The 72,089-nt window shown below is 42.9% G+C and overlaps 2 protein-coding genes across 3 annotated transcripts; both read right to left on the bottom strand.

Annotated features, from left to right (window-relative positions):
* Positions 1 to 2,995: 2,995 nt before the first annotated feature.
* Positions 2,996 to 34,603, bottom strand: fbxl8 (F-box and leucine-rich repeat protein 8). 2 transcript variants are annotated; one of them, XM_038982722.1, is made up of 6 exons: positions 34,067 to 34,603; positions 25,152 to 25,357; positions 15,321 to 15,585; positions 14,818 to 14,968; positions 3,250 to 3,596; positions 2,996 to 3,209 (listed from the first exon to the last, which is right to left on the bottom strand). In XM_038982722.1, exons 1-6 carry the CDS (start codon positions 34,201 to 34,203, stop codon positions 3,191 to 3,193), a joined length of 1,125 nt encoding a protein of 374 aa, XP_038838650.1. In that variant the 5' UTR covers positions 34,204 to 34,603; the 3' UTR covers positions 2,996 to 3,190. The 2 variants fall into 2 exon arrangements, with proteins under 2 accessions (XP_038838650.1, XP_038838649.1); XM_038982721.1 differs by having other exon boundaries at positions 2,996 to 3,596.
* Positions 34,604 to 43,580: 8,977 nt separating this feature from the next.
* Positions 43,581 to 68,646, bottom strand: mccc2 (methylcrotonoyl-CoA carboxylase 2 (beta); the record flags this gene model as incomplete). The annotated part of the gene is made up of 11 exons (XM_038982720.1): positions 43,581 to 44,705; positions 46,103 to 46,188; positions 48,931 to 49,045; positions 50,021 to 50,177; positions 50,925 to 50,991; positions 51,110 to 51,186; positions 59,451 to 59,523; positions 59,700 to 59,795; positions 63,825 to 63,924; positions 68,115 to 68,179; positions 68,533 to 68,646. Coding segments are annotated over 11 exons (1,068 nt in total), but the record flags the coding sequence as incomplete, so codon positions are not given.
* Positions 68,647 to 72,089: the final 3,443 nt, after the last annotated feature.

Genomic DNA, 72,089 nt, shown 5'->3' with positions numbered 1-72,089 from the left:
ATAACAGTCTGATTATAATAACAGTCTGGTGTAACATGTCTGATTATAATAACAGTCTGGTGTAACATGTCTGATTATAATAACAGTCTGGTGTAACATGTCTGATTATAATAACAGTCTGGTGTAACATGTCCTATTATAATAACAGTCTGGTGTAACATGTCTGATTATAATAACAGTCTGGTGTAACATGTCTGATTATAATAACAGTCTGGTGTAACATGTCTGATTATAATAACAGTCTGGTGTAACATGTCTGATTATAATAACAGTCTGGTGTAACATGTCTGATTATAATAACAGTCTGATTATAATAACAGTCTGGTGTAACATGTCTGATTATAATAAGTCTGGTGTAACATGTCTGATTATAATAACAGTCTGGTGTAACATGTCTGATTATAATAACAGTCTGGTGTAACATGTCTGATTATAATAACAGTCTGGTGTAACATGTCTGATTATAATAACAGTCTGATTATAATAACAGTCTGGTGTAACATGTCTGATTATAATAACAGTCTGGTGTAACATGTCTGATTATAATAACAGTCTGGTGTAACATGTCTGATTATAATAACAGTCTGGTGTAACATGTCTGATTATAATAACAGTCTGGTGTAACATGTCTGATTATAATTACAGTCTAGTGGTCTGATTATAATAACAGTCTGGTGTAACATGTCTGATTATAATAACAGTCTGGTGTAACATGTCTGATTATAATAACAGTCTGGTGGTCTGATTATAATAACAGTCTGGTGTAACATGTCTGATTATATAACAGTCTGGTGTAACATGTCTGATTATAATAACAGTCTGGTGTAACATGTCTGATTATAATAGCAGTCTGGTGTAACATGTCTGATTATAATAACAGTGGCTGGTGTAACGTGTCTGATTATAATAACAGTCTGGTGTAACATGTCTGATTATAATAACAGTCTGGTGTAACGTGTCTGATTATAATAACAGTCTGGTGTAACGTGTCTGATTATAATAACAGTCTGGTGTAACATGTCTGATTATAATAACAGTCTGGTGTAACATGTCTGATTATAATAACAGTCTGGTGTAACATGTCTGATTATAATAACAGTCTGGTGTAACGTGTCTGATTATAATAACAGTCTGGTGTAACGTGTCTGATTATAATAACAGTCTGGTGTAACATGTCTGATTATAATAACAGTGGCTGGTGTAACATGTCTGATTATAATAACAGTCTGGTGTAACATGTCTGATTATAATAACAGTCTGGTGTAACATGTCTGATTATAATAACAGTCTGGTGTAACATGTCTGATTATAATAACAGTCTGGTGTAACATGTCTGATTATAATAACAGTCTGGTGTAACGTGTCTGATTATAATAACAGTCTGGTGTAACGTGTCTGATTATAATAACAGTCTGGTGTAACATGTCTGATTATAATAACAGTCTGGTGTAACATGTCTGATTATAATAACAGTCTGGTGTAACATGTCTGATTATAATAACAGTCTGGTGTAACGTGTCTGATTATAATAACAGTGGCTGGTGTAACATGTCTGATTATAATAACAGTGGCTGGTGTAACATGTCTGATTATAATAACAGTCTGGTGTAACGTGTCTGATTATAATAACAGTCTGGTGTAACATGTCTGATTATAATAACAGTCTGGTGTAACATGTCTGATTATAATAACAGTCTGGTGTAACATGTCTGATTATAATAACAGTCTGGTGTAACATGTCTGATTATAATAACAGTGGCTGGTGTAACATGTCTGATTATAATAACAGTCTGGTGTAACATGTCTGATTATAATAACAGTCTGGTGTAACATGTCTGATTATAATAACAGTCTGGTGTAACATGTCTGATTATAATAACAGTCTGGTGTAACATGTCCTATTATAATAACAGTCTGGTGTAACATGTCTGATTATAATAACAGTCTGGTGTAACATGTCTGATTATAATAACAGTCTGGTGTAACATGTCTGATTATAATAACAGTCTGGTGTAACATGTCTGATTATAATAACAGTCTGGTGTAACATGTCTGATTATAATAACAGTCTGGTGTAACATGTCTGATTATAATAACAGTCTGGTGTAACATGTCTGATTATAATAACAGTCTGGTGTAACATGTCCTATTATAATAACAGTCTGGTGTAACATGTCTGATTATAATAACAGTCTGGTGTAACATGTCTGATTATAATAACAGTCTGGTGTAACGTGTCTGATTATAATAACAGTCTGGTGTAACATGTCTGATTATAATAACAGTCTGGTGTAACGTGTCTGATTATAATAACAGTCTGGTGTAACATGTCTGATTATAATAACAGTGGCTGGTGTAACATGTCTGATTATAATAACAGACTGGTGTAACATGTCTGATTATAATAACAGTCTGGTGTAACATGTCCTATTATAATAACAGTCTGGTGTAACATGTCCTATTATAATAACAGTCTGGTGTAACATGTCTGATTATAATAACAGTCTGGTGTAACATGTCTGATTATAATAACAGTCTGGTGTAACATGTCTGATTATAATAACAGTCTGGTGTAACATGTCTGATTATAATAACAGTCTGGTGTAACATGTCTGATTATAATAACAGTCTGGTGTAACATGTCTGATTATAATAACAGTCTGTTGTAACATGTCTGATTATAATAACAGTGGCTGGTGTAACATGTCTGATTATAATAACAGTGGCTGGTGTAACATGTCTGATTATAATAACAGACTGGTGTAACATGTCTGATTATAATAACAGTCTGGTGTAACATGTCTGATTATAATAACAGTCTGGTGTAACATGTCCTATTATAATAACAGTCTGGTGTAACATGTCCTATTATAATAACAGTCTGGTGTAACATGTCTGATTATAATAACAGTCTGGTGTAACATGTCTGATTATAATAACAGTCTGGTGTAACATGTCTGATTATAATAACAGTCTGGTGTAACATGTCTGATTATAATAACAGTGCATCTCCAGGGGTGTGATTGGTTGTTTTTTAATAACAGTGCATCTACAGGAATGTGATTGGTTGTTTTTTAATAACAGTGCATCTCCAGGAATGTGATTGGTTCTTTTTTAATAACAGTGAATCTCCAGGGGTGTGATTGGTTGTCATTTAATAACAGTGCATCTCCAGGGGTGTGATTGGTTGTCATTTAATAACAGTGCATCTCCAGGGGTGTGATTGGTTGTCATTTAATAACAGTGCATCTCCAGGGGTGTGGCTCTTTGCGTGTCTTCAGTGTGTATCTCCACAGCAGAGGGCAGCAGTCTTTAAAGGCCCTGATGACATCACACGACACCACACAGTAACAGTGGACCTCTCTGAGGAGGCTGCAGGCTGCGGCCAGGGAGTGCAGGGCGGAGTCCAGCTCTGGAGACGAGGTGGTCTGCAGTATGATTGTCTCCAGGGCGTGGCTGTAGCTCTGGGTGACCAGGTGTGTCTGCTGGACCAGGTCAGTAAATGTGAGGAGTTCCAGGTGCTGCAGAGGAACACTGGGCTGCAATACGGAGCTGAAATGATCCATGGGAAGTGTGTGGTCCAATATCAGGCTGACCTGGAATATAATACACACATTAATACAACATAATACTACAACATAATACACATTACTACAACAGATCCATGATCCATGGGAAGAGTGTGGTCCAATATCAGGCTGACCTGGAATATAATACACACATTAATACAACATAATACTACAACATAATACACATTACTACAACAGACATTACTACAACATATTACACATTAATACAACATATTACACATTACTACAACATAATACACATCAATACAACAGACATTACTACAACATATTACACATTAATACAACATATTACACATTACTACAACATAATACACATCAATACAACAGACATTACTACAACATATTACACATTAATACAACATATTACACATTACTACAACATATTACTACAACATATTACTACAACATATTACACATTAATACAACAGACATTAATACATCATAATACACAACATATTAATACATCATAATACACAACATATTAATACAACATATTACACATTAATACAACATATTACTACAACATATTACTACAACATATTACACATTAATACAACAGACATTAATACAACATATTACACAACATATTACTACAACATATTACACATTAATACAACAGACATTAATACAACATATTACACAACATATTACTACAACATATTACACATTAATACAACAGACATTAATACAACATATTACACAACATATTACTACAACATATTACACATTAATACAACAGACATTAATACATCATAATACACAACATATTAATACAACATAACACATATACAGTGCATTCAGAAAGTATTCAGACCCCTTGACTTTTTCCACTTTGTTACATTACAGCCTTATTCTAAATGATTCAATTGTTTTTTTCCTCATCAATCTACACACAATACCCCATAATGAGCAAGCAAAAACAGGTTTTTAGATATTTTTGCAAATGTAAAAAAAAAACAAAAAAAAACGAAATATCACATTTACATAAGTATTCAGACCCTTTACTCTGTACTTTGTTGAAGCACCTTTGGCAGCGAATACAGGCACACCTGTATTTGGGGAGTTTCTCCCATTCCTCTCTGCAGATCTTCTCAAGCTCTGTCAGGTTGGATGGGGAGCTATTTTCAGGTCTTTCCAGAGATGTTCGATCGGGTTCAAGTCCGGGCTCTGGCTGGGCCACTCAAGGACATTCATAGACTTGTCCCGAAGCCACTCCTGCGTTGTCTTGGCTGTGTGCTAAGGATCGTTGTCCTGTCAGAAGGTGAACCTTCACCCCAGTCTGAGGTCCTCAGCGCTCTGGAGCAGGTTTTCATCAAGGATCTCTCTGTACTTCTCTCCATTCATCTTTCCATCGATCCTGATTAGTCTCTCAGTCCCTGCTGCTGAAAAACATCCCCACAGCATGATGCTGCCACCACCATGCTTCACCGTAGGAATGGTTTCAGGTTTCCTCCAGACGTGATGCTTGGCATTCAGGCCAAAGATTACAATCTTGGTTTCATCAGACCAGAGAATCTTGTTTCTTATGGTCTGAGAGTCTTTAGGTGCCTTTTGGCACAAACTCCAAGCGGGCTGTCGTGTGCCTTTTACTGAGGAGTGGCTTCCGTCTGGCCATTCTACCATAAATACCTGGCTGGTGGAGTGCTGCAGAGATGGTTGTCCTTCTGGAAGGTTCTCCCATCCCCATAGGAGTGTCAGAGTGGTCACTCTGTCACTCTGTCTGTCTGATGGTCACTGTCAGAGTGACCATCAGGTTCTTGGTCACCTCCCTGACCAAGGCCCTTCTCCCCCGATTGCTCAGTTTGGCCAGACGGCCAGCTCTAGGAAGAGTCTTGGTGGTTCCAAACTTCTTCCATTTAAGAATGATGGAGGCCACTGTGTTCTTGGGGACCTTCAATGCTGCAGAAATGTTTTGCCTCGACACAATCCTGTCTTGGAGCTCTACAGACAATTCCCTCGACCTCATGGCCTTTGACCTCATGGCCTTTGACCTCATGGCTTGGTTTTTGCTCTGACATGCACTGTCAACTGTGTATTGGTATTTTATTAAGATCCCCATTAGCTGTTGCAAAAGCAGCAGCTACTCTTCCTGGGGTCCACACAAAACATGAAACACAATACAGAACATCAATAGACAAGAACAGCTCAAGGACAGAACTACATACATTTTTAAAAGGCACACGTAGCCTACATATCAATACATACACACAAACTATCTGGGTCAAATAGGGGAGAGGCGTTGTGCCGTGAGGTGTTGCTTTATCTGTTTTTTGAAACCAAGTTTGTTGGTTATTTGAGCAATATGAGATGGAAGGAAGTTCCATGCAATAAGGGCTCTATATAATACTGTACGCTTCAATTTGTTCTGGATTTGGGGACTGTGAAAAGACCCCTGGTGGCATGTCTGGTGGGGTAAGTGTGTGTGTCAGAGCTGTGTTGTAAGTTGACTATGCAAACAATTTGGGATTTTCAACACATTAATGTTTCTTATAAAAAGAAGAAGTGATGCAGTCAGTCTCTCCTCAACTCTTAGCCAAGAGAGACTGGCTGCATATTATTGATATCAGCCCTCTGATTACAATTAAGAGCAAAACGTGCCCCTCTGTTCTGGGCCAGCTGCTGCTTAACTAGGTCTTACCTTGCAGCACTGGACCACACGACTGGACAATAATCAAGATAAGACAAAACTAGAGTTAATTGGAGTGGGGTGTCAAAAAAGCAGAGCTTTATTACAGACAGACCTCTCCCCATCTTTACAACCATATAATCTTTATGTTTTGACCATGAGAGTTTACAATCTAAGGTAACACCAAGTAATTTAGTCTCCTCAACTTGTTCAACAGCCACACCATTTATTACCAGATTCAGCTGAGGTCTAGAACTTAAGGAATGATTTGTACCAAATACAATGCTCTTAGTTTTAGAGATGTTCAGGACCAGTTTATTACTGGCCATCCATTCCAAAACAGACTGCAACTCTTTGTTAAGGGTTTCAGTGACTTCATTAGCTGTGGTTGCTGATGCGTATATGGTTGAATCATCATCATACATGGACACACATGCTTTGTTTAATGCCAGTGGCAGGTCATTGGTAACAATAGAAAAGAGTAGAGGGCCAGAGAGCTGCCCTGTGGTACACCACACTTTACATGTTTGACATTAGAGAAACTTCCATTAAAGAAAACCCTTTGAGTTATATTAGATAGATAGCTCTGAATCCACGATATGGCAGAGGTTGAAAAGTCATAACACATGCGTTTTTTCAACAACAGGTTATACATTATAGAAAACCCTTTGATTACTTGCGGTACAAAAACTGTGGGACCTTATATAGACAGGTGTGTGCCTTTCCAAATCATGTCCAATCAATTGAATTTACCACAGGTTTTTTTTACCTTTATTTAACGAGGCAAGTCCGTTAGCGTCCCACATATCCTAGAGAAGTTAACGTCCCACTTGGCCAAAAGCCAGTAAAAATGCAGAGTGCCAAATTCAAATATATTACTATAAAAATCTAACTTTCATGAAATCACACATGAAAGACACCAAATTAAAGCTACACTTGTTAATCCAGCCAACATGTCTGATTTCAAAAAGGATTTACGGCGAAAGCACACCAAACGATTATGTTAGGTCAGTAGATAGCCACAGAAAAACACAGCCATTTTTCCAGCCAAAGAAAGGAGTAACAAAAAGCAGAAATAGAGATAAAATGAATCACTGACCTTTGATGATCTTCATCAGATGACACTCATAGGACTTCATGTTACACAATACATGTATGTTTTGTTCGGTAAAGTTCATATTTATATCCAAAAACCTGAGTTTAGGTGGGACGCTACTGTCTCACTTGGCAAAAAAGCCAGAGAAAATGCAGAGCGCCAAATTCAAATTAATTACTATGAAAATTACTATAAAAATCAAACTTTCATTAAATCACACATGAAAGATAACAAATTAAAGCTACACTGGTTGTGAATCCAGCTAACTTGTCAGAATTCAAATAGGCTTTTCGGCGAAAGCAAACAATGCTATTATCTGAGGATAGCACAATAGTAAACAAAGACAGAGAAGCATATTTCAACCCTGCAGGCGCGACACAAAACGCAGAAATAAAAAATATAATTCATGCCTTACCTTTGACGAGCTTCTGTTGTTGGCACTCCAATATATCCCATAAACATCACAAATGGTCCTTTTGTTCGATTAATTCCGTCGATATATATCCAAAATGTCCATTTATTTGGCGCGTTTGATCCAGAAAAACACCGCTTCCAAATTGCTCAAACGTGACTACAAAATATGTCAAACTACTTTTGTAATACAACTTTAGGTATTTTATAACGTTAATAATCTATAAAATTGAAGACGGGATGATCTGTGTTCAATACAGGATTAAAACCAACTATAGCCAGCATTCTGCTCACGCGCCTCTCAAAAACAGGACACTTAATGTGACTCTCGTTCAAGATGGCCGTACTTCTTCATTACACAAAGGAATAACCTCAACCAATTTCTCAAGACTGTTGACATCCTGGTTTCCCAATGAAAACTCATTGAAAAGAGAGTGACCTCAAAACAAAAATAATCTGAATGGTTTGTCCTCGGGGTTTCGCCTGCTAAATAAGTTCTGTTATACTCACAGACATGATTCAAACAGTTTTAGAAACGTCAGCGTGTTTTATATCCAAATCTACTAACAATATGCATATCTTATCTTCTGGGGATGAGTAGCTGGCAGTTGAATTTGGGTATGCTTTTCATACAAATGTGAAAATGCTGCCCCCTATCCTAGAGAAGTTAACCTCTCTAGGGGGTGTGGGACGCTACCGTCCCACCTGGCCAACATCCAGTGAAATTGCAGAGCACCAAATTCAAAAACAGAAATACTGTTTCAAACGGCATTCAATAGAAAACTACAAAAATAAATTCTATTTTTCTCAGGTTTTCACCTGCCATATCAGTTCTGTTATACTCACAGACATTATTTTAACAGTTTTGGAAACTTTAGAGTGTAGCAGGCAGTTTACTTTGTGCACGCTTTTCATCCGGTTAAGTTAAGAACAACTTCTTATTTACAATAACGGCCTACCCCAGCCAAACCCGGACAACGCTGGGCCAATTGGCCAATTATATATTACCCAGAAGAAAAATATAAAAACCTGTTTTCGCTTTGTTATTATGGGGTATTGTGTGTAGATTGATGAGTTTTTAAAAAACATTTCTACCCATTTTAAAATAAGGCTCTAATGTAACAAAATGTGGAAAAAGTCAAGGGGTCTGAATACTTTCCGCACTGTATATTAATACAACATAATACACATATTAATACAACAAATCAAATCAAATATTATTTGTCACATGCGCCGAATACAACAGGTATTACCTTACCGAGAAATGCTTACTGACAAGAAATGCAGTTAAGAAAATAATAGTTAAGAAAATATTTACTAAATAAACTAAAGTAAAAAAATATATATAAAAGAAAGTAACAATCAAATTACAATAAGGAGGCTATATACAGGGTGTACCGGTACCGAGTCAATTTGTGGAGGTAAAGGTTAGTCAAGGTCATATGTAGGTAAGGGGTAAAGTGACTATGCATAGATAATAAACAGCGAGTTGTAGACTTGGCACTCCAGTAACGCTTGCCGTGCGGTAGCAGAGAGAACAGTCTATGACTTGGGTGACTGGAGTCTCTTAACAATTTTTTGGGCCTTCCTCTGACACCGCCTGGTATAGAGGTCCTGGATGGCAGGAAGCTTGACCCCAGTGATGTACTGGGCTGTACGCACTACCCTCTGTAGTGCCTTACGGTCAGATGCCAAGCAGTTGCCATACCAGGCGGTGATGCAACCAGTCAGGATGCTCTCGATGGTGCAGCTGTAGAACTTTCCAGTCTCCTGAGGGGGAAAAGGTGTTGTCATGCCCTCTTCATAACTTTCTTGGTGTGTTTGGACCATGATAGTTTGTTGGTGATGTGGACACCAAGGAACTGTGAAGAGGCGACTCCGGGATGCTGGCCTTCTAGGCAGAGTTGCAAAGAAAAAGCCATAGCTCAGACTGGCCAATAAAAAGTAAAGATTAAGATGGGCAAAAGAACACAGACACTGGACAGAGCAACTCTGCCTAGAAGGCCAGCATCCCGGAGTCACCGCTTCACTGTTGATGTTTTGAGGGTACTATTTAATGAAGCTGCCAGTTGAGGACTTGAGGCGTCTGTTTCTCAAAGTAGACACTCTAATGTACTTGTCCTCTTGCTCAGTTGTGCACCGGGGCCTCCCACTCCTCTTTTTATTCTGGTTAGGGACAGGTTGCGCTGTTCTGTGAAGGGAGCAGTACACAGCGTTGTACGAGATCTTCAGTTTCTTGGCAATTTCTCGCATGGAATCGCCTTTCAGAAGAAAGTTCTTTGTTTCTGGCCATTTTGAGCCTGTAATCGACCTCCTTAATATTAGACATCGAGCAACAGCTGTTATTGACAAATAGACACACCCCCCCACCCCTCGTCTTACCAGACGTAGCTGTTCTGTTCTGCCGATGGAAAACCCAGCCAACTGTATATTATCCGTGTTGACGTTCAGCCACGACTTGGTGAAACATAAGATATTACAGTTTTATGTCCCGTTGGTAGGATAGACTCGAACGGAGCTGATCCAGTTTATTCTCCAGTGATTGCACATTAATTAATGTTAATATGTTAATAGAGCGGATGGTAGAGGAGGGTTACCCACTCGCTGACGAATTCTCACAAGCACCTTGATCTCCGCCCCCTGTATATCCTTATTTTCTTCATGTGAATGACGGGGATTTGGGCCTTGTCTGGGAGCAGCATTATATCCTTCCTGTCAGACTCATTAAAGAGAAAATCCTTGTCCAGTTTGTGGTGAGTAATCACTGTTCTGGTATCCAGAAGGTCTTTTCTGTCATAATAGACAGTAGCATCAACATTATGTACAAAATTAGTTACAAACAATGTGAAAAAACACAAAATAGCACGGTTGGTTAGGAGCCAGTAAAACGGCAGCCATCCCCTCCGGCGCCATTCATCTAATACTACATAATACACACATTAATACAACATAATACACACATTAATACAACATAATACACACATTAAAATGACACACATTAATACAACATAATACACACATTAATATTACACACATTAATACAACATAATACACACATTAATATTACACACATTAATACAACATAATACACACATTAATTCAACATAATACACACATTAATACAACATAATACACACATTAATACAACATAATACACACATTACTACAACATAATACACACATATTAATACAACATAATACACACATTAATACAACATAATACACACATTAATACAACATATTACACACATTAATACAACATAATACACATATTAATACAACATAATACACACATTAAAATGACACACATTAATACAACATAATACACACATAATACAACATAATACACACACATTAATACAACATAATACACACACATTAATACAACATAATACACACACATTACACAACATAATACACACACATTAATACAACATAATACACACACATTACACAACATAATACACACATTAATACAACATAATACACACATTAATACAACATAATACACACATGAATACAACATAATACACACATGAATACAACATAATACACACATGAATACAACATAATACACACATGAATACAACATAACACACACATTAATACAACATATTACACATATTAATACAACATAATACACACATTAATACAACATAATACACACATTAATACAACATAACACACACATTAATACAACATAACACACACATTAATACAACATAATACACACATTAATACAACATAATACACACATTAATACAACATAACACACACATTAATACTACATAATACACACATTAATACAACATAATACACACATTAAAATGACACACATTAATACAACATAACACACACATTAATACAACATAACACACACATTAATACTACATAATACACACATGAATACAACATAATACACACATGAATACAACATAACACACACATTAATACAACATAACACACACATTAATACAACATAATACACACATTAATACAACATATTACACACATTAATACAACATAATACACACATTAATACAATCTAATACACACATATTAATACAACATAATACACACATATTAATACAACATAATACACACATTAATACAACATAATACACACATTAATACAACATAATACACACATATTAACACAACATAATACACATATTAATACAACATAATACACACATATTAATACAACCTAATACACACATATTAATACAACCTAATACACACATTAATACAACCTAATACACACATATTAATACAACATAATACACACATTAATACAACATAATACACACATTAATACAACATAATACACACATTAATACAACATAATACACACATTAATACAACATAATACACACATTAATACAACATAATACACACATTAATACAACCTAATACACACATTAATACAACATAATACACACATTAATACAACATAATACACACACATTAATACAACATAATACACACATGAATACAACATAATACACACATGAATACAACATAATACACACATATTAATACAACATAATACACACATGAATACAACATAATACACACATATTAATACAACATAATACACACATTACTACAACATAATACACACATATTAATACAACATAATACACACATTAATACAACATAATACACACATTAATACAACCTAATACACACATTAATACAACATATTACACACATTAATACAACATAATACACATATTAATACAACATAATACACACATTAATACAACATAATACACACATTAATACAACCTAATACACACATTAATACAACCTAATACACACATATTAATACAACCTAATACACACATTAATACAACCTAATACACACATTAATACAACATAATACACATATTAATACAACATAATACACACATTAATACAACATAATACACACATTAATACAACATAATACACACATTAATACAACCTAATACACACATTAATACAACATAATACACACATTAATACAACATAATACACTCCTCTCTGTATGGATTTGGACAGTAAATGTTAAATGCGGCTCTATACTCCAGCATTTTAGATTTGAGAGCAAATGTTTTCATATGAGGCAACATCACAGAATGTCACCTTTTATTTGAGGGTATTTTCAAACATATGTTTTACTGTTTAGATACTAAAGCACTTTATGTATCTAGTCCCCCCATTTGAAGAAGTCATTAAGTATTTGGATAAAATTCCCGAAGAACCATTTAGGTTCTGGATAGCACGTTTTTATTCAAGAGTACATTATTCACCATTCACTTTCTATTGGAAATACAAGAGAAAAAAATAAAATAAAAATATGAAAAACTATTCTATCGGTATATAAAGTACTTTCATTTATAATTGTTAAAAAATACACGTATGAAAATACCCTCAAATCAAAAGGTGATATTCATATGAATGTCTCATACGAAATATTTGATCTCAAATCCAAAATGCAATTTTCAGCTTCACTGTCCAAATCCATACGGGGGGAGTCTACAAGAACCTCTCTGTGTGGTTTAGCACCAGACTCACCTGAAATATACTACACATTCTAATAGAATATACTACACATTCTAATAGAATATAAAACACATTCTAATAGAATATACTACACACTCTAATAGAATATACTACACATTCTAATAGAATATACTACACATTCTAATAGAATATACTACACATTCTAATAGAATATACTACACACTCTAATAGAATATAAAACACATTCTAATAGAATATACTACACACTCTAATAGAATATACTACACACTCTAATAGAATATACTACACACTCTAATAGAATATACTACACATTCTAATAGAATATACTACACATTCTAATAGAATATACTACACATTCTAATAGAATATACTACACACTCTAATAGAATATACTACACATTCTAATAGAATATACTACACACTCTAATAGAATATACTACACATTCTAATAGAATATACTACACATTCTAATAGAATATACTACACATTCTAATAGAATATACTACCCATTCTAATAGAATATAAAACACATTCTAATAGAATATACTACACATTCTAATAGAATATACTACACATTCTAATAGAATATAAAACACATTCTAATAGAATATACTACACATTCTAATAGAATATACTACACATTCTAATAGAATATACTACACACTCTAATAGAATATACTACACATTCTAATAGAATATACTACACATTCTAATAGAATATACTACCCATTCTAATAGAATATAAAACACATTCTAATAGAATATACTACACATTCTAATAGAATATAAAACACACTCTAATAGAATATACTACACACTCTAATAGAATATACTACACATTCTCATAGAATATACTACACACTCTAATAGAATATAAAACACATTCTAATAGAATATACTACACATTCTAATAGAATATACTACACATTCTAATAGAATATACTACACATTCTAATAGAATATACTACACATTCTAATAGAATATAAAACACATTCTAATAGAATATACTACACATTCTAATAGAATATAAAACACATTCTAATAGAATATACTACACATTCTAATAGAATATACTACACATTCTAATAGAATATACTACACATTCTAATAGAATATACTACACATTCTAATAGAATATACTACACACTCTAATAGAATATACTACACACTCTAATAGAATATACTACACATTCTAATAGAATATAAAACACATTCCAATAGAATATACTACACATTCTAATAGAATATACTACACATTCTAATATAATATAAAACAACATATCAGACATTAGTCTTCAAACATGGCTGGGTGCGGGGATCCTTGTTAGTAAAACCCATAGAAAATAAAAAACGGGCAGACAGCATTCCAAAGGACCATCTTCAATCACTCATGGTCCCAGATCTGTTTGTCACACCACAATAACCATAGGAGTTGACAAGCCAGCACCAACAGATGTGAGACCAGGCTACTATTGCCCTGCACGTTACATTTTAATTTCCCAATAAATTAATGATATAAATGATCGTTTGGAGTTTCCTCCTCAAGGCACCTTTAACTGACCTTTAACCCCGGGTGTCTGTGCTTCAGCCCAGCCCACACGCTGTCCTCCAGAGGGGGGATGTATTTGGCAAAGCGCTCGCAGTACAGCTCCATGGCCAGGAGGGGGCAGCGTTGAGGCAACAGCAGCTCATCCACCACCTTCTGGGACAGGCTGGAGAAGAAGAATGTAGCTGGTCTCTTTTTCATTTCTGATGGGATCAACTGTTGACTTCAAGCATCCTTCATTAATTTACACATGAGGATAAGGCTGCGTCCCAAATGACCAGAGCCATTGTCAAAAGTAATGCACTACGTAGGGAATAGAGCTATGGTCTAAAGTAGTGCACTACATAGGGAATAGGGCTCTGGTCTAAAGTAGTGCACTACATAGGGAATAGGGCTCTGGTCTATAGTAGTGCACCATATAGGGAATAGGGCTCTGGTCTAAGGTAGTGCACTACATAGGGAATAGGGAGCCATTTGGAACGCAGCCCAGGAGTTGAGCAACATGGTTCTCTCCATACCTGGTATAGAACAGCCCTAGTGTGTTGAGAAGTGGACACAGTCCCAGTACCTCCACCACAGCCTCTGGCTCCACCTTACACACCAGTGTCTGATTGTTGACCAATAGACTCCTCAGGTTGGGGCTCTGCCGGGCCAAGACCCTCACCAGGGATTGGCTGAGGGTGAAGGGCACGCCCCTCAGGTCCAAGTGGGAGAGGAAGGCTCCTCCCACGTGTTCCGGCGCTGCAGTAAGAGCAGCCTCCAGCCCTTCCTCCAGGTCGTGACCTATAGTCACATTAGTGTCATTTAGCATGGTGGTTCTAAACTCAAGTCCTCCCAACAGTACTCATTCTTGTTGTAGCCCCAGACTTACTGTAGCCGATTTGAAATGGCTAGCTAGTTAGCGGTGCGCTAGTAGCGTTCAATCAGTGACGTCATTCGCTCCGAGACCTCTTGAAGTAGTTGATTTTCGTCGAGCGGTCTAAACCACTGCCTTGCTGCAGCATGGCTTCCAATTCAGCATGGCTTCCAAAACAGCATGGCTTCCAATTCAGCATGGTTTCCAATTCAGCATGGCTTCCAATTCAGCATGGTTTCCAAAACAGCATGGCTTCCAATTCAGCATGGCTTCCAAAACAGTTATCTTATAAAATGTCTGTGTTCAGTTGCAGGTGGTTCTACAAACACCGGAGAAAACTCAGAAAGAAAATACATCCATGTTTTTGTATTATGTGAGATATGCCTCTTGCATGTGTGTAGACGTTGGTTTTGGTAGCACTGTGTGTGACGAGCTGTCATCTATTTCTGCATGTGTCCGCATCACATAGAAAACGACTAGTTCCTGCAAAGATGCTGGGAAATGCAAGATGTGCGACAGCTAAGATGGCGAGGAATGCAAGATGTGCGACAGCTAAGATGGCGAAAAACCTCCTTGGTGTGGTACACATTTTGTATTTACTTTCTTTCTGATTTCTCTGTTTGTAGAACCACCTGCAACTGAACATGGACATTTTATAAAGATAACTGTTTTATAAGATAACTATTTTATAAGATAACTGTTTTATAAGATAACTGTTTTATAAGATAACTGTTTTATAAGATAACTGTTTTATAAGATAACTATTTTATAAGATAACTATTTTCCAGAATCGAGAAGGAAGAGAGTACTGCCAATACCAGGTTAGTTGAAGAATCTATGACTGCATTTTGGCAAACCTGTAACGTCCAGTAATGTATACCTGACATCTTTGGTTATAACATATTATCTGGTGTACAAACTGTAGCTACCCTCATGAAGAACTACTACTACTGCTGAATTTGTGTAGAGACTTGTAGTGAATGTCTAGTTGATGCACTACTCAACTAGAGTGTTATAGTGTTCAGTAGGAAAACAGTAGTGTTTCTGTAGTAATCAGGTAGTTTTATAGTGTTTCTGTAGTAATCAGGTAGTTTTACAGTGTTTCTGTAGTAATCAGGTAGTTTTATAGTGTTTCTGTAGTAATCAGGTAGTTTTACAGTGTTTCTGTAGTAATCAGGTAGTTTTACAGTGTTTCTGTAGTAATCAGGTAGTTTTACAGTGTTTCTGTAGTAATCAGGTAGTTTTACAGTGTTTCTGTAGTAATCAGGTAGTTTTACAGTGTTTCTGTAGTAATCAGGTAGTTTTATAGTGTTCAGTAGGAAAACAGTAGTGTTTCTGTAGTAATCAGGTAGTTTTATAGTGTTTCTGTAGTAATCAGGTAGTTTTACAGTGTTTCTGTAGTAATCAGGTAGTTTTACAGTGTTTCTGTAGTAATCAGGTAGTTTTACAGTGTTTCTGTAGTAATCAGGTAGTTTTATAGTGTTTCTGTAGTAATCAGGTAGTTTTATAGTGTTCAGTAGGAAAACAGTAGTGTTTCTGTAGTAATCAGGTAGTTTTATAGTGTTTCTGTAGTAATCAGGTAGTTTTATAGTGTTTCTGTAGTAATCAGGTAGTTTTATAGTGTTTCTGTAGTAATCAGGTAGTTTTATAGTGTTTCTGTAGTAATCAGGTAGTTTTATAGTGTTTCTGTAGTAATCAGGTAGTTTTATAGTGTTTCTGTAGTAATCAGGTAGTTTTACAGTGTTCCTGTAGTAATCAGGTAGTTTTATAGTGTTTCTGTAGTAATCAGGTAGTTTTATAGTGTCCAGTAGGGAAACAGTAGTGTTTCTGTAGTAATCAGGTAGTTTTATAGTGTTTCTGTAGTAATCAGGTAGTTTTATAGTGTTTCTGTAGTAATCAGGTAGTTTTATAGTGTTTCTGTAGTAATCAGGTAGTTTTATAGTGTTCAGTAGGAAAACAGTAGTGTTTCTGTAGTAATCAGGTAGTTTTACAGTGTTTCTGTAGTAATCAGGTAGTTTTATAGTGTTCAGTAGGAAAACAGTAGTGTTTCTGTAGTAATCAGGTAGTTTTACAGTGTTTCTGTAGTAATCAGGTAGTTTTATAGTGTTTCTGTAGTAATCAGGTAGTTTTATAGTGTTCAGTAGGAAAACAGTAGTGTTTCTGTAGTAATCAGGTAGTTTTACAGTGTTTCTGTAGTAATCAGGTAGTTTTACAGTGTTCAGTAGGAAAACAGTAGTATTTCCTGTAGTAATCAGGTAGTTTTATAGTGTTTCTGTAGTAATCAGGTAGTTTTATAGTGTTTCTGTAGTAATCAGGTAGTTTTATAGTGTTTCTGTAGTAATCAGGTAGTTTTATAGTGTTTCTGTAGTAATCAGGTAGTTTTATAGTGTTCAGTAGGAAAACAGTAGTGTTTCTGTAGTAATCAGGTAGTTTTATAGTGTTTCTGTAGTAATCAGGTAGTTTTATAGTGTTTCTGTAGTAATCAGGTAGTTTTATAGTGTTCAGTAGGAAAACAGTAGTGTTTCCAGTAGAGAACAGGTAGAGTAAATAAGTAGTCACAACACTACAGACTACACCAACGTTTTGTGACCGCAGAAGACAAAACAGGAAGTAGCTGTTTGTTGTTAGCTAGCTAGTGTTTCTGACAATCCTCTGCCACTCTTCTTCATCCTGTCTTTTATAGCCCTTTATGCTGGAACCGTCTGGAAGTTTAACTTTCTTTTACGATTTATGAAAACTTTCATGTCGATGTTTAGCCGTTTATATAACTTGTTACCACATCGAAAAGATTGCTAGCCAAAACGCTCGTGTGTTTTGCCTAGATCTTTGCTATCCCCGTTGAAATGTAACTACGTCACCTCTGTTCTCATCATGCTGGCTAATAAGTATTCATGTTCGTATGCAAATATACAGTACGTTCACATTGGTATACCCACTCTAATTACCTCTTCTGACCCGTTGCCAAGGTGACATTGTAATTGACGAAATGCTCAAATTTATCAGTGTTTTAGAATGAGTTGCTTATTAGGCTATATGTATATATGTATATATATTATATATGTATATGTATATATGTATATATTATATATATATATATATCGATGTGTGACCGATGCCGAACCCTCATCTCTGATTCTTCCCTGGACACGCAATATCAAGTGCCACTATAGGCTATTTAGTGTGGTCTCAAACAAATGATCCAAAGCCTATAGGCTACGAAGTGCATGCTGGGAGAAGCACAGAGAAAAGTTATATTTTTAAGATAGCTGCCGGGATGGTGTTAATAAAACTAGGCTGCATTAATGAATATTCCAACCCTGAGCGCCGCCTGCTATGGTGTGCTGGGTAGGACTACGGTGGCCTATTTGTTCATATTTAAGAAATAAGAGGTGGGCCTACCTGTTTGACAGACTAAATTAGGCTATAGGATGCTATACGTAGATATGCCGGTCCATTCCTCCATCTACTCTTTAAATAGCCTACCTCCGTATCAATTAAGAGCTATACAGTTAAAACCAGGCTATAGGGCTACCTTTTATTAACGAAAAATGGCACATAGACCTAGATTGAAGAAAATAAAACCGTTCTGATTATATAAAGTGATCTATAACAGCGCTTTGGTCCGCGATGCTTTATGCTAGAAACAAGCTGTGAAATACCCGGGAAAGACGTGACTCCGATGCATTGTGGGAATATCTTTATTTAGTTTCTATGACATTCATTAACTGATCTACAGCCTTCTATAGCCGAAGAGACAACACATCGACTTTGGGAAGTCAGCTAATTCTGTCACTATTAATAAAGCTATTCACTTCCTGTATAATAGATGTTTAAATCCCAGGCAGCTTTTAGGGAAACACCTGTGAACTTCTCTCGTTGGGTTAAACCACAGAAGAAGAGTAGACAGCGGTTAAATCTGAAAATGTTCTGCGTCGGTAGACCCTACTCTGTCTGGGGTGGAAAGGTAGACCCTACTCTGTCTGGGGTGGAAAGGTAGGTCTACTCTGTCTAGGGTGGAAAGGTAGGTCTACTCTGTCTGGGGTGGAAAGGTAGACCCTACTCTGTCTGGGGTGGAAAGGTAGGTCTACTCCGTCTGGGGTGGAAAGGTAGGTCCTACTCTGTCTGGGGTGGAAAGGTAGGTCTACTCCGTCTAGGGTGGAAAGGTAGGACTACTCCGTCTGGGGTGGAAAGGTAGGTCCTACTCTGTCTGGGGTGGAAAGGTAGGTCTACTCTGTCTGGGGTGGAAAGGAAGGTCTACTCTGTCTGGGGTGGAAAGGTAGGTCCTACTCTGTCTGGGGTGGAAAGGTAGGTCTACTCTGTCTGGGGTGGAAAGGTAGGTCTACTCTGTCTGGGGTGGAAAGGTAGGTCCTACTCTGTCTGGGGTGGAAAGGTAGATCTACTCTGTCTGGGGTGGAAAGGTAGGTCTACTCTGTCTAGGGTGGAAAGGTAGGTCCTACTCTGTCTGGGGTGGAAAGGTAGGTTCTACTCTGTCTGGGGTGGAAAGGTAAGTCTACTCTGTCTGGGTTGGAAAGGTAGGTCCTACTCCGTCTGGGTTGGAAAGGTAGGTCCTACTCCGTCTGGGGTGGAAAGGAAGGTCTACTCTGTCTGGGGTGGAAAGGTAGGTCCTACTCTGTCTGGGGTGGAAAGGTAGGTCTACTCTGTCTGGGGTGGAAAGGTAGGTCTACTCTGTCTGGGGTGGAAAGGTAGGTCTACTCTGTCTGGGTTGGAAAGGTAGGTCTACTCTGTCTGGGGTGGAAAGGTAGGTCTACTCTGTCTGGGGTGGAAAGGTAGGACTACTCTGTCTGGGGTGGAAAGGTGGGTCTACTCTGTCTGGGGTGGAAAGGTAGGACTACTCTGTCTGGGGTGGAAAGGTAGGCCTACTCTGTCTGGGGTGGAAAGGTAGATCTACTCTGTCTGGGGTGGAAAGGTAGGAGTACTCTGTCTGGGGTGGAAAGGTAGGCCTACTCTGTCTGGGGTGGAAAGGTAGGTCTACTCTGTCTGGGGTGGAAAGGTAGGTCTACTCTGTCTGGGGTGGAAAGGTAGGTCTACTCTGTCTGGGGTGGAAAGGTAGGCCTACTCTGTCTGGGGTGGAAAGGTAGGCCTACTCTGTCTGGGGTGGAAAGGTAGGTCTACTCTGTCTGGGGTGGAAAGGTAGGTCTACTCTGACTGGGGTGGAAAGGTAGGTCTACTCTGTCTGGGGTGGAAAGGTAGGTCTACTCTGTCTGGGGTGGAAAGGTAGGTCTACTCTGACTGGGGTGGAAAGGTAGGCCTACTCTGTCTAGGGTGGAAAGGTAGGACTACTCTGTCTGGGGTGGAAAGGTAGGCCTACTCTGTCTGGGGTGGAAAGGTAGGTCCTACTCTGTCTGGGGTGGAAAGGTAGGTCTACTCTGTCTGGGGTGGAAAGGTAGGTCTACTCTGTCTGGGGTGGAAAGGTAGGTCCTACTCTGTCTGGGGTGGAAAGGTAGGCCTACACTGTCTGGGGTGGAAAGGTAGGCCTACTCTGTCTGGGGTGGAAAGGTAGGCCTACACTGTCTGGGGTGGAAAGGTAGGTATACTCTGTCTGGGGTGGAAAGGTAGGTTCTACTCTGTCTGGGGTGGAAAGGTAGGCCTACTCTGTCTGGGGTGGAAAGGTAGGTTCTACTCTGTCTGGGGTGGAAAGGTAGGTTCTACTCTGTCTGGGGTGGAAAGGTAGGCCTACTCTGACTGGGGTGGAAAGGTAGGCCTACTCTGACTGGGGTGGAAAGGTAGGTCTACTCTGACTGGGGTGGAAAGGTAGGTCTACTCTGACTGGGGTGGAAAGGTAGGCCTAACTTTGGAAAGTACCATGCTCATATTCCTAATGACGTCTCAGATGTAATTATTGGAAAACAAGACACTGATTTGGCATTGGATAACTATGATGAGAAATAGACCTCTCTGTCCATTCTTAGCCTGGAATTTTGGTAATTTGTTTTGTAATAAAAAAGATTCTGCTAATATGATCAATTCAAATGTAGAATTGCATGAAATGTTTATAAAAAGGCAACAAAAAAAAATATCATAGCTGCAAATAGATTCTATAAAGGAGATATTTCCACCCTAGTCTTCGGTGGTCAAAATTCCTACGTGTCACGTTCCTGACCTGTTTCCCCTTGTTTTTGTATGTGTTTAATATGGTCAGGGCGTGAGTTGGGGTGGGCATTCTATGTTGTGTGTCTAGTTTGTCTGTTTCTGTGTTCAGCCTAATATGGTTCTCAATCAGAGGCAGCTGTCAATCGTTGTCCCTGATTGAGAATCATATATAGGTGGCTTGTTTTGTGTTGGGGATTGTGGGTGGTTGTTTCCTGTCTCTGTGTTTGTGTTCTGCACCAGATAGGACTGTCTCGGTTTTCACGTTTGTTGTTTTGTATTGTTGTAAGTGTTCACAGTTCGTTAAATTAAACATGTTGAACACTAACTGCGCTGCATTTTGGTCCTCTCCTTCATCCCAGGAAGAAAGCCGTTACGCTACGTTGCCACGTAATGCTTACAGGACGAAGAACAGGCTGTTAACTACATATCTAAGACTCTGGTTTGTCCAGGAAGTGAGGGTTAAACGGTAGACATGTTCTCTCCTATCCACTTCCTGTTTTAATGATTATTTGGGGTATCGGGTTTAGCTTCAGGAAGGGTTTAGGTGAAATATATTCTGCTGAAGGCAGGGCCAATCTATTTCCATTTCAGAGAGGTCCGATTTTCTCCATGTAACCCTTATTCTAAATAACGTTCACTCGCTAACGGCTTCTAATTGGTTGTCTCTTGTGCTCGTCTTTATTGTCTAAAAGGTTACGTGACGGAGAAATGTGGCTACAACAACAACAAAACACAGAGAATCTGAAGATAGTTAAGTCAAAGCTGAATGAAGACAAGGCCTCAAAGGGATTAACAAAAAAAAATGTAATTAAGTTAATTTTTTAAAATGCAATTATGTCTGTATAAGCGTATTATTTCTTGTTTGATGCTATTAACTACAGTTAGAAACTAGAGGAAATAACACGTTCACTAGTCTAATAGGGACACATTATGTAGCCATTATGTAGGCATTATGTAGGTTTTTAGTAGTAGATACCCAAAAGCTCAGCGGTCTTAAGGGAGAATTATGTCGTGTTCACCAACAGTGACACATCTCAATGTATCTCTCATTACTACTGAAATCACAACTGGTTTATTACACATCTCAATGTATCTCCCATTACTACTGAAATCACAACTGGTTTATTAATTACACATCTCAATGTATCTCCCATTACTACTGAAATCACAACTGGTTTAATTACACATCTCAATGTATCTCTCATTACTACTGAAATCACAACTGGTTTATTAATTACACATCTCAATGTATCTCTCATTACTACTGAAATCACAACTGGTTTATTAATTACACATCTCAATGTATCTCCCATTACTACTGAAATCACAACTGGTTTATTAATTACACGTCTCAATGTATCTGTCATTACTACTGAAATCACAACTGGTTTAATTACACGTCTCAATGTATCTCCCATTACTACTGAAATCACAACTGGTTTATTAATTACACGTCTCAATGTATCTCTCATTACTACTGAAATCACAACTGGTTTATTAATTACACATCTCAATGTATCTCTCATTACTACTGAAATCACAACTGGTTTATTAATTACACATCTCAATGTATCTCCCATTACTACTGAAATCACAACTGGTTTATTAATTACACATCTCAATGTATCTCCCATTACTACTGAAATCACAACTGGTTTATTAATTACACATCTCAATGTATCTCCCATTACTACTGAAATCACAACTGGTTTATTAATTACACATCTCAATGTATCTCTCATTACTACTGAAATCACAACTGGTTTAATTACACATCTCAATGTATCTCTCATTACTACTGAAATCACAACTGGTTTAATTACACATCTCAATGTATCTCTCATTACTACTGAAATCACAACTGGTTTAATTACACATCTCAATGTATCTCTCATTACTACTGAAATCACAACTGGTTTAATTACACGTCTCAATGTATCTCTCATTACTACTGAAATCACAACTGGTTTAATTACACATCTCAATGTATCTCCCATTACTACTGAAATCACAACTGGTTTATTAATTACACATCTCAATGTATCTCTCATTACTACTGAAATCACAACTGGTTTATTAATTACACATCTCAATGTATCTCTCATTACTACTGAAATCACAACTGGTTTAATTACACATCTCAATGTATCTCTCATTACTACTGAAATCACAACTGGTTTATTAATTACACATCTCAATGTATCTCTCATTACTACTGAAATCACAACTGGTTTAATTACACATCTCAATGTATCTCTCATTACTACTGAAATCACAACTGGTTTAATTACACATCTCAATGTATCTCCCATTACTACTGAAATCACAACTGGTTTATTAATTACACATCTCAATGTATCTCTCATTACTACTGAAATCACAACTGGTTTATTAATTACACATCTCAATGTATCTCCCATTACTACTGAAATCACAACTGGTTAATTACACGTCTCAATGTATCTCCCATTACTACTGAAATCACAACTGGTTAATTACACATCTCAATGTATCTCCCATTACTACTGAAATCACAACTGGTTTATTAATTACACATCTCAATGTATCTCTCATTACTACTGAAATCACAACTGGTTTAATTACACATCTCAATGTATCTCCCATTACTACTGAAATCACAACTGGTTAATTACACATCTCAATGTATCTCCCATTACTACTGAAATCACAACTGGTTTAATTACACATCTCAATGTATCTCTCATTACTACTGAAATCACAACTGGTTTATTAATTACACATCTCAATGTATCTCCCATTACTACTGAAATCACAACTGGTTTAATTACACATCTCAATGTATCTCCCATTACTACTGAAATCACAACTGGTTTATTACACATCTCAATGTATCTCCCATTACTACTGAAATCACAACTGGTTTATTAATTACACATCTCAATGTATCTCTCATTACTACTGAAATCACAACTGGTTAATTACACATCTCAATGTATCTCCCATTACTACTGAAATCACAACTGGTTAATTACACGTCTCAATAGGAAACCATCAGTAAAAGCAGGAGGTTCTGTGTAGTAATGATGATTCGGTAGTGTTTTTACATGAGGGTGCAAGCCCAGGATGGGGCACGGATGGGGATGGAAGCAATACTCCTGATTCAACTAACTAATCATCAAGCCCTTTGATGAGTTGAACCAGGTGAGTTAGTTTGGGGCGACAACAACAAAGTGTGCTATCGGGAGAAACTTGAGGACCGGAGTTGAGAAACACTGATTTAGCAGACGCTCTTGTCTAGAGCGACTGAGGCTGCCCAGTTCTTTTGGTCTTTTGACCAATCACATCAGATTTATTTCTCATTAGATTTTGTTCAGAGCTGATCTGATTGGTTGTTGTTTACCTGAGTAGAAGAGAGGGACTCCTCCAGAGCAGGACAGGGTCAGGGTCCGCAGGGGACCGCTGGTGGCCAGGCGGAGGACGGACAGGGCAGCGCTGCGATTGGCTGGATCGCTCAGCGAACTGACGGTGATCTTCAGGTGACGGACCAATGGCAGGAGAGAGGAGAAATGCTGCAGAGCAGGGTCCTCCTGTTCCCCGGTCTCACACCTGCAGACGGAGAGAGAACAGGTTACTATCAGACTCACCCTTGTAGAGAGAGAGAGAACAGGTTACTATCAGACTCACCCCTGTAGAGAGAGAGAACAGGTTACTATCAGACTCACCCCTGTAGAGAGAGAGAACAGGTTACTATCAGACTCACACCTGTAGAGAGAGAGAACAGGTTACTATCAGACTCACCCCTGTAGAGAGAGAGAACAGGTTACTATCAGACTCACCCCTGTAGAGAGAGAGAACAGGTTACTATCAGACTCACCCCTGTAGAGAGAGAGAACAGGTTACTATCAGACTCACCCCTGTAGAGAGAGAGAACAGGTTACTATCAGACTCACACCTGTAGAGAGAGAGAACAGGTTACTATCAGACTCACACCTGTAGAGAGAGAGAGAGAACAGGTTACTATCAGACTCACACCTGTAGAGAGAGAGAGAACAGGTTACTATCAGACTCACACCTGTAGAGAGAGAGAACAGGTTACTATCAGACTCACACCTGTAGAGAGAGAGAACAGGTTACTATCAGACTCACACCTGTAGAGAGAGAGAACAGGTTACTATCAGACTCACACCTGTAGAGAGAGAGAACAGGTTACTATCAGACTCACCCCTGTAGAGAGAGAGAACAGGTTACTATCAGACTCACCCCTGTAGAGAGAGAGAACAGGTTACTATCAGACTCACCCCTGTAGAGAGAGAGAACAGGGTATCAGGATCTATTTCAGCACGATATCCGATTCCGACTGCAGAGAGCAGAGGGCAGCCTGATCTATTAGCTGGTTTAATACATCAGTATTAGTGGGATTAATGAAGCAACGTGGTCTTTTAGTCCAGGTGCCTTTTTCAAGTTTCTATTTTATTCATCTGGAATATTTAGAGTTATTATGGAATGATAAATTATAGCGATTGATCCATTCCCAATCGACATGACAGAAATCTCGTGTGTGTCAAAATAACTAACTCTAAAATAATACTAATAATAAATAATCAGATGTTGTCAAACTCCAGACAGCTTCTGTCGTCCCCGGAAGAGCGGTCACAAGGTTCCTCGGCCCAGACGTTGCTGACATCATGGAACACAACGCCTGGACATCAGCTGACCACATCACGTAGCAATCAGCCAATAGATGAAAAGTGGTTGATGCATGCTAGTGATGCGTGGGTCAGCTGTTTGTTCACCCGCCCACAACTGCTAATAACCCGTCCGCAACCGCCCGACTAGATGGAATAGAGTGGAAATCTGAGGCCCGACCCAGACCCAAAGAACATGTTCTGTACAGCCAGGGATGTTTTTAGACAGGCCTTTTTTAGACAGGCCTTTTTTAGACAGGCCTTTTTTAGACAGGCCTTTTTTAGACAGGCCTTTTTAGACAGGCCTTTTTTAGACAGTTCTTTTTAGACAGGCCTTTTTTAGACAGGCCTTTTTTAGACAGGCCTTTTTTAGACAGGCCTTTTTAGACAGTTCTTTTTAGACAGGCCTTTTTAGACAGTTCTTTTTAGACAGGCCTTTTTTAGACAGTTCTTTTTAGACAGGCCTTTTTTAGACAGTTCTTTTTTAGACAGGCCTTTTTTAGACAGGCCTTTTTTAGACAGGCCTTTTTAGACAGGCCTTTTTTAGACAGTTCTTTTTAGACAGGCCTTTTTTAGACAGTTCTTTTTAGACAGTTCTTTTTAGACAGGCCTTTTTTAGACAGTTCTTTTTTAGACAGTTCTTTTTAGACAGGCCTTTTTTAGACAGGCCTTTTTTAGACAGTTCTTTTTAGACAGTTCTTTTTTAGACAGTTCTTTTTAGACAGGCCTTTTTTAGACAGTTCTATTTAGACAGTTCTATTTAGACAGTTCTTTTTAGACAGGCCTTTTTTAGACAGGCCTTTTTAGACAGGCCTTTTTTAGACAGTTCTTTTTAGACAGGCCTTTTTTAGACAGTTCTTTTTAGACAGGCCTTTTTTAGACAGGCCTTTTTAGACAGGCCTTTTTTAGACAGTTCTTTTTAGACAGGCCTTTTTTAGACAGTTCTTTTTAGACAGGCCTTTTTTAGACAGTTCTTTTTAGACAGGCCTTTTTTAGACAGGCCTTTTTTAGACAGGCCTTTTTAGACAGGCCTTTTTTAGACAGGCCTTTTTTAGACAGGCCTTTTTTAGACAGGCCTTTTTTAGACAGTTCTTTTTAGACAGGCCTTTTTTAGACAGGCCTTTTTAGACAGGCCTTTTTAGACAGGCCTTTTTTAGACAGTTCTTTTTAGACAGTTCTTTTTAGACAGGCCTTTTTTAGACAGTTCTTTTTAGACAGTTCTTTTTAGACAGTTCTTTTTAGACAGTTCTTTTTAGACAGGCCTTTTTTAGACAGGCCTTTTTTAGACAGTTCTTTTTAGACAGGCCTTTTTTAGACAGTTCTTTTTAGACAGTTCTTTTTAGACAGTTCTTTTTAGACAGGCCTTTTTTAGACAGGCCTTTTTTAGACAGGCCTTTTTAGACAGGCCTTTTTAGACAGGCCTTTTTTAGACAGGCCTTTTTTTTACAGTTCTTTGTTTCTGCTTAAAATGTCCCACCAGGCTACTTGTTATTCAACTTGTCTATAATTAGATACTGGTCCTCTCTTCTATAACAGACTACTGTTCTGGTCCTCTCTTCTATAACAGACTACTGTTCTGGTCCTCTCTTCTATAACATCAGACTACTGTTCTGGTCCTCTCTTCTATAACATCAGACTACTGTTCTGGTCCTCTCTTCTATAACGTTAGACTACTGTTCTGGTCCTCTCTTCTATAACATCAGACTACTGTTCTGGTCCTCTCTTCTATAACAGACTACTGTTCTGGTCGTCTCTTCTATAACATTAGACTACTGTTCTGGTCCTCTCTTCTATAACATTAGACTACTGTTCTGGTCCTCTCTTCTATACCATTAGACTACTGTTCTGGTCCTCTCTTCTATACCATTAGACTACTGTTCTGGTCCTCTCTTCTATAACATTAGACTACTGTTCTGGTCCTCTCTTCTATAACAGACTACTGTTCTGGTCCTCTCTACTATAACAGACTACTGTTCTGGTCCTCTCTTCTATAACATTAGACTACTGTGCTGGTCCTCTCTTCTATAACATTAGACTACTGTTCTGGTCCTCTCTTCTATAACATTAGACTACTGTTCTGGTCCTCTCTTCTATAACAGACTACTGTTCTGGTCCTCTCTTCTATAACAGACTACTGTTCTGGTCCTCTCTTCTATAACAGACTACTGTTCTGGTCCTCTCTTCTATAACAGACTACTGTTCTGGTCCTCTCTTCTATAACATTAGACTACTGTTCTGGTCCTCTCTTCTATAACATTAGACTACTGTTCTGGTCCTCTCTACTATAACAGACTACTGTTCTGGTCCTCTCTTCTATAACATCAGACTACTGTTCTGGTCCTCTCTTCTATAACAGAATACTGTTCTGGTCCTCTCTTCTATAACATTGGACTACTGTTCTGGTCCTCTCTTCTATAACAGACTACTGTTCTGGTCCTCTCTTCTATAACAGACTACTGTTCTGGTCCTCTCTTCTATAACAGACTACTGTTCTGGTCCTCTCTTCTATAACAGACTACTGTTCTGGTCCTCTCTTCTATAACAGACTACTGTTCTGGTCCTCTCTTCTATAACAGACTACTGTTCTGGTCCTCTCTACTATAACAGACTACTGTTCTGGTCCTCTCTTCTATAACATTAGACTACTGTTCTGGTCCTCTCTTCTATAACATTAGACTACTGTTCTGGTCCTCTCTTCTATAACATCAGACTACTGTTCTGGTCCTCTCTTCTATAACAGACTACTGTTCTGGTCCTCTCTTCTATAACAGACTACTGTTCTGGTCCTCTCTTCTATAACAGACTACTGTTCTGGTCCTCTCTTCTATAACAGACTACTGTTCTGGTCCTCTCTTCTATAACAGACTACTGTTCTGGTCCTCTCTTCTATAACAGACTACTGTTCTGGTCCTCTCTTCTATAACATCAGACTACTGTTCTGGTCCTCTCTTCTATAACATTAGACTACTGTTCTGGTCCTCTCTTCTATAACATTAGACTACTGTGCTGGTCCTCTCTTCTATAACATCAGACTACTGTTCTGGTCCTCTCTTCTATAACAGACTACTGTTCTGGTCCTCTCTTCTATAACATTAGACTACTGTTCTGGTCCTCTCTTCTATAACATTAGACTACTGTTCTGGTCCTCTCTTCTATAACATTAGACTACTGTTCTGGTCCTCTCTTCTATAACATTAGACTACTGTTCTGGTCCTCTCTTCTATAACATTAGACTACTGTTCTGGTCCTCTCTTCTATAACATTAGACTACTGTTCTGGTCCTCTCTACTATAACAGACTACTGTTCTGGTCCTCTCTTCTATAACATTAGACTACTGTTCTGGTCCTCTCTTCTATAATAGTAGACTACTGTTCTGGTCCTCTCTTCTATAACATTAGACTACTGTTCTGGTCCTCTCTTCTATAACAGACTACTGTTCTGGTCCTCTCTTCTATAACAGACTACTGTTCTGGTCCTCTCTTCTATAACAGACTACTGTTCTGGTCCTCTCTTCTATAACAGACTACTGTTCTGGTCCTCTCTACTATAACAGACTACTGTTCTGGTCCTCTCTTCTATAACATCAGACTACTGTTCTGGTCCTCTCTTCTATAACGTTAGACTACTGTTCTGGTCCTCTCTTCTATAACAGACTACTGTTCTGGTCCTCTCTTCTATAACATTAGACTACTGTTCTGGTCCTCTCTTCTATAACATTAGACTACTGGTCTGGTCCTCTCTTCTATAACAGACTACTGTTCTGGTCCTCTCTTCTATAACATTAGACTACTGGTCTGGTCCTCTCTTCTATAACAGACTACTGTTCTGGTCCTCTCTTCTATAACAGACTACTGTTCTGGTCCTCTCTTCTATAACAAACTACTGTTCTGGTCCTCTCTTCTATAACATTAGACTACTGTTCTGGTCCTCTCTTCTATAACATTAGACTACTGTTCTGGTCCTCTCTTCTATAACAGACTACTGTTCTGGTCCTCTCTTCTATAACAGACTACTGTTCTGGTCCTCTCTTCTATAACAGACTACTGTTCTGGTCCTCTCTTCTATAACAGACTACTGTTCTGGTCCTCTCTTCTATAACAGACTGCTGTTCTGGTCCTCTCTTCTATAACATCAGACTACTGTTCTGGTCCTCTCTTCTATAACATTAGACTACTGTTCTGGTCCTCTCTTCTATAACATTAGACTACTGTTCTGGTCCTCTCTTCTATAACAGACTACTGTTCTGGTCCTCTCTTCTATAACGTTAGACTACTGTTCTGGTCCTCTCTTCTATAACAGACTACTGTTCTGGTCCTCTCTTCTATAACATTAGACTACTGTTCTGGTCCTCTCTTCTATAACAGACTACTGTTCTGGTCCTCTCTTCTATAACAGACTACTGTTCTGGTCCTCTCTTCTATAACAGACTACTGTTCTGGTCCTCTCTTCTATAACAGACTACTGTTCTGGTCCTCTCTTCTATAACAGACTACTGTTCTGGTCCTCTCTTCTATAACATTAGACTACTGTTCTGGTCCTCTCTTCTATAACATTAGACTACTGTTCTGGTCCTCTCTTCTATAACAGACTACTGTTCTGGTCCTCTCTTCTATAACAGACTACTGTTCTGGTCCTCTCTTCTATAACAGACTACTGTTCTGGTCCTCTCTTCTATAACATCAGACTACTGTTCTGGTCCTCTCTTCTATAACAGACTACTGTTCTGGTCCTCTCTTCTATAACATTAGACTACTGTTCTGGTCCTCTCTTCTATAACAGACTACTGTTCTGGTCCTCTCTTCTATAACATTAGACTGCTGTTCTGGTCCTCTCTTCTATAACAGACTACTGTTCTGGTCCTCTCTTCTATAACAGACTACTGTTCTGGTCCTCTCTTCTATAACATCAGACTACTGTTCTGGTCCTCTCTTCTATAACATTAGACTACTGTTCTGGTCCTCTCTTCTATAACAGACTACTGTTCTGGTCCTCTCTTCTATAACAGACTACTGTTCTGGTCCTCTCTTCTATAACAGACTACTGTTCTGGTCCTCTCTTCTAGAACATTAGACTACTGTTCTGGTCCTCTCTTCTATAACAAACTACTGTTCTGGTCCTCTCTTCTATAACAGACTACTGTTCTGGTCCTCTCTTCTATAACATTAGACTACTGTTCTGGTCCTCTCTACTATAACATTAGACTACTGTTCTGGTCCTCTCTTCTATAACAGACTACTGTTCTGGTCCTCTCTTCTAGAACATTAGACTACTGTTCTGGTCCTCTCTTCTATAACAGACTACTGTTCTGGTCCTCTCTTCTATAACATTAGACTACTGTTCTGGTCCTCTCTTCTATAACAGACTACTGTTCTGGTCCTCTCTACTATAACATTAGACTACTGTTCTGGTCCTCTCTACTATAACATTAGACTACTGTTCTGGTCCTCTCTTCTATAACAGACTACTGTTCTGGTCCTCTCTTCTATAACAGACTACTGTTCTGGTCCTCTCTTCTATAACAGACTACTGTTCTGGTCCTCTCTACTATAACATTAGACTACTGTTCTGGTCCTCTCTACTATAACATTAGACTACTGTTCTGGTCCTCTCTTCTATAACAGACTACTGTTCTGGTCCTCTCTTCTATAACAGACTACTGTTCTGGTCCTCTCTTCTATAACAGACTACTGTTCTGGTCCTCTCTACTATAACATTAGACTACTGTTCTGGTCCTCTCTTCTATAACATTAGACTACTGTTCTGGTCCTCTCTTCTATAACAGACTACTGTTCTGGTCCTCTCTTCTATAACATTAGACTACTGTTCTGGTCCTCTCTTCTATAACAGACTACTGTTCTGGTCCTCTCTTCTATAACAGACTACTGTTCTGGTCCTCTCTTCTATAACAGACTACTGTTCTGGTCCTCTATAACATCTGACTACTGTTCTGGTCCTCTACAACATCTGACTACTGTTCTGGTCCTCTCTTCTATAACAGACTACTGTTCTGGTCCTCTCTTCTATAACAGACTACTGTTCTGGTCCTCTCTTCTATAACAGACTACTGTTCTGGTCCTCTATAACATCTGACTACTGTTCTGGTCCTCTATAACATTAGACTACTGTTCTGGTCCTCTCTACTATAACATTAGACTACTGTTCTGGTCCTCTCTTCTATACCAGACTACTGTTCTGGTCCTCTCTTCTATAACATCAGACTACTGTTCTGGTCCTCTCTTCTATACCAGACTACTGTTCTGGTCCTCTCTTCTATACCAGACTACTGTTCTGGTCCTCTCTTCTATAACAGACTACTGTTCTGGTCCTCTCTTCTATAACAGACTACTGTTCTGGTCCTCTCTACTATACCATTAGACTACTGTTCTGGTCCTCTCTACTATAACATTAGACTACTGTTCTGGTCCTCTCTTCTATAACAGACTACTGTTCTGGTCCTCTCTACTATAACATTAGACTACTGTTCTGGTCCTCTCTTCTATAACATTAGACTGCTGTTCTGGTCCTCTCTTCTATAACATTAGACTACTGTTCTGGTCCTCTCTTCTATAACGTTAGACTACTGTTCTGGTCCTCTCTTCTATAACAGACTACTGTTCTGGTCCTCTCTTCTATAACATTAGACTACTGTTCTGGTCCTCTCTTCTATAACATTAGACTACTGTTCTGGTCCTCTCTTCTATAACATTAGACTACTGTTCTGGTCCTCTCTTCTATACCAGACTACTGTTCTGGTCCTCTCTTCTATAACATCAGACTACTGTTCTGGTCCTCTCTTCTATAACAGACTACTGTTCTGGTCCTCTCTTCTATACCAGACTACTGTTCTGGTCCTCTCTTCTATAACATCAGACTACTGTTCTGGTCCTCTCCTCTATAACATCAGACTACTGTTCTGGTCCTCTCTTCTATAACAGACTACTGTTCTGGTCCTCTCTTCTATAACATCAGACTACTGTTCTGGTCCTCTCTTCTATAACAGACTACTGTTCTGGTCCTCTCTTCTATAACATTAGACTACTGTTCTGGTCCTCTCTTCTATAACATCAGACTACTGTTCTGGTCCTCTCTTCTATAACAGACTACTGTTCTGGTCCTCTCTTCTAGAACATTAGACTACTGTTCTGGTCCTCTCTTCTATAACATTAGACTACTGTTCTGGTCCTCTCTTCTATAACATTAGACTACTGTTCTGGTCCTCTCTTCTATAACATTAGACTACTGTTATGGTCCTCTCTTCTATAACATTAGACTACTGTCCTGGTCCTCTCTACTATAACAGACTACTGTTCTGGTCCTCTCTTCTATAACATTAGACTACTGTTCTGGTCCTCTCTTCTATAACATTAGACTACTGTTCTGGTCCTCTCTTCTAGAACATTAGACTGCTGTTCTGGTCCTCTCTTCATTAATTTTCAACTCTCCATTTCGCAGCTTTTCTCTTATTGAATTAAACTGCCCTTTTTGCCTCAGTGAATCAACGTGAACTTATTCTGCCCAAGTTACCAAAACCATTTGTCATTGTCGTGTATTTGTCGTGTTGCAGGCCCTGCGTGCAGCGTCTGAGCAGGGCAACGTGATCACCGACATGTACAACTCTGAATCTCTCACCTTATTTCAGTGTACCGCCACACTCGCGGGTGGCTCATGGACTGCGACCATCTCCTACATACTGCTGACGCGCTATCCCGTTCCTTTACCGACAGGTAGGAGAATATGTGGGCGAGGACCTCCTCGGGAAACTCCATACCGCTGTCGACTGTCGATAAATAGTACAGTAGGCTATTTAACAGAACAACAGTTACATTTATATGTATTTGTATAAGAACTGATCAATCCCTTGTGTGTGTTCGGTAAAACACGAAACGAGATAACTTTTTAAAACGGAGTCCGAACTAGCTGAACTTGTGTAAATACGAATCGGTTCTCCGTTGCAAAAACGTTTCAACAATTCCCTTTGCCCTGGTCGTCACTAGATACCACAGCAGCCACATAGTCAGAAACACCATTTCTTCCTAAAATGTATATTCTTCAAATCTGTTTTTGTACCTAATCACACCGCAAAACTTAAATGAAGACAAAAAAGCACAATTTTGTTTTCATTAATTTTTACGATTTGGTCAATTTTGACTTTGTGGCTGTGCTATCTAGTGGAAACCCTTTGCCGGAAAACGTCACTTCCGGGTTGAGCTTCATAATGCTTCCAGATAGCAAAATAATCCCCAGCTTGTAGTGGTGTAAAGTATCTGTACTTTACTATTTATATTTTTGAGAACTTTTACCTCACTACATTCCTAAAGAAAATGTACTTTTTACTTTTTACAGGGTTTACCAAACCCTGACGATGCCGGGCCGAAACCCTGACGATGCCGGGCCGAAACCCTGACGACGCCGGGCCAAACCCTGACGACTCTGGGCCAATTGTGCGCCGCCCTATGGGACTCCCAATCACTGCCGGATGTGACGCAGCCTGGATTCGAACCAGGGACACAGTGATGTCTCTTGCACTGAGATGCAGTGCCCTAGACCACTGCGCCTCTTTGGGAGCCCAAAATTTAAAACCAAATTCTTTAAAACTTTTACTCAAGTAGTACTTTACTGGCTGACTTTCACTTTTACTTGGGTCATTTTCTATTAAGGTATCTATACTGTTCCTCAAGTATAACAATTGGGTACTTTTTCTACGCTTGCTATTTTCCGCGGGCGCTACGTCCAGTGGAGTTTGCCAGTCAAGACATGATTTGCATCCCTGTAGTATGATCTAAAATAAGGACGCACGACAAAGAGGTTCTAGCTCCAGCCTGGTTTATTAACCTAACTCTCACATGTCATACGTAGGTACGGATACCCCCAAGGGACATCCTACTACATCTTCCCCTCTCCCATGAACAAGAACTCAACATGCATAACCACTGAAGCATAACTGAAACCAGTATTATTCTCTAACATGCTACTTCCCATCCTGAAACAGTATGAAAGCATTAAAATCACACAGTATGAACATTAACTTAGGTACAGTCCCCTTTTTGCTGGGTATGGTCCCCAACAGTATGTTTTCTCTTCACGTAACATACTCTTTCAGCGCTTCACATCCCTTTTTGGGCGCGCTTGTGGCTCTGTGAGCGTTCTCTCTCCTTCACCCTCATTTTGTGCATTTTCTGTGGCCTCAGCCTGTGCGGCTGGTAGATCTGGAAGAGCTCTGAGGTGTGTTCTGTTCCTCCGTACCTCTTCTGAGCCTGTGTCCACCACATAGGAGCGTGGGGCATCCGCTTTCCTCAGCACTGTTGCTGCTGTCTTTGAGTTTGTAATCCACACACACGTTGACCTTCTGCCAGATCTGGCGCCTCCGTAGCACGGTGTCTCCGATTAAAGTCTCCAGTTTGTGTTTGTTTCAGCCGTTTGTCCCTCTCAGCAAAGGCCTTCCTGTTAGGCCATCGGGGTTTAAGCTGAGCCGGCGAGACAGGCAATGGGGAATGCAACATCCTGCCCATCAGGAGCTCGGCAGGCGACGGCCCATGATGCAGTGGTGTAACTCTGTAAGCTAACAGAGCCCTGTATGGATCCTTGTTCTTTTTCAGCAGTCCCTTGACTGTTTTCACAGCTCTCTCTGCCTCACCGTTACTCTGTTTATGGTAGGGGCTACTGGTCACATGTGTGAAGTCATATTCTGCGGCAAAAGCAGAAAAGGAGCTCGCAGAGAACTGGGGAGCGTTATCTGTAACCAGGACCTCAGCGACCCCTTGCCTGGGAAAAAAATGACTTTAATCCATTGATAACACCAGCTGATGTGGTTATGGGTGTCTTTGCTATTTCAATGTATCTTGAGTAGTAATCTACCACTAGGAGATAAGTGTCCTTTTTCCAATAGAACATATCTGCCCCTACCTTTTGCCATGGCCGTTTTGGCAGCTCCGTTGCCATCATTGGCTCCGGATGACAAGGTTGACATTTTGTACAGACCTCACACTGGGCCACTAGCTTGGCAATCTGAGTACTCAGACCAAGCCACCACACTGACTGTTGAGCCCTCAGTCTGCATTTGGTTATCCCCATGTGTCCATCATGCACTCAGTCTGCATTTGGTTATCCCCATGTGTCCCTCATGCACTCAGTCTGCATTTCTGGTTGTAGAGTCTCTGGGATAACTATCCGTTGTCCTTTCATGAGAAGGTCTCCATGACAGTGGAAGTCACTTTGGTGCACCCAATAGGGCTTCAGCAGCTGAGGCAGTTCCTCCTGCCTGGGCCATCCCATTTTGCACTGCTGCACTATCTGTTGGCAGATGGGATCTCGTTGTTGCTCCTCTGCAATCTGCTGCAGTTTGGTCTGAGATGCAGGTAGACTGTCCCTTATTGCATTAATGGTCACCTGTACCTCACCCTCTAGACATTGCTCCTCCTCTGATAATAGACGTTTAATTGGGGCCCTGGAGAGTGCATCTGCTGTGATCAGTGCCTTCCCTGGCACATACACCATCTTGTAGGTGAACCTCAGTAATCTGAGGCGGAAGCGCAGAACTCTGGGAGGCAAGTTGTCCAGTGCTTTTGTGAATTTTAAAACCACTTCTGACACCATGTAGTATTATCTAAAATAATGACGCACGACAACGAGGTTCTAGCTCCAGCGTGTTTACTAATCTAACTCTCACATGTCATACATAGGTACGGATATCCCCAAGGGACATCCTACTACAGCCCCCACTCATTGGACCGCTATAAACCCTAGGCAAACCATTTAGCCATGAGTTAATTTGAAAGAAAATGGCAAAGAATTTCTCTAATCTCAAATTCAGCCTGCCACCTTCCAGCTAACCACAGCCAGGCAGTCTGCCACCTTCCAGCTAACCACAGCCAGGCAGTCTGCCACCTTCCAGCTAACCACAGCCAGGCAGTCTGCCACCTTCCAGCTAACCACAGCCAGGCAGTCTGCCACCTTCCAGCTAACCACAGCCAGGCAGTCTGCCACCTTCCAGCTAACCACAGCCAGGCAGTCTGCCACCTTCCAGCTAACCACAGCCAGGCAGTCTGCCACCTTCCAGCTAACCACAGCCAGGCAGAGTCTGCCACCTTCCAGCTAACCACAGCCAGGCAGAGTCTGCCACCTTCCAGCTAACCACAGCCAGGCAGAGTCTGCCACCTTCCAGCTAACCACAGCCAGGCAGAGTCTGCCACCTTCCAGCTAACCACAGCCAGGCAGTCTGCCACCTTCCAGCTAACCACAGCCAGGCAGTCTGCCACCTTCCAGCTAACCACAGCCAGGCAGTCTGCCACCTTCCAGCTAACCACAGCCAGGCAGTCTGCCACCTTCCAGCTAACCACAGCCAGGCAGTCTGCCACCTTCCAGCTAACCACAGCCAGGCAGTCTGCCACCTTCCAGCTAACCACAGCCAGGCAGTCTGCCACCTTCCAGCTAACCACAGCCAGGCAGTCTGCCACCTTCCAGCTAACCACAGCCAGGCAGTCTGCCACCTTCCAGCTAACCACAGCCAGGCAGTCTGCCACCTTCCAGCTAACCACAGCCAGGCAGTCTGCCACCTTCCAGCTAACCACAGCCAGGCAGTCTGCCACCTTCCAGCTAACCACAGCCAGGCAGTCTGCCACCTTCCAGCTAACCACAGCCAGGCAGAGTCTGCCACCTTCCAGCTAACCACAGCCAGGCAGTCTGCCACCTTCCAGCTAACCACAGCCAGGCAGTCTGCCACCTTCCAGCTAACCACAGCCAGGCAGTCTGCCACCTTCCAGCTAACCACAGCAAGGCAGTCTGCCACCTTCCAGCTAAGCACAGGCAGAGGCTTCAAGATGTTTTTGTTGTTTCTATAAATACCTTACATTTGTTGGGATTTTAATTTATTTAATTTATTTGCTCTTTTAAAAACAATACAACCACACATATTGATATAATCCATTTGCCGATGACACAAAAAGTGATAGATGTTGGCCTAATAATTTACAGTTTAAGTAGATTAATGATATATTGATTATGCCCCAAAATAGCCTACATTTTACCATTGCAACGGAGAGCGATTTAATATAAACTACTGTATATTTGGGGCAATACAAACGGTTCCTTTCTAGCAATAAAATACGCTCCCTTAAACCGCTTCGCCAATTTGAAGAAGTTGATCACAACGGCCAGTAGGTGGCGGCACCTCTTAAACCCCACAGAAGAAGCGGGAAAGCCTGAACAGGAAGTTCCTCGTAGCTACCATCCTCCCTGGTCGTCACTAGTTACCACAGCCAAATCTCGCCTATTTCTACTTTTTTTTCTTCTTAAAATGTGATTTTAAACATAACCCTAAGCGTAAACACACTCATAACTTTAAACTAAGACTCAAAAGCTAATTGTGTTTTTTTCCTATAATTTTTTACAACGTAACCAATTTTGACTTTGTGGCTGTGGTAACTAACGTTAGTTGAAACCATCCTCCATGGAGTTTCCAAACCTCTTATAAGGGAGAAACACGCAGAGAAGAAAATAGTTGAATGAATGAGAGTAGAGAGGAGATGGTAGCGGATGTCCCACAGTCTGCAGGGAATGCCATGCAGGAGAATGATCATGGCATACTAATAGTGGTGGACTTTGTTGTGTTTATAGCGCAAGTGATACTAATAAAAATATATGTTTTTAAATCTACGAAGCTAGACATCATTGTGAAGGCAGCAAATAGATTTCTGGATCTCCAGGACTTCACAGCTGAAATATTACAGGGAGAACTGAATGAGGAGGTCCCCTCTCCCAGGTCCCTGAACCTGTGTAGGGATCTGAAGAGTACAGTTATTGTTTGAAATTCAGGGTAGTGGCGTGAATTTGGTTCGTGTTTATTATTATTTTGGTAATTAGTAGGAATTTTTAGTATTAGTATTTGTTACTACCCCGTAGGTGGCGGCAATTTTTTTATTGAGTACATTTGGTGAAGAAGAATGTTCTGAGTGGACAACAGTGGTATCGAAAACTGGAACTAAAATGAAATTGTCTGAAATTGGAGTGGATGATACGTGTATGAATGATAATGAATCGCTTCTTGTTGGGATGCGTTTGTTGAGTAAGGATGCATATGTGGGAAACCTCTCTGAGGTGTGAAGTATGCACTTGGAAAAGGAGTCTGTCAGAGTGACCAGGGGGGGTCATATTTTTGATTCATTGTATTTCTGAAGAACAGATTGCAGTGAACTTCAAAAGAATCCGGACAACAGAAGTTTTGTGTTTTGAACTGTGGAGTAGAGACACCCGTCAAAGGAGTCGTCTCAGGGGGCGACGGCGGATGTCCAGGTTGTAACCCTGACGACGGATGTCCAGGTTGTAACCCTGACGACGGATGTCCAGGTTGTAACCCTGACGACGGATGTCCAGGTTGTAACCCTGAAGAGAATTCCTGGTGTGGTTGGTGTCCCGGCGTCTGACCCGCTGGGTGACTGGAGGAAAAGAAGAGTCTGTCGGTCCTGTTGTTTTTTGATAAAGAGCAAATACCTACACATGTGAAGCTTGGTTATGTAAGACACGCTGTACTCCCGGGTGGCGCAGTGGTCTAGGGCACTGCATCGCAGTGCTAGCTGCGCCACCAGAGTCTCTGGGTTCACGCCCAGGCTCTGTCGCAGCCGGCCGCAACCGGGAGGTCCGTGGGGCGACGCACAATTGGCATAGCGTCGTCCGGGTTAGGGGTTAGGAAGGGATTGGCCGGTAGGGATATCCTTGTCTCAGTATGTAAAAAAAAAAAAAAAAGTAATAAAAATGTATGCATTCTACTGTAAGTCGCTCTGGATAAGAGCGTCTGCTAAATGACTAAAATGTAAAATGTAAAAAATGTAAGAGTTTATGTCCCCAAACCACTGAAGTGTAAGAACTGTTAAGGATTTGGTCATGTTTCACAGACAGACGGACGGAGTATACTGAAGAACTATGTGTAGAAGGACGACGGTGTTGTAACTGTGGTGGGGGATCATGATCTGAGTTCCTGCAGTGTCCTGTAAGGGTGAAGGAGACTTGAGGTGGGGGATCATGATCTGAGTTCCTGCAGTGTCCTGTAAGGGTGAAGGAGACTTGAGGTGGGGGATCATGATCTGAGTTCCTGCAGTGTCCTGTAAGGGTGAAGGAGACTTGAGGTGGGGGATCATGATCTGAGTTCCTGCAGTGCCCTGTAAGGGTGAAGGAGACTTGAGGTGGGGGATCATGATCTGAGTTCCTACAGTGTCCTGTAAGGGTGAAGGAGACTTGAGGTGGGGGATCATGATCTGAGTTCCTGCAGTGTCCTGTAAGGGTGAAGGAGACTTGAGGTGGGGGATCATGATCTGAGTTCCTGCAGTGTCCTGTAAGGGTGAAGGAGACTTGAGGTGGGGGATCATGATCTGAGTTCCTGCAGTGTCCTGTAAGGGTGAAGGAGACTTGAGGTGGGGGATCATGATCTGAGTTCCTGCAGTGTCCTGTAAGGGTGAAGGAGACTTGAGGTGGGGGATCATGATCTGAGTTCCTGCAGTGCCCTGTAAGGGTGAAGGAGACTTGAGGTGGGGGATCATGATCTGAGTTCCTGCAGTGTCCTGTAAGGGTGAAGGAGACTTGAGGTGGGGGATCATGATCTGAGTTCCTGCAGTGTCCTGTAAGGGTGAAGGAGACTTGAGGTGGCAGAAGTTAGAACGACCACCCGATCTCTCAATGCTAACTGGGAAGTCCTTGTGACACGGTGAAATTCTACAGTACATTACAATTTTCAATAAATATCCATTGATTATTTAATATTTCACTGTTCTGTTTCAATCAAATAAAATGGAGATTTAACAAACACTGGCCAGCATCAATACAGGCCGTTTCAAAACATGTTACCAAGTGTTCAAAAACCTCAACAATTAAAATATATTAATATGGGGAAAACAATGTTTCTGTAAATACATAATGAAACAAAAACACAGGTTTCCATGTGTGGCCAGTTCATTTAATTGGTGAACACCAGAATGTTAATCCAAAATCTGGATAAAATAGAAGCAACAAACACACAAAAAGACAGAGTTAGAAAGAAAGAGACGCCCAGAGAGGCGGAGTGATACGACTCCTGATGTTTGACCATATCAGAAGAAGTAGAGAGGCACTGAGTGTGATCAGGAGGACACTTTAGTAGTCTGGGTCGATTGCTTTATCGATTACAAGTCTCCTTATTGACACTGATTCATGATTTATGCTGAAGTCAAGAGTTGTGTGTAAATGTCCCCCTTTACAGGATACGGATTCAGTTGGAACAAAGGTGACAGTGTAATACATTTTCCAGAACAAAAATCTTCTTCTATTGTCAGGCACCACACACTACTGACAACGCCGCCTGGGGTTGTGCAATATACTGTTTCTACAAAATACACTATTGTCCCAAATGCCTCCCTATTCCCTTTATAGTGCACTACATTTGATCAGGGCCCATGGGGTAGTAGTGCACTATATAGGAAATAGGGTTCCATTTGGGTCACCCTATTCAGGATACAGTCCTTGTAGACTCTACAGTACAGACTGGCTCCAGAGTCTGTCCTCTAGTGGGCCTGTGGATGTTTAGTCTGTCCTCTAGTGGGCCTGTGGATGTTTAGTCTGTCCTCTAGTGGACCTGTGGATGTTTAGTCTGTCCTCTAGTGGACCTGTGGATGTTTAGTCTGTCCTCTAGTGGGCCTGTGGATGTTTAGTCTGTCCTCTAGTGGACCTGTGGATGTTTAGTCTGTCCTCTAGTGGGCCTGTGGCTGTTTAGTCTGTCCTCTAGTGGTCCTCTAGTGGGCCTGTGGATGTTTAGTCTGTCCTCTAGTGGACCTGTGGATGTTTAGTCTGTCCTCTAGTGGACCTGTGGATGTTTAGTCTGTCCTCTAGTGGACCTGTGGATGTTTAGTCTGTCCTCTAGTGGGCCTGTGGCTGTTTAGTCTGTCCTCTAGTGGTCCTCTAGTGGGCCTGTGGATGTTTAGTCTGTCCTCTAGTGGACCTGTGGATGTTTAGTCTGTCCTCTAGTGGACCTGTGGATGTTTAGTCTGTCCTCTAGTGGACCTGTGGATGTTTAGTCTGTCCTCTAGTGGACCTGTGGATGTTTAGTCTGTCCTCTAGTGGGCCTGTGGATGTTTAGTCTGTCCTCTAGTGGACCTGTGGATGTTTAGTCTGTCCTCTAGTGGGCCTGTGGATGTTTAGTCTGTCCTCTAGTGGGCCTGTGGATGTTTAGTCTGTCCTCTAGTGGGCCTGTGGATGTTTACTCTGTCCTCTAGTGGACCTGTGGGTGTTTAGTCTGTCCTCTAGTGGACCTGTGGGTGTTTAGTCTGTCCTCTAGTGGACCTGTGGATGTTTAGTCTGTCCTCTAGTGGACCTGTGGATGTTTAGTCTGTCCTCTAGTGGGCCTGTGGATGTTTAGTCTGTCCTCTAGTGGTCCTGTGGAGGTTTAGTCTGTCCTCTAGTGGACCTGTGGATGTTTAGTCTGTCCTCTAGTGGTCCTCTAGTGGACCTGTGGATGTTTAGTCTGTCCTCTAGTGGGCCTGTGGATGTTTAGTCTGTCCTCTAGTGGACCTGTGGATGTTTAGTCTGTCCTCTAGTGGGCCTGTGGATGTTTAGTCTGTCCTCTAGTGGTCCTCTAGTGGGCCTGTGGATGTTTAGTCTGTCCTCTAGTGGTCCTCTAGTGGGCCTGTGGATGTTTAGTCTGTCCTCTAGTAGGCCTGTGGATGTTTAGTCTGTCCTCTAGTGGTCCTCTAGTGGGCCTGTTGATGTTTAGTCTGTCCTCTAGTGGTCCTCTAGTGGACATGTGGATGTTTAGTCTGTCCTCTAGTGGACCTGTGGATGTTTAGTCTGTCCTCTAGTGGACCTGTGGATGTTTAGTCTGTCCTCTAGTGGTCCTCTAGTGGACATGTGGATGTTTAGTCTGTCCTCTAGTGGACCTGTGGATGTTTAGTCTGTCCTCTAGTGGACCTGTGGATGTTTAGTCTGTCCTCTAGTGGGCCTCTAGTGGGCCTGTGGATGTTTAGTCTGTCCTCTAGTGGGCCTCTAGTGGACCTGTGGATGTTTAGTCTGTCCTCTAGTGGACCTGTGGATGTTTAGTCTGTCCTCTAGTGGACCTGTGGATGTTTAGTCTGTCCTCTAGTGGTCCTCTAGTGGACATGTGGATGTTTAGTCTGTCCTCTAGTGGACCTGTGGATGTTTAGTCTGTCCTCTAGTGGACCTGTGGATGTTTAGTCTGTCCTCTAGTGGGCCTGTGGATGTTTAGTCTGTCCTCTAGTGGGCCTGTGGATGTTTAGTCTGTCCTCTAGTGGGCCTCTAGTGGGCCTGTGGATGTTTAGTCTGTCCTCTAGTGGTCCTGTGGATGTTTAGTCTGTCCTCTAGTGGGCCTGTGGATGTTTAGTCTGTCCTCTAGTGGGCCTGTGGATGTTTAGTCTGTCCTCTAGTGGGCCTCTAGTGGGCCTGTGGATGTTTAGTCTGTCCTCTAGTGGGCCTGTGGATGTTTAGTCTGTCCTCTAGTGGGCCTCTAGTGGGCCTGTGGATGTTTAGTCTGTCCTCTAGTGGGCCTGTGGATGTTTAGTCTGTCCTCTAGTGGGCCTGTGGATGTTTAGTCTGTCCTCTAGTGGGCCTCTAGTGGGCCTGTGGATGTTTAGTCTGTCCTCTAGTGGGCCTGTGGATGTTTAGTCTGTCCTCTAGTGGACCTGTGGATGTTTAGTCTGTCCTCTAGTGGACCTGTGGATGTTTAGTCTGTCCTCTAGTGGACCTGTGGATGTTTAGTCTGTCCTCTAGTGGGCCTCTAGTGGGCCTGTGGATGTTTAGTCTGTCCTCTAGTGGGCCTGTGGATGTTTAGTCTGTCCTCTAGTGGGCCTCTAGTGGGCCTGTGGATGTTTAGTCTGTCCTCTAGTGGACCTGTGGATGTTTAGTCTGTCCTCTAGTGGGCCTGTGGATGTTTAGTCTGTCCTCTAGTGGTCCTCTAGTGGGCCTGTGGATGTTTAGTCTGTCCTCTAGTGGGCCTCTAGTGGACCTGTGGATGTTTAGTCTGTCCTCTAGTGGGCCTGTGGATGTTTAGTCTGTCCTCTAGTGGGCCTGTGGATGTTTAGTCTGTCCTCTAGTGGACCTGTGGATGTTTAGTCTGTCCTCTAGTGGACCTGTGGATGTTTAGTCTGTCCTCTAGTGGGCCTCTAGTGGACCCGTGGATGTTTACATCCGGAACACTCCGAAGCGTGTCCTCTGTGTCGGGGCATTGAGTGTAGCACTGAGACTCATTCCCAGAACCAGACGGGTGTCAGCCGGGTCGATGATACCGTCATCCCACAGCCTACACAGACGGGCAGAAAGACAGACAGAACAACATGGAAGATAAAACACAAGGTAAAACTCACAATATATAATATTTTATTTATTTAAATGTTCTTTTGTATTTTATATTTTTTAACTGCATTGTCGGTTAGAGCCTGTAAGTCAGTATTTCACTGTGAGGTCTACGACTGTTGTATTTGGCACATGTGACTAATACAATTTGATTTGAGATACTCTTCATAATTCATTATAAGCACATTAATAATGCATCATAGACCGCCTTATGAACTATGCATCATAGGCCGCCTTACGAACTATGCATCACAGACCGCCTTGTGAACTATGCATCACAGACCGCCTTACGAACTATGCATCACAGACCGCCTTGTGAACTATGCATCACAGACCGCCTTGTGAACTATGCATCACAGACCGCCTTACGAGCTATGCATCATAGACCGCCTTACGAGCTATGCATCATAGACCGCCTTACGAGCTATGCATCATAGACCGCCTTACGAGCTATGCATCATAGACCGCCTTACGAGCTATGCATCATAGACCGCCTTACGAGCTATGCATCATAGACCGCCTTACGAGCTATGCATCATAGACCGCCTTACGAGCTATGCATCATAGACCGCCTTACGAGCTATGCATCATAGACCGCCTTACGAGCTATGCATCATAGACCGCCTTACGAACTATGCATCATAGACCGCCTTACGAGCTATGCATCATAGACCGCCTTACGAGCTATGCATCATAGACCGCCTTACGAGCTATGCATCATAGACCGCCTTACGAACTATGCATCATAGACCGCCTTACGAGCTATGCATCATAGACCGCCTTACGAACTATGCATCATAGACCGCCTTATGAACTATGCATCATAGACCGCCTTACGAGCTATGCATCATAGACCGCCTTACGAGCTATGCATCATAGACCGCCTTACGAGCTATGCATCATAGACCGCCTTACGAGCTATGCATCACAGACCGCCTTACGAACTATGCATCACAGACCGCCTTGTGAACTATGCATCACAGACCGCCTTGTGAACTATGCATCACAGACCGCCTTGTGAACTATGCATCACAGACCGCCTTGTGAACTATGCATCATAGACCGCCTTACGAACTATGCATCACAGACCGCCTTACGAACTATGCATCACAGACCGCCTTGTGAACTATGCATCATAGACCGCCTTATGAACTATGCATCATAGACCGCCTTACGAACTATGCATCATAGACCGCCTTACGAACTATGCATCATAGACCGCCTTATGAACTATGCATCATAGACCGCCTTACGAACTATGCATCATAGACCGCCTTACGAACTATGCATCATAGACCGCCTTGTGAACTATGCATCATAGACTGGGTGATGCCGATATCTCACCTAGCGCTGGAGAAGTAGGGGCTTCCTTCCTCTTCAAACCGTTTGACGATGGGTTCCTTCATGGCGGCCTCCTGCTCTGCTGTGAACTGAACATGGAACATTGGTTATATTAGTTAGTCCTGTAACAGCCTAGATCAGCCCTTTCCAACCCTCTCCTCTGGGACCCCCAGCCGATCCAACCCTCTCCTCCGGGACCCCCAGCCGATCCAACCTCTCCTCTGGGACCCCTCTTTGTATCGGCTGGGGGTCCCAGAGGAGAGGTTTGGAAAAAGGCTGGCTTAGGTTATACCTACTGTCAGAAAAAACCTAGATGTTAACCTACTGAGATATGGTGTAATACTGACCTCCTGACCTCTCTGGTCCGCTGGTCTGTAGTCTAGATGTTAACCCACTGAGATATGGAGTAATACTGACCTCTCTAGTCCGCTGGTCTGTAGTCTAGATGTTAACCCACTGAGATATGGAGTAATACTGACCTCTCTAGTCCGCTGGTCTGTAGTCTAGATGTTAACCCACTGAGATATGGAGTAATACTGACCTCCTGACCTCTCTAGTCCGCTGGTCTGTAGTCTAGATGTTAACCCACTGAGATATGGTGTAATACTGACCTCCTGTCCTCTCTAGTCCGCTGGTCTGTATTCTAGATGTTAACCCACTGAGATATGGAGTAATACTGACCTCCTGTCCTCTCTAGTCCGCTGGTCTGTAGTCTAGATGTTAACCCACTGAGATATGGTGTAATACTGACCTCCTGACCTCTCTGGTCCGCTGGTCTGTAGTCTAGATGTTAACCCACTGAGATATGGTGTAATACTGACCTCTCTAGTCCGCTGGTCTGTAGTCTAGATGTTAACCCACTGAGATATGGAGTAATACTGACCTCCTGACCTCTCTAGTCCGCTGGTCTGTAGTCTAGATGTTAACCCACTGAGATATGGTGTAATACTGACCTCTCTAGTCCGCTGGTCTGTAGTCTAGATGTTAACCCACTGAGATATGGTGTAATACTGACCTCTCTAGTCCGCTGGTCTGTAGTCTAGATGTTAACCCACTGAGATATGGAGTAATACTGACCTCTCTAGTCCGCTGGTCTGTAGTCTAGATGTTAACCCACTGAGATATGGTGTAATACTGACCTCTCTAGTCCGCTGGTCTGTAGTCTAGATGTTAACCCACTGAGATATGGTGTAATACTGACCTCTCTAGTCCGCTGGTCTGTAGTCTAGATGTTAACCCACTGAGATATGGTGTAATACTGACCTCCTGTCCTCTCTAGTCCGCTGGTCTGTAGTCTAGATGTTAACCCACTGAGATATGGAGTAATACTGACCTCTCTAGTCCGCTGGTCTCTAGTCTAGATGTTAACCCACTGAGATATGGTGTAATACTGACCTCCTGTCCTCTCTAGTCCGCTGGTCTGTAGTCTAGATGTTAACCCACTGAGATATGGAGTAATACTGACCTCTCTAGTCCGCTGGTCTCTAGTCTAGATGTTAACCCACTGAGATATGGAGTAATACTGACCTCCTGACCTCTCTAGTCCGCTGGTCTGTAGTCTAGATGTTAACCCACTGAGATATGGAGTAATACTGACCTCTCTAGTCCGCTGGTCTCTAGTCTAGATGTTAACCCACTGAGATATGGAGTAATACTGACCTCCTGACCTCTCTGGTCCGCTGGTCTGTAGTCTAGATGTTAACCCACTGAGATATGGAGTAATACTGACCTCCTGACCTCTCTAGTCCGCTGGTCTGTAGTCTAGATGTTAACCCACTGAGATATGGTGTAATCCTGACCTCTCTGGTCCGCTGGTCTGTAGTCTAGATGTTAACCTACTGAGATATGGTGTAATACTGACCTCCTGTCCTCTCTAGTCCGCTGGTCTGTAGTCTAGATGTTAACCCACTGAGATATGGAGTAATACTGACCTCCTGACCTCTCTAGTCCGCTGGTCTGTAGTCTAGATGTTAACCCACTGAGATATGGAGTAATACTGACCTCTCTAGTCCGCTGGTCTGTAGTCTAGATGTTAACCCACTGAGATATGGAGTAATACTGACCTCTCTAGTCCGCTGGTCTGTAGTCTAGATGTTAACCCACTGAGATATGGAGTAATACTGACCTCTCTAGTCCGCTGGTCTGTAGTCTAGATGTTAACCCACTGAGATATGGTGTAATACTGACCTCTCTAGTCCGCTGGTCTGTAGTCTAGATGTTAACCCACTGAGATATGGAGTAATACTGACCTCTCTAGTCCGCTGGTCTGTAGTCTAGATGTTAACCCACTGAGATATGGTGTAATACTGACCTCTCTAGTCCGCTGGTCTGTAGTCTAGATGTTAACCCACTGAGATATGGTGTAATACTGACCTCCTGTCCTCTCTAGTCCGCTGGTCTGTAGTCTAGATGTTAACCCACTGAGATATGGAGTAATACTGACCTCTCTAGTCCGCTGGTCTCTAGTCTAGATGTTAACCCACTGAGATATGGTGTAATACTGACCTCCTGTCCTCTCTAGTCCGCTGGTCTGTAGTCTAGATGTTAACCCACTGAGATATGGAGTAATACTGACCTCTCTAGTCCGCTGGTCTCTAGTCTAGATGTTAACCCACTGAGATATGGAGTAATACTGACCTCCTGACCTCTCTAGTCCGCTGGTCTGTAGTCTAGATGTTAACCCACTGAGATATGGAGTAATACTGACCTCTCTAGTCCGCTGGTCTGTAGTCTAGATGTTAACCCACTGAGATATGGAGTAATACTGACCTCTCTAGTCCGCTGGTCTGTAGTCTAGATGTTAACCCACTGAGATATGGTGTAATACTGACCTCCTTGCCCTCTCTAGCCCGCTGGTCTTTAGTGATGGTAGCGAGTACGGTGGCAGCCTGCTCGCCACCCATCACAGAGATACGGGAGTTGGGCCACATGTACAGAAACCGGGGGCTGGAGGAGAGGAGGACACATGTTGTTTACTGTACATGAGGAACCACGGGTCCCTCTAGCTACCAGGACAGGAAGGCCTAATCCTAGGCCAAAACCTTCAGTAGAATAGTTCTGTCCATACAGGGCAGGGGTCATCAGCTAGATGGTTCTGTCCATACAGGGCAGGGGTCATCAGCTAGATGGTTCTGTCCATACAGGGCAGGGGTCATCAGCTAGATGGTTCTGTCCATACAGGGCAGGGGTCATCAGCTAGATGGTTCTGTCCATACAGGGCAGGGGTCATCAGCTAGATGGTTCTGTCCATACAGGGCAGGGGTCATCAGCTAGATGGTTCTGTCCATACAGGGCAGGGGTCATCAGCTAGATGGTTCTGTCCATACAGGGCAGGGGTCATCAGCTAGATGGTTCTGTCCATACAGGGCAGGGGTCATCAGCTAGATGGTTCTGTCCATACAGGGCAGGGGTCATCAGCTAGATGGTTCTGTCCATACAGGGCAGGGGTCATCAGCTAGATGGTTCTGTCCATACAGGGTCATCAGCTAGATTCAGTCGCAGGATAATTGTTTCTTGACTGGACGGTGGCATGAATCCCAAAACAGATATGTTAGGACTGAAACAAAATCATTTCAACTTCCAGCTTACATTTGTGTCTCTATTATGTGCAGGAAACACTTAGGAACAGATTTCTTAAATTAAAATCACTTGGGAGCTGATTTCCTGGTGTTTTTACACTCTTTTATGTCCAACAAAGAAAATTCCACACACTTATTTATTTTTGCTCAGTACTTAGGGGGCCAGATAACAACCCCCCCCCCCCCTGTCCCCTCCCGGGCCATACCACCCCCCTGTCAAGGCTAGGGTATACCCGTAGGCTTGACAGGCCATGTCATTAGGACCTGTATTGTCGGGTGGTGTAGTGTGTACTATGTAGTGTGTACTATGTAGTGTGTACACTATGTAGTGTGTAGGGTATACCTGTATGCTCTGCCACACATGCCGTAGTTGCCCGCTCCATACGAGCCGCCGATGATCACCGTGATCTTGGGCACGTTGGCACACGCAACCGCCGTGACCATCTTAGCCCCGTCCTTGGCGATGCCGCCTGCCTCGTACTCCCTGCCCACCATGAAGCCTGCAGAGATAGAGACAGAGGGGGATGAGGACAGAGGGGGGATGAGGACAGAGGGGAGATGAGGACAGAGGGGAGATGAGGACAGAGGGGGGATGAGGACAGAGGGGAGATGAGGACAGAGGGGGGATGAGGACAGAGGGGAGATGAGGACAGAGGGGGGATGAGGACAGAGGGGGGATGAGGACAGAGAGGGGTGAGGACAGAGAGGGGATGAGGACAGAGGGGGGATGAGGACAGAGGGGGGATGAGGACAGAGGGGGGATGAGGACAGAGGGGGGATGAGGACAGAGGGAGATGAGGACAGAGAGGGATGAGAACAGAGAGGGATGAGAACAGAGAGGGATGAGAACAGAGAGGGATGAGAACAGAGAGGGATGAGAACAGAGAGGGATGAGGACAGAGGGGGGATGAGGACAGAGAGGGGATGATGACAGAGGGAGATGAGGACAGAGAGGAGTGAGGACAGAGAGGAGTGAGGACAGAGAGGGATGAGGACAGAGGGGGATGAGGACAGAGGGGGATGAGGACAGAGGGGGATGAGGACAGAGGGTGATGAGGACAGAGGGTGATGAGGACAGAGGGGGATGAGGACAGAGAGGAGTGAGGACAGAGAGGGATGAGGACAGAGGGGGATGAGGACAGAGGGGGATGAGGACAGAGGGAGAGAGCACAAAACAAAAAGATGGAACATTGAACTTCATACACCCTGCCTGTCTTGTAGGAGGAATCAACCTCGTCTGTACTGACCTGTGATGTTTTGTAGGAAGATAAGTGGAATGTTTCTCTGACAGCATAACTCTATGAAATGAGTTGCCTGGAACACAGTAATGCAGAAGTCATTATGTACATAGTGGTTATTATACTGTGAACTAAAATATCCTACTTCTCTGCCATCATGTGTCAGATCACCTTCCTCAACGGCAGAAACTTACTTTCTTAGCAGACTCTGAGAACAGGACTCCATTGTTACCAATGATTCCAACAGGGTAACCAAATATCCTGGAGAAGCCTGCGAACAGACGTGAGACGGAATCAATCACACCTGTACTTCAACGACACACACGTCTAATCACACCTGTACTTCAACAACACAGCATGGTCTCTCAAGACATACAGGGTTATATCCACATACTGGATGTAGTATAAGGTTCAGAACTGTAGATGTTCACCACATGACTGGACATCTGCTAGTCCAACATCTCACTCCAAAATCATGGTCATTAATATGGGTCAGGGCTCTGTGCAGGCCAGTCAAGTTCTTCCACACCGATCTTGACAAAGCATTTCTGTATGGACCTCGCTTTGGACATCGCACGGGAGCATTGTCATGCTGAAACAGGAAGGGACTTCCCCAAACTGTTGGCACAAAGTTGGAAGCACAGAATCATCTAGAATGTCATTGTATGCTGAAGCTTTAAGAGGTCCTTTCACTGGAACTAAGGGGCCTAACCCAAACCATGAAAAACAGCCCAAGACCATTATTCCTCCACCAAACTTTACAGTTGGCACTATGCATTGGGGCAGGTAGCGTTCTCCTGGCATCCACCAAACCCAGATTCGTCAGACTGCCAGATGGTGAAGCGTGATTCATCACTCCAGACAACGCATTTCCACTGCTCCAGAGTCCAATGGCGGCGAGCTTTAGACCACTCGTGGCATTACGCATGGAGATCTTAGTCTTGTGTGCAGCTGCTCGGCCCCGGAAACCCATTTCATGAAGCTCCTGACGAACAGTTCTTGCTGAAGTTGCTTCCAGAGGCAGTTTTGAACTCGGTAGTGAGCGTTACAACCGAGGACAGACAATTTTTACGCGCTACTCGCTTCAGCTCTCGGCGGTCCTGTTCTGTGAGCTTGTGTGGCCTACCACTTCACGGCTGAGCCGTTGTTGCTCCTAGACGTTTCCACTTCGCAATAACAGCACTTACAGTTGACAGAGGCAGCTCTAGCAGGGCAGAAATTTGACAAACTGACTTGTTGGAAAGGTGGCATCCTATGACGTTGCCACGTTGAAAGTCACTGAGCTCTTCAGTAAGGCCATTCTACTGGCAATGTTTGTCTATGGAGATTGCATGGCTGTGTGCTTGAATTAATACACCGGTCAGCAACGGGTGTGGCACACAGATGCGTACAAAGCTCTCCCTCGCCCTCCATTTGGCAAATCTGACCATAATTCTATCCTCCTGATTCCTGCTTACAAGCAAATACTAAACAGTAATTACCAGTGACTCGCTCAATACGGAAAGTGGTCAGATGACGGATGCTAAGCTACAGGACTGTTTTGCTAGCACAGACTAGAATATGTTCCGGGATTCATCCATTGAGGAGTACACCACCTCAGTCACCGGCTTCATCAATAAGTGCAGACGATGTCCCCACAGTGACCGTACGTACATATCCCAACCAGAAGCCATGGATTACAGGCAACATCCGTATCGAGCTAAAGGCTAGAGCTGCCGCTTTCAAGGAGCGGAACACTAATCCGGACACTTATAAGAAATCCCGCTATGCCCTCAGACGAACCAATAAACAGGCAAAACGTCAATACAGGACTAAGATTGAATCCTACTACACCGGCTCTGACACTCGTCAGATGTGGCAGGACTTGCAAACTATTACGGGCTACAAAGGGAAACCCAGACGCGAGCTGCCCAGTGACGTGAGCCTACCAGATGAGTTGAATGCCTTTTATGCTCGCTTCGAGGCAAGCAACACTGAAGCATACATTAGAGCACCAGCTGTTCCGGACAACTGTGTAATCACGCTCTCCGTAGCCGATGTGAGCCCTTTAAAAGACCTTTAAACATTCACAAGGCCGCTGGGCCAGACGGATTGCCAGGACGTGTACTCAGAGCATGCACGGACCAACTGGCAAGTGTCTTCACTGACATTTTTAACCTCTTCCTGACCAAGTCCGTAGTCCCTGTTCCCAAGAAAGCGAAGGTAACCTGCCTGATTACCGCCCCGTAGCACTCACGTCGGTAGCCATGAAGTGCTTTGAAAGGCTGGTCATGGCTCACATCAAAACCATCATCCCAGAAACCTGGACCCACTCCAATTCGCATACTGCGCCAACAGATCCACAGATGACGCAATCTCAATCGCACTCCACACTGCCCTTTCTCACCTGGACAAAAGGAACACCTATGTGAGAATGCTATTAATTGACTACAGCTCAGCGTTCAACACCATATTGCCCACAAAGCTCATCACTAAGCTAAGGACCCTGGGACTAAACACCTCCCTCTGCTACTGTATCCTGGACTTCCTGACGGGTCGCCCCCCCAGGTGGTGAGGGTAGGTAACAACACATCCGCCAGCTTACTGCTATGCGTTGGCGCCAACTACCGTTGCGGCGATGAAAGTGTTCTCGCTTAGTTCACTAAACGCTGTAGAAAACTACCTTCGTCGTAATGACGCCTTAGCTAAGGAGCCAGCTACGAAACTACCTTCGTCGTAATGACGCCTTAGCTAAGGAGCCAGCTACGAAACTACCTTCGTCGTAATGACGCCTTAGCTAAGGAGCCAGCTACGAAACTACCTTCGTCGTAATGACGCCTTAGCTAAGGAGCCAGCTACGAAACTACCTTCGTCGTAATGACGCCTTAGCTAAGGAGCCAGCTACGAAACTACCTTCGTCGTAATGACGCCTTAGCTAAGGAGCCAGCTACGAAACTACCTTCGTCGTAATGACGCCTTAGCTAAGGAGCCAGCTACGAAACTACCTTCGTCGTAATGACGCCTTAGCTAAGGAGCCAGCTACGAAACTACCTTCGTCGTAATGACGCCTTAGCTAAGGAGCCAGCTACGAAACTACCTTCGTCGTAATGACGCCTTAGCTAAGGAGCCAGCTACGAAACTACCTTCGTCGTAATGACGCCTTAGCTAAGGAGCCAGCTACGAAACTACCTTCGTCGTAATGACGCCTTAGCTAAGGAGCCAGCTACGAAACTACCTTCGTCGTAATGACGCCTTAGCTAAGGAGCCAGCTACGAAACTACCTTCGTCGTAATGACGCCTTAGCTAAGGAGCCAGCTACGAAACTACCTTCGTCGTAATGACGCCTTAGCTAAGGAGCCAGCTACGAAACTACCTTCGTCGTAATGACGCCTTAGCTAAGGAGCCAGCTACGAAACTACCTTCGTCGTAATGACGCCTTAGCTAAGGAGCCAGCTACGAAACTACCTTCGTCGTAATGACGCCTTAGCTAAGGAGCCAGCTACGAAACTACCTTCGTCGTAATGACGCCTTAGCTAAGGAGCCAGCTACGAAACTACCTTCGTCGTAATGACGCCTTAGCTAAGGAGCCAGCTACGAAACTACCTTCGTCGTAATGACGCCTTAGCTAAGGAGCCAGCTACGAAACTACCTTCGTCGTAATGACGCCTTAGCTAAGGAGCCAGCTACGAAACTACCTTCGTCGTAATGACGCCTTAGCTAAGGAGCCAGCTACGAAACTACCTTCGTCGTAATGACGCCTTAGCTAAGGAGCCAGCTACGAAACTACCTTCGTCGTAATGACGCCTTAGCTAAGGAGCCAGCTACGAAACTACCTTCGTCGTAATGACGCCTTAGCTAAGGAGCCAGCTACGAAACTACCTTCGTCGTAATGACGCCTTAGCTAAGGAGCCAGCTACGAAACTACCTTCGTCGTAATGACGCCTTAGCTAAGGAGCCAGCTACGAAACTACCTTCGTCGTAATGACGCCTTAGCTAAGGAGCCAGCTACGAAACTACCTTCGTCGTAATGACGCCTTAGCTAAGGAGCCAGCTACGAAACTACCTTCGTCGTAATGACGCCTTAGCTAAGGAGCCAGCTACGAAACTACCTTCGTCGTAATGACGCCTTAGCTAAGGAGCCAGCTACGAAACTACCTTCGTCGTAATGACGCCTTAGCTAAGGAGCCAGCTACGAAACTACCTTCGTCGTAATGACGCCTTAGCTAAGGAGCCAGCTACGAAACTACCTTCGTCGTAATGACGCCTTAGCTAAGGAGCCAGCTACGAAACTACCTTCGTCGTAATGACGCCTTAGCTAAGGAGCCAGCTACGAAACTACCTTCGTCGTAATGACGCCTTAGCTAAGGAGCCAGCTACGAAACTACCTTCGTCGTAATGACGCCTTAGCTAAGGAGCCAGCTACGAAACTACCTTCGTCGTAATGACGCCTTAGCTAAGGAGCCAGCTACGAAACTACCTTCGTCGTAATGACGCCTTAGCTAAGGAGCCAGCTACGAAACTACCTTCGTCGTAATGACGCCTTAGCTAAGGAGCCAGCTACGAAACTACCTTCGTCGTAATGACGCCTTAGCTAAGGAGCCAGCTACGACACTACCTTCGTCGTAATGACGCCTTAGCTAAGGAGCCAGCTACGAAACTACCTTCGTCGTAATGACGCCTTAGCTAAGGAGCCAGCTACGAAACTACCTTCGTCGTAATGACGCCTTAGCTAAGGAGCCAGCTACGAAACTACCTTCGTCGTAATGACGCCTTAGCTAAGGAGCCAGCTACGAAACTACCTTCGTCGTAATGACGCCTTAGCTAAGGAGCCAGCTACGAAACTACCTTCGTCGTAATGACGCCTTAGCTAAGGAGCCAGCTACGAAACTACCTTCGTCGTAATGACGCCTTAGCTAAGGAGCCAGCTACGAAACTACCTTCGTCGTAATGACGCCTTAGCTAAGGAGCCAGCTACGAAACTACCTTCGTCGTAATGACGCCTTAGCTAAGGAGCCAGCTACGAAACTACCTTCGTCGTAATGACGCCTTAGCTAAGGAGCCAGCTACGAAACTACCTTCGTCGTAATGACGCCTTAGCTAAGGAGCCAGCTACGAAACTACCTTCGTCGTAATGACGCCTTAGCTAAGGAGCCAGCTACGAAACTACCTTCGTCGTAATGACGCCTTAGCTAAGGAGCCAGCTACGAAACTACCTTCGTCGTAATGACGCCTTAGCTAAGGAGCCAGCTACGAAACTACCTTCGTCGTAATGACGCCTTAGCTAAGGAGCCAGCTACGAAACTACCTTCGTCGTAATGACGCCTTAGCTAAGGAGCCAGCTACGAAACTACCTTCGTCGTAATGACGCCTTAGCTAAGGAGCCAGCTACGAAACTACCTTCGTCGTAATGACGCCTTAGCTAAGGAGCCAGCTACGAAACTACCTTCGTCGTAATGACGCCTTAGCTAAGGAGCCAGCTACGACATACAGTTAAAGTCGGAAGTTTGCTAACAAACTATAGTTTTTGGCAAGTCGGTTAGGACATCTACTTTGTGCATGACACAAGTCATTTTTCCAACAATTGTTTACAGACAGATTATTTTACTTATAATTCACTGTATCACAATTCCAGTGGGTCAGAAGTTTACATACACTTAGTTGACTGTGCCATTAAACAGCTTGGAAAATTCCAGAAAATGATGTCATGGCTTTAGAAGCTTCTGATAGGCTAATTGACATCATTTGAGTCAATTGGAGGTGTACCTGTGGATGTATTTCAAGGCCTACCTTTAAACTCAGTGCCTCTTTGCTTGACATTATGGGCAAATCAAAATAAATCAGCCAAGACCTCATAAAAAAAATTGGAGACCTCCACAAGTCTGGTTCATCCTTGAGAGCAATTTCCAAATGCCTGAAGGTACCACGTTCATCTGTACAAACAATAGTATGCAAGTATAAACACCATGGGACCACGCAGCCATCATACCGCTCAGGAACGAGACGCGTTCTGTCTCCTAAAGATGAACGTATTTTGGTGCGAAAAGTGCAAATCAATCCCAGAACAACAGCAAAGGACCTTGTGAAGATGCTGGAGGAAACCGGTACAAAAGTATCTATATCCACAGTAAAACGAGTCCAATATCGACATAACCTGAAAGGCCACTCAGCAAGGAAGAAGCCACTGCTCCAAAACCGCCATAAAAAAGCCAGACTACGGTTTGCATCTGCACATGGGGACAAATCGTACTTTTTGGAGAAATGTCCTCTGGTCTGATTAAACAAAAATACAATGGTTTGGCCATAATGACCATCGTTATGTTTGGTGGAAAAAGGGGGAGGCTTGCAAGCCAAAGAACACCATCCCAACAGTGAAGCATGGGGGTGGCAGCATCATGTTGTGGGGGTGCTATGCTGCAGGAGGGACTGGTGCACTTCACAAAATAGATGGCATCATGAGGTAGGAATATTATGTGGATATATTGAAGCAACATCTCAAGACATCAGTCAGGAGGTTAAAGCTTGGTCTCAAATGGGTCTTCCAAATGGACAATGACCCCAAGCATACTTCCAAAGTTGTGGCAAAATGGCATAAGGACAACAAAGTCAAGGTATTGGAGTGGCCATCACAAAGCCCTGACCTCAATCCTATAGAAAATGTGTGGGCAGAACTGAAAAAGCGTGTGCAAGCAAGGAGGCCTACAAACCTGACTCAGTTACACCAGCTCTGTCAGGAGGAATGGGCCAAAATTCACCCAACTTATTTTGGGAAGCTTGTGGAAGGCTACCCGAAACGTTTGACCCACGTTAAACAATTTAAAGGCAATGCCACCAAATACTAATTGAGTGTATGTAAACTTCTGACCCACTGGGAATGTGATGAAAGAAATAAAAGCTGAAATAAATCACTCTACTATTATTCTGACATTTCACATTCTTAAAATAAAGTGGTGATCCTAACTGACCTAAGACAGGGAATTTTTACTAGGATTAAATGTCAGGAATTGTGAAAAACTGAGTTTAAATGCATTTGGATAAGGTGTATGTAAACTTCCGACTTCAACATGAGTGGTTATACGCTTCATTAACATACAACACCTTCTCCTCACACATCAGTGGTGTCGACGGAGGAAGTGGAGAGCTGCAACGCGAGGGAGGAAAATAGTACTACCTGGGGTTCACCAACCTACCGGGTATTAGAAACAGGCGACCAGCCTAAACCCCAGGTAGTATAAACTGATAGCGACCAGCCTAAACCCCAGGTAGTATAAACTGATAGTGACCAGCCTAAACCCCAGGCAGTAGAAACTGATAGTGACCAGCCTAAACCCCAGGCAGTAGAAACTGATAGTGAGCAGCCTAAACCCTCAGGTAGTATAAACTGATAGTGACCAGCCTAAACCCCAGGTAGTATAAACTGATAGCGACCAGCCTAAACCCCAGGTAGTATAAACTGATAGCGACCAGCCTAAACCCCAGGTAGTATAAACTGACAGCGACCAGCCTAAACCCCAGGTAGTATAAACTGATAGCGACCAGCCTAAACCCTCAGGTAGTATAAACTGACAGCGACCAGCCTAAACCCCAGGTAGTATAAACTGACAGCGACCAGCCTAAACCCCAGGTAGTATAAACTGATAGCAACCAGCCTAAACCCTCAGGTAGTATAAACTGATAGTGACCAGCTTAAACCCCAGGTAGTAGAAACTGATAGCGACCAGCCTAAACCCCAGGTAGTATAAACTGATAGCGACCAGCCTAAACCCCAGGTAGTATAAACTGACAGCGACCAGCCTAAACCCCAGGTAGTATAAACTGATAGCGACCAGCCTAAACCCCAGGTAGTATAAACTGATAGCGACCAGCCTAAACCCCAGGTAGTATAAACTGATAGCGACCAGCCTAAACCCCAGGTGGTATAAACTGATAGTGACCAGCCTAAACCCCAGGTAGTATAAACTGATAGCGACCAGCCTAAACCCCAGGTAGTATAAACTGATAGCGACCAGCCTAAACCCCAGGTAGTATAAACTGACAGCGACCAGCCTAAACCCCAGGTAGTATAAACTGATAGCGACCAGCCTAAACCCCAGGTAGTATAAACTGATAGCGACCAGCCTAAACCCCAGGTAGTATAAACTGACAGCGACCAGCCTAAACCCCAGGTAGTATAAACTGATAGTGACCAGCCTAAACCCCAGGTAGTATAAACTGACAGCGACCAGCCTAAACCCCAGGTAGTATAAACTGATAGTGACCAGCCTAAACCCCAGGTAGTATAAACTGATAGCGACCAGCCTAAACCCCAGGTGGTATAAACTGATAGTGACCAGCCTAAACCCCAGGTAGTATAAACTGACAGCGACCAGCCTAAACCCCAGGTAGTATAAACTGATAGCGACCAGCCTAAACCCCAGGTGGTATAAACTGATAGCGACCAGCCTAAACCCCAGGTGGTATAAACTGATAGCGACCAGCCTAAACCCCAGATAGTATAAACTGATAGTGACCAGCCTAAACCCCAGGTAGTATAAACTGAGTGACCAGCCTAGTACTCACCTGTGACCACTGTATCTCCGTATAAGGCTTTGAATTCATCAAACCGGCTGCCATCGACAATCCTGGCTATCACCTGGCAATCACACAGTAGAACATATTAGATATATTATAACAAGACAGTCCATTTAAAATGCCACTCTGGGACATGGACTCCCATAATAATAACAATGAACCAGTACAATAGGGTTTTAGCTCATCCAGGCCCCTTGGACCCCCATAATAAGTACATGAATAAACGTGGGGAAGTACCTCTCTGACATCAAAGTTGCGTTTGAGGTTGGCTCCTACGATGCCATACAGCTCCTCAGCTGGGTAGAGAGGAGCCTCGGGGGGCTCTGTGGTCACCTGGCAACACACCAGGTCCATAACGTCATGTCAATAGAGGGTTAGGAGAGGAGAAGAGCAACAAACGACGCACAACATGTTTCAATGACTTATGTAGTGATGCAAGTCTGTTTTTGTTTTCTGAAAAGAAAAAGAAAAATCGAACAAACATTAGCTACACAAGAAACCAACACAACTCCTTTGACGTCAAAAAACTTCTTTAATTTTCTTTATTTTCTTTCCAAAAACACTTGAGCGTTTTGTCTCTGACCAACTCTCTCAGAACGATCTCCTGGACCTTAACCAGTCAGGCTTCAAGACGGGTCACTCAACCCAGAACGCTCTCCCCTATCAAGACGGGTCACTCAACCCAGACCGCTCTCCTCTATCAAGACGGGTCACTCAACCCAGACCGCTCTCCTCTATCAAGACGGGTCACTCAACCCAGACCGCTCTCCTCTATCAAGACGGGTCACTCAACCCAGACCGCTCTCCTCTATCAAGACGGGTCACTCAACCCAGACCGCTCTCCTCTATCAAGACGGGTCACTCAACCCAGACCGCTCTCCTCTATCAAGACGGGTCACTCAACCCAGACCGCTCTCCTCTATCAAGACGGGTCACTCAACCCAGACCGCTCTCCTCTATCAAGACGGGTCACTCAACCCAGACCGCTCTCCTCTATCAAGACGGGTCACTCAACCCAGACCGCTCTCCTCTATCAAGACGGGTCACTCAACCCAGACCGCTCTCCTCTATCAAGACGGGTCACTCAACCCAGACCGCTCTCCTCTATCAAGACGGGTCACTCAACCCAGACCGCTCTCCTCTATCAAGACGGGTCACTCAACCCAGACCGCTCTCCTCTATCAAGACGGGTCACTCAACCCAGACCGCTCTCCTCTATCAAGACGGGTCACTCAACCCAGACCGCTCTCCTCTATCAAGACGGGTCACTCAACCCAGACCGCTCTCCTCTATCAAGACGGGTCACTCAACCCAGACCGCTCTCCTCTATGTCACGGAGGCTCTTTTCTTCTCCCCCCCTTCTGACACTCAGGTGGCAACACGGATCTCTGCGTGCCTGGCACAGATATCTCAGCTTGGATGTCGGCCCACCACCTCAACCTCAACCAGACGGAGCTGCTCTTCCTCCCAGGGAAGGACTGTCCGCTCCAAGGCCTCTCCATCACGGTTGACAACTCCACAGTGTTCCGTTCCCAGAGTGCAAAGAACCTTGGAGTCACCCTGGACAACACCCTGTCGTTCTCTGCAAACATCAAAGCAGTGACTATGGTATTGGTGGAGTTGAGGTTATAACCCACCTGTGTGTTGAGGTTATAACCCACCTGTGTGTTGTTGGTGGAGATGAGGTTATAACCCACCTGTATGTTGAGGTTATAACCCACCTGTATGTTGTTGGTGGAGATGAGGTTATAACCCACCTGTGTGTTGAGGTTATAACCCACCTGTATGTTGAGGTTATAACCCACCTGTATGTTGAGGTTATAACCCACCTGTGTGTTGAGGTTATAACCCACCTGTATGTTGAGGTTATAACCCACCTGTATGTTGAGGTTATAACCCACCTGTATGTTGAGGTTATAACCCACCTGTATGTTCTTGGTGGAGTTGAGGTTATAACCCACCTGTATGTTGAGGTTATAACCCACCTGTATGTTGTTGGTGGAGATGAGGTTATAACCCACCTGTATGTTGAGGTTATAACCCACCTGTATGTTGTTGGTGGAGATGAGGTTATAACCCACCTGTATGGTATTGGTGGAGTTGAGGTTATAACCCACCTGTGTGTTGAGGTTATAACCCACCTGTATGGTATTGGTGGAGTTGAGGTTATAACCCACCTGTGTGTTGAGGTTATAACCCACCTGTATGGTATTGGTGGAGTTGAGGTTATAACCCACCTGTGTGTTGAGGTTATAACCCACCTGTATGGTATTGGTGGAGTTGAGGTTATAACCCACCTGTGTGTTGAGGTTATAACCCACCTGTATGGTATTGGTGGAGTTGAGGTTATAACCCACCTGTATGTTGTTGGTGGAGATGAGGTTATAACCCACCTGTGTGTTGAGGTTATAACCCACCTGTATGTTGAGGTTATAACCCACCTGTATGTTGAGGTTATAACCCACCTGTGTGTTGAGGTTATAACCCACCTGTATGTTGAGGTTATAACCCACCTGTATGTTGAGGTTATAACCCACCTGTATGTTGAGGTTATAACCCACCTGTATGTTCTTGGTGGAGTTGAGGTTATAACCCACCTGTATGTTGAGGTTATAACCCACCTGTATGTTGTTGGTGGAGATGAGGTTATAACCCACCTGTATGTTGAGGTTATAACCCACCTGTATGTTGTTGGTGGAGATGAGGTTATAACCCACCTGTATGGTATTGGTGGAGTTGAGGTTATAACCCACCTGTGTGTTGAGGTTATAACCCACCTGTATGGTATTGGTGGAGTTGAGGTTATAACCCACCTGTGTGTTGAGGTTATAACCCACCTGTATGGTATTGGTGGAGTTGAGGTTATAACCCACCTGTGTGTTGAGGTTATAACCCACCTGTATGGTATTGGTGGAGTTGAGGTTATAACCCACCTGTATGTTGAGGTTATAACCCACCTGTATGTTGAGGTTATAACCCACCTGTATGGTCTTGGTGGAGTTGAGGGTATAACCCACCTGTATGTTGAGGTTATAACCCACCTGTATGTTGAGGTTATAACCCACCTGTATGTTGAGGTTATAACCCACCTGTATGGTCTTGGTGTATGTTGAGGTTATAACCCACCTGTGTGTTGAGGTTATAACCCACCTGTGTGTTGAGGTTATAACCCACCTGTATTTTGAGGTTATAACCCACCTGTATGTTGAGGTTATAACCCACCTGTATGTTGAGGTTATAACCCACCTGCATGTTGAGGTTGTAACCCACCTGTATGGTCTTGGTGTAGTTGAGGTTATAACCCACCTGTATGTTGAGGTTATAACCCACCTGTATGGTCTTGGTGTAGTTGAGGTTATAACCCACCTGTATGTTGAGGTTATAACCCACCTGTATGTTGAGGTTATAACCCACCTGTATGGTCTTGGTGGAGTTGAGGTTATAACCCACCTGTATGTTGAGGTTATAACCCACCTGTGTGTTGAGGTTATAACCCACCTGTATGTTGAGGTTATAACCCACCTGTATGTTGAGGTTATAACCCACCTGTATGTTGAGGTTATAACCCACCTGTATGTTGAGGTTATAACCCACCTGTATGTTGAGGTTATAACCCACCTGTATGTTGAGGTTATAACCCACCTGTATGTTCTTGGTGTAGTTGAGGTTATAACCCACCTGTGTGTGGAGGTTATAACCCACCTGTATGTTGAGGTTATAACCCACCTGTATGTTGAGGTTATAACCCACCTGTATGTTGAGGTTATAACCCACCTGTATGTTGAGGTTATAACCCACCTGTATGTTGAGGTTATAACCCACCTGTATGTTGAGGTTATAACCCACCTGTATGTTGAGGTTATAACCCACCTGTATGGTCTTGGTGGAGTTGAGGTTATAACCCACCTGTGTGTTGAGGTTATAACCCACCTGTGTGTTGAGGTTATAACCCACCTGTGTGTTGAGGTTATAACCCACCTGTGTGTTGAGGTTACAACCCACCTGTATGTTGAGGTTATAACCCACCTGTATGTTGAGGTTATAACTCACCTGTATGTTGAGGTTATAACCCACCTGTATGTTGAGGTTATAACCCACCTGTATGGTCTTGGTGGAGTTGAGGTTATAACCCACCTGTATGTTGAGGTTATAACCCACCTGTATGTTGAGGTTATAACCCACCTGTATGTTCTTGGTGGAGTTGAGGTTATAACCCACCTGTGTGTTGAGGTTATAACCCACCTGTATGTTGAGGTTATAACCCACCTGTATGTTGAGGTTATAACCCACCTGTATGTTGAGGTTATAACCCACCTGTATGTTGAGGTTATAACCCACCTGTATGTTGAGGTTATAACCCACCTGTATGTTCTTGGTGTAGTTGAGGTTGCGGACGGCCTTGCGAGCCAGGTGAAGGGCGTGGCTATCGTCTAGAGCGTAGTGGTCTGTTACACCTGACTTCCTGTGAGACAGGAAACAGGAAACAAACACAGCTCAACACTGGATAGAGGAACCAGACCTAACTAATATCATACTGATACCTGCTCCATGGTACCATACAGTACCTACCATACCTAACTCATACCACACACTACCTACCATACAGTACCTACCATACAGTACCTACCATACAGTACCTACCATACAGTACCTACCATACCTAACTCACACCATACAGTACCTACCATACCTAACTCATACCATACAGTACCTACCATACAGTACCTACCATACAGTACCTACCATACAGTACCTACCATACCTAACTCACACCATACAGTACCTACCATACAGTACCTACCATACAGTACCTACCATACCTAACTCACACCATACAGTACCTACCATACCTAACTCATACCATACAGTATCTACCATACCTACCATACCTAACTCATACCATACAGTACCTACCATACAGTACCTACCATACAGTACCTACCATACAGTACCTACCATACAGTACCTACCATACCTAACTCATACCATACAGTACCTACCATACAGTACCTACCATACAGTACCTACCATACAGTACCTACCATACCTAACTCATACCATACAGTACCTACCATACCTAACTCATACCATACAGTACCTACCATACCTAACTCACACCATACAGTACCTACCATACAGTACCTACCATACAGTACCTACCATACCTAACTCATACCATACAGTACCTACCATACAGTACCTACCATACCTAACTCATACCATACAGTACCTACCATACAGTACCTACCATACCCAATTCATACCATACAGTACCTACCATACAGTACCTACCATACAGTACCTACCATACAGTACCTACCATACAGTACCTACCATACCTAACTCATACCATACAGTACCTACCATACAGTACATACCACACAGTACCTACCATACAGTACCTACCATACCTAACTCACACCATACAGTACCTACCATACAGTACCTACCATACAGTACCTACCATACCCAATTCATACCATACAGTACCTACCATACAGTACCTACCATACAGTACCTACCATACAGTACATACCATACAGTACCTACCATACCTAACTCATACCATACAGTACCTACCATACAGTACCTACCATACAGTACATACCATACAGTACCTACCATACCTAACTCATACCATACAGTACCTACCATACAGTACCTACCATACAGTACCTACCATACAGTACCTACCATACAGTACCTACCATACCCAATTCATACCATACAGTACCTACCATACAGTACATACCATACAGTACCTACCATACCTAACTCATACCATACAGTACCTACCATACAGTACCTACCATACAGTACCTACCATACAGTACCTACCATACCTAACAGTGGTGGAAAGTATTTAAAAATACTTTTGGGGTATTTTTTTTACTATTTATATTTTTGACAACTTTTACCCTACTACATTCCTAAAGAATATATGTACTTTTTACTCCATACATTTTCCATGACACCAACAAGTTACATGCTCAGACAGGACAGCAATACAGTCCAATACCGGCACCTATTAACATAACACCTGGTCATCCCTACTGCCTCTGATCTGGCGGACTCACTAAACACACATACTGCGTTTGTAAATGATGTCCTAGTGTTGGAGTATGCCCGTCTGTCCGTAAATACATATTAAAAAATATAAAATTGTACTGTCTGGTTTGTTTAATATATGGAGATTGATGTACAGCATTAACTTTGACCTTTTACTCAACTATGACAGTTGTGTATTTATTCCACCACAGAAAGGACCTACTATGTAATATGGATCCCCATTAGTTCCTGGCAAGGCAGCAGCTACTCTTCCTGGGGTTTATTATGGATCCCCATTAGTTCCTGCCAAGGCAGCAGCTACTCTTCCTGGGGTTTATTATGGATCCCCATTAGTTCCTGCCAAGGCAGCAGCTACTCTTCCTGGGGTTTATTATGGATCCCCATTTAGTTCCTGCCAAGGAAGCAGCTACTCTTCCTGGGGTTTATTATGGATCCCCATTAGTTCCTGCCAAGGCAGCAGCTACTCTTCCTGGGGTTTATTATGGATCCCCATTAGTTCCTGTCAAGGCAGCAGCTACTCTTCCTGGGGTATATTAAGGATCCCCATTAGTTCCTGTCAAGGCAGCAGCTACTCTTCCTGGGGTTTATTATGGATCCCCATTAGTTCCTGCCAAGGCAGCAGCTACTCTTCCTGGGGTTTATTATGGATCCCCATTAGTTCCTGCCAAGGCAGCAGCTACTCTTCCTGGGGTATATTAAGGATCCCCATTAGTTCCTGCCAAGGCAGCAGCTACTCTTCCTGGGGTATATTAAGGATCCCCATTAGTTCCTGCCAAAGCAGCAGCTACTCTTCCTGAGGTATATTAAGGATCCCCATTAGTTCCTGTCAAGGCAGCAGCTACTCTTCCTGGGATTTATTATGGATCCCCATTAGTTCCTGCCAAGGCAGCCGCTACTCTTCCTGGGGTTTATTATGGATCCCCATTAGTTCCTGCCAAGGCAGCAGCTACTCTTCCTGGGGTTTATTATGGATCCCCATTAGTTCCTGCCAAGGCAGCAGCTACTCTTCCTGGGGTTTATTATGGATCCCCATTAGTTCCTGCCAAGGCAGCAGCTACTCTTCCTGGGGTTTATTATGGATCCCCATTAGTTCCTGCCAAGGCAGCAGCTACTCTTCCTGGGGTATATTAAGGATCCACATTAGTTCCTGCCAAGGCAGCAGCTACTCTTCCTGGGGTTTATTATGGATCCCCATTAGTTCCTGCCAAGGCAGCAGCTACTCTTCCTGGGGTTTATTATGGATCCCCATTGGTTCCTGCCAAGGCAGCAGCTACTCTTCCTGGGGTTTATTATGGATCCCCATTAGTTCCTGCCAAGGCAGCAGCTACTCTTCCTGGGGTATATTAAGGATCCCCATTAGTTCCTGTCAAGGCAGCAGCTACTCTTCCTGGGGTTTATTATGGATCCCCATTAGTTCCTGCCAAGGCAGCAGCTACTCTTCCTGGGGTTTATTATGGATCCCCATTAGTTCCTGCCAAGGCAGCAGCTACTCTTCCTGGGGTTTATTATGGATCCCCATTAGTTCCTGCCAAGGCAGCAGCTACTCTTCCTGGGGTATATTAAGGATCCCCATTAGTTCCTGTCAAGGCAGCAGCTACTCTTCCTGGGGTTTATTATGGATCCCCATTGGTTCCTGCCAAGGCAGCAGCTACTCTTCCTGGGGTTTATTATGGATCCCCATTAGTTCCTGCCAAGGCAGCAGCTACTCTTCCTGGGGTATATTAAGGATCCCCATTAGTTCCTGTCAAGGCAGCAGCTACTCTTCCTGGGGTTTATTATGGATCCCCATTAGTTCCTGCCAAGGCAGCAGCTACTCTTCCTGGGGTTTATTATGGATCCCCATTAGTTCCTGCCAAGGCAGCAGCTACTCTTCCTGGGGTTTATTATGGATCCCCATTAGTTCCTGCCAAGGCAGCAGCTACTCTTCCTGGGGTATATTAAGGATCCCCATTAGTTCCTGTCAAGGCAGCAGCTACTCTTCCTGGGGTTTATTATGGATCCCCATTGGTTCCTGCCAAGGCAGCAGCTACTCTTCCTGGGGTTTATTATGGATCCCCATTAGTTCCTGCCAAGGCAGTAGCTACTCTTCCTGGGGTTTATTATGGATCCCCATTAGTTCCTGCCAAGGCAGCAGCTACTCTTCCTGGGGTTTATTATGGATCCCCATTAGTTCCTGCCAAGGCAGCAGCTACTCTTCCTGGGGTTTATTATGGATCCCCATTAGTTCCTGCCAAGGCAGCAGCTACTCTTCCTGGGGTTTATTATGGATCCTCATTAGTTCCTGCCAAGGCAGCAGCTACTCTTCCTGGGGTTTATTATGGATCCCCATTAGTTCCTGCCAAAGCAGTAGCTACTCTTCCTGGGGTTTATTATGGATCCCCATTGGTTCCTGCCAAGGCAGCAGCTACTCTTCCTGGGGTTTATTATGGATCCCCATCAGTTCCTACCAAGGTAGCAGCTACTCTTCCTGGGGTCCAGCTAAATTCAGGCAGTTTATACAATTTTAAAAACATTACAATACATTCACAACACACTGTGTGCCCTCAGGCCCCTACTCCACCATGATGTCATACTGCCTGATACCTGCAGTGAAGATCCGCCCCTCCAAGATCCTCAGCAGAGACAGTCTCACCTGTTGCTGCTTTTACCTGAAAAACAACACAGTGCATCAGTTCTACGCAGCAGGGTTGTCATGGCAACACAGTGCATCAGTTCTACGCAGCAGGGTTGTCATGGCAACACAGTGCATCAGTTCTACGCAGCAGGGTTGGCATGGCAACACAGTGCATCAGTTCTACACAGCAGGGTTGTCATGGCAACACAGTGCATCAGTTCTACACAGCAGGGTTGTCATGGCAACACAGTGCATCAGTTCTACACAGCAGGGTTGTCATGGCAACACAGTGCATCAGTTCTACGCAGCAGGGTTGTCATGATAGCACCGTTAAGATACATCATTTTCTAAATGATAAATATCTAGAATACGTTATCTAGTCCTCACCAGAGGGGGTCCTCCCAGGAAGATGGTTCCTTGACCCCTGACGATGATGCTCTCATCAGCCATGGCCGGGACATACGCTCCTCCTGCTGTACACGACCCCATAACCACCGCTATCTGGAATAACACATTGACATAACCACCGCTATCTGGAATAACACATTGACATAACCACGGCTATCTGGAATAACACATTGACATAACCACGGCTATCTGGAATAACACATTGACATAACCACGGCTATCTGGAATAACACATTGACATAACCACGGCTATCTGGAATAACACATTGACATAACCACCGCTATCTGGAATAACACATTGACATAACCACGGCTATCTGGAATTACACATTTACATAACCACCGCTATCTGGAATAACACATTGACATAACCACGGCTATCTGGAATAACACATTGACATAACCACGGCTATCTGGAATAACACATAACCACCGCTATCTGGAATAACACATAACCACCGCTATCTGGAATAACACATTTACATAACCACTGCTATCTGGAATAACACATTTACATAACCACCGCTATCTGGAATAACACATTGACATAACCACGGCTATCTGGAATAACACATAACTACGGCTATCTGGAATAACACATACCCACGGCTATCTGGAATAACACATACCCACGGCTATCTGGAATAACACATACCCACGGCTATCTGGAATAACACATACCCACGGCTATCTGGAATAACACATACCCACCGCTATCTGGAATAACACATAACCACGGCTATCTGGAATAACACATTGACATAACCACGGCTATCTGGAATAACACATAACCACGGCTATCTGGAATAACACATAACCACGGCTATCTGGAATAACGCATAACCACGGCTATCTGGAATAACGCATAACCACGGCTATCTGGAATAACACAACCACCGCTATCTGGAATAACACAACCACCGCTATCTGGAATAACACATAACCACCGCTATCTGGAATAACGCATAACCACGGCTATCTGGAATAACGCATAACCACGGCTATCTGGAATAACACAACCACCGCTATCTGGAATAACACAACCACCGCTATCTGGAATAACACATATACATAACCACCGCTATCTGCAATAACACATTTACATAACCACCGCTATCTGCAATAACACATTTACATACCCACGGCTATCTGGAATAACACATTTACATACCCACGGCTATCTGGAATAACACATTTACATACCCACGGCTATCTGGAATAACACATACCCACGGCTATCTGGAATAACACATACCCACGGCTATCTGGAATAACACATACCCACGGCTATCTGGAATAACACATACCCACGGCTATCTGGAATAACACATAACCACGGCTATCTGGAATAACACATAACCACGGCTATCTGGAATAACACATAACCACGGCTATCTGGAATAACACATAACCACGGCTATCTGGAATAACACATAACCACGGCTATCTGGAATAACACATAACCACGGCTATCTGGAATAACACATAACCACGGCTATCTGGAATAACACATAACCACGGCTATCTGGAATAACACATAACCACGGCTATCTGGAATAACACATAACCACGGCTATCTGGAATAACACATAACCACGGCTATCTGGAATAACACATAACCACGGCTATCTGGAATAACACATAACCACGGCTATCTGGAATAACACATAACCACGGCTATCTGGAATAACACATAACCACGGCTATCTGGAATAACGCATAACCACGGCTATCTGGAATAACGCATAACCACGGCTATCTGGAATAACGCATAACCACGGCTATCTGGAATAACGCATAACCACCGCTATCTGGAATAACACATAACCACGGCTATCTGGAATAACACATAACCACGGCTATCTGGAATAACGCATAACCACGGCTATCTGGAATAACGCATAACCACCGCTATCTGGAATAACACATAACCACGGCTATCTGGAATAACACATAACCACGGCTATCTGGAATAACACATAACCACGGCTATCTGGAATAACACATAACCACGGCTATCTGGAATAACACATAACCACGGCTATCTGGAATAACACATAACCACGGCTATCTGGAATAACGCATAACCACGGCTATCTGGAATAACGCATAACCACGGCTATCTGGAATAACGCATAACCACGGCTATCTGGAATAACGCATAACCACCGCTATCTGGAATAACACATAACCACGGCTATCTGGAATAACACATAACCACGGCTATCTGGAATAACGCATAACCACGGCTATCTGGAATAACGCATAACCACCGCTATCTGGAATAACACATTACCACGGCTATCTGGAATAACACATTACCACGGCTATCTGGAATAACACATAACCACGGCTATCTGGAATAACACATAACCACGGCTATCTGGAATAACACATAACCATGGCTATCTGGAATAACGCATAACCACCTCTATCTGGAATAACACATTACCACCGCTATCTGGAATAACACATATACATACCCACCGCTATCTGCAATAACACATTTACATACCCACCGCTATCTGCAATAACACATTTACATACCCACCGCTATCTGGAATAACGCATAACCACGGCTATCTGGAATAACACATAACCACGGCTATCTGGAATAACACATAACCACGGCTATCTGGAATAACGCATAACCACCGCTATCTGGAATAACGCATTACCACCGCTATCTGGAATAACACATAACCACGGCTATCTGGAATAACACATAACCACGGCTATCTGGAATAACGCATAACCACCGCTATCTGGAATAACACATATACATACCCACCGCTATCTGCAATAACACATTTACATACCCACCGCTATCTGCAATAACACATTTACATACCCACCGCTATCTGGAATAACGCATAACCACGGCTATCTGGAATAACGCATAACCACGGCTATCTGGAATAACGCATAACCACGGCTATCTGGAATAACGCATAACCACGGCTATCTGGAATAACGCATAACCACGGCTATCTGGAATAACGCATAACCACGGCTATCTGGAATAACGCATAACCACGGCTATCTGGAATAACGCATAACCACGGCTATCTGGAATAACGCATAACCACGGCTATCTGGAATAACGCATAACCACGGCTATCTGGAATAACGCATAACCACGGCTATCTGGAATAACGCATAACCACGGCTATCTGGAATAACGCATAACCACGGCTATCTGGAATAACGCATAACCACGGCTATCTGGAATAACGCATAACCACGGCTATCTGGAATAACGCATAACCACGGCTATCTGGAATAACGCATAACCACGGCTATCTGGAATAACGCATAACCACGGCTATCTGGAATAACGCATAACCACGGCTATCTGGAATAACGCATAACCACGGCTATCTGGAATAACGCATAACCACGGCTATCTGGAATAACGCATAACCACGGCTATCTGGAATAACGCATAACCACGGCTATCTGGAATAACGCTGGAATAACGCATACCACGGCTATCTGGAATAACGCATAACCACGGCTATCTGGAATAACGCATA

The sequence above is a fragment of the Salvelinus namaycush genome, unplaced genomic scaffold (assembly GCF_016432855.1).
Source record: "Salvelinus namaycush isolate Seneca unplaced genomic scaffold, SaNama_1.0 Scaffold1264, whole genome shotgun sequence".
In the NCBI taxonomy this organism is placed as follows: domain Eukaryota; kingdom Metazoa; phylum Chordata; class Actinopteri; order Salmoniformes; family Salmonidae; genus Salvelinus; species Salvelinus namaycush.
The sequence above is the reverse complement of the archived record's forward strand: the minus strand, read 5'-3'. Positions and strand labels throughout refer to the sequence as shown.

Excerpts from the sequence above, each read along its gene's own strand:
- fbxl8 (XM_038982721.1), bottom strand. The coding sequence starts at position 34,203 with ATGGAGTTTCCCGAGGAGGTCCTCGCCCACATATTCTCCTACCTGTCG. Across the intron at positions 25,358-34,066 it reads TGGCGGTACACTGAAATAAG|GTGTGAGACCGGGGAACAGG; the intron begins GTGAGAGATTCA and ends CTCCGTCTGCAG. Across the intron at positions 15,586-25,151 it reads AGTCCCTCTCTTCTACTCAG|GTCACGACCTGGAGGAAGGG; the intron begins GTAAACAACAAC and ends ATGTGACTATAG.